General features: G+C 42.4%; 2 protein-coding genes and 1 pseudogene across 2 annotated transcripts; all 3 read right to left on the bottom strand.

Moving 5' to 3' along the window:
- Window positions 1-29,714: 29,714 nt before the first annotated feature.
- LOC122106737 (ubiquitin-like protein 5) lies at window positions 29,715-49,298 on the bottom strand. Its single transcript, XM_042678247.1, is given in 4 exon segments — window positions 29,715-30,008; window positions 34,381-34,392; window positions 44,833-44,838; window positions 49,293-49,298. A coding segment is annotated over 1 exon segment (222 nt). The 5' UTR covers window positions 30,001-30,008; window positions 34,381-34,392; window positions 44,833-44,838; window positions 49,293-49,298; the 3' UTR covers window positions 29,715-29,778.
- LOC122106610 lies at window positions 40,844-42,632 on the bottom strand (annotated as a pseudogene).
- LOC122106736 (parafibromin-like) lies at window positions 43,103-44,733 on the bottom strand. The gene has a single exon (XM_042678246.1). The coding sequence runs from the start codon at window positions 44,731-44,733 to the stop codon at window positions 43,138-43,140; it is 1,596 nt and encodes a 531-aa protein (XP_042534180.1). The 3' UTR covers window positions 43,103-43,137.
- Window positions 49,299-72,089: the final 22,791 nt, after the last annotated feature.

A 72,089-nucleotide genomic window follows, 5' to 3' on the forward strand; every position in this document is an offset into this window, starting at 1 on the left:
GATAACCACTGACCTGACCCCCAACAGACCTGAGCACCAAGCCACTGAACACCTGGCTGATAGGGATGCAGCCAAGAAGCTGAAACCGGACAAAGCTGCTTCCCCCATCAAAATTCAACACAAAACTCCAACCCTCCAAACCACCAAGGGAGGAACCTTTAGAACCGAGGCTGCCCAAGCTACTGGGGGAGTGGAAGATTTAAAGAAATATAGGACCACCTTGATCAGCAAGAGCACGCGAAAAACTGAGAGTCCTCAGTCCACTGCGGCCACAGCTGTGGACATCCAGACTGCTGGCATCCATTCAACAGTGGGCGAGGCCACTGAGAACACCAAGATCATGTCTCAAACTACTAGCCCCATAAAAGTAACGGATAAATCCACTCACCTCTTTTCTCATCGGCCTAAGGAATCCACCCCAACCACTGTCAACAGTGAAAATAAATATAGTAGCAATGCCAAAAGACTTTTGGCTACCAGGGATAATATGAAAACCAAAGATCATAAAACGACCAAGAATGATTCAAAAATAAACTATGTATACCAAACTCTGCATGTTGGCGGGGTTCAACTTTCGCCTCTTATGCACCATCCAGAACAAGCTAAACAGTGGAAAGATGCAAAGTGTGATCTTCAAATTACAGGCACTGGTCTTAAGTACCATCATGGCCAGATAAAAAAACTACGGAAATAACCTATTAAAAAAATAACAACCACCAACTAAACCTGATCTTGATGTCCAAAGCCACCTCAGAAACCACACGAATGTGTATATTGTAAGGAAATACTTCTTGTACGTATGGGAGTCACAGCAAGAAAAAACTGACAAGATGATACACCTGCTCGGGAATGGAATGCACCTCGACAACAAATTTAACAGAGAAACAGTTTGCACACCTGGGAGATGACCAAATAAAAAGACAGAAGACAAAACCACCATTGTCAACATAGAGCCTCATAAAGGTTTTTCTGTCAACAAAGACAAGGAAAAACAGCAAGATTCTAGTCAGAAGCAGGATAGATAAGACATAGGTAGAAAGTGAAGGAGAAAAGAAACTGAAAAACTGATATGGGTATAATCAATACCCAACAGAAGATGTTCCAAGAACCCTCTGGAAGATGCCAAGAGCAAATCTATCCTGTTTCCATGGACTACACATAAATCAAAATTGGAAAACGTATCAATTCCTCTTGAAGATAATGGAGAATCACTACCATGGAGCATCCTTTTGAAGTTTTTCAAAACAATGATTTAGCTATACAACATTGATTGTGTTTTCACAAACAAGAACACCACCAGTCAGTGTCGAGAGTCTTACTAGACTCTCATGGATATGTTAGGAAATGAAAAACTTTTCAACACTTTATTTGAAAATTTTCCTTACAAGTTGACAGATAAAGTTTACTCTTAATTTGTCAAATGGCTACAGGCCCACTAGTGACTGATCAGGACTATTTCTGTCAATCTTGACAGACTGTTGAGGACTGCACTGTGAACCCAAGCCTGGGAATAGGAGCCAATGCTGCAGTAAAGCTCCTGCAGAGGAAAATATACACACTTTCATATTTCCAGAATTGTTAGTGATGCAAATATCCAAATATAAATTTCCATTTTATTTTTAGCTGAGATCATTTAAAGTAATATTTTAACTTTATTTACGTTTTGTATTTTACTTTTATTTGCATTCCTATGTTATTAGAAAATTATGTTAAAATGTAAATTTAATTTTTATGTGTATTTATATTATTTTAATCTTTTTTAGTTTTTATATTTAATATTAAAATATATTAAAAATGGTTGTTTATGCTTATATTACTATTTGTTTAGAATTATGTATTTGCTTATATTTTATTTTTATTAGTATGTTTTTTGTTTATATTTGTATTAAAATATTCATACTTAAAATTATTTATATGCCAGGTGCTGTGGCTCACGCCTGTAATCCTAGCTACTCAGGAGGCTGAGATCTGAGGATCACGGTTCAAATCCAGCCAGGACAGGAAAGTCCATGAGACTCTTATCTCCAATCAACCATTAGAAAACCGGAAGTGGTGCTGTGGCTCAAGGGGCAGAACACTCGCCTTGAGCTGAAGAGCAGAGGGACAGTGCCCAGGCCCAGAGTTCAAGCCCCATGACCGACCAAAAAAAAAAAATTATATTTTGCTTTATGTATATTTCTGTCTTTAATTACATTTGTATATACTTTTATTTATATTAATGTTTACTGTTCACATATATATCTCATTGCATTTTCTTCAAATTTCATTATAATTTTCAAATCAATGTATTTATATTTAAAATTATTAAAAATTTATTTTATTAAAATAGTTACATTTTTAGTTTTTGCATTTAAATTTTATTTTCTTTTTTAGTTTTTATTTTTATATTTATGGTATTATTAAAACATACTATTCACATTCATTTAGTTACATTTTTTTTATTGTGAAAATACTGTACAGAGGGGTTACAATTACATGGGCAAGATAATGAGTACATTTCTTTTTTTTTTTTTTTTGTCGGTCGTGGGGCTTGAACTCTGGGCCTGGGCACTGTCCCTCAGCTCTTCAGCTCAAGGCGAGTGCTCTGCCACTTGAGCTACAGCGCCACTTCCGGTTTTCTGGTGGTTTATTGGAGATAGGAGTCTCACGGTCTCTCCTGCCCGGGCTGGCTTTGAACCACGATCCTCAGATCTCAGCCTCCTGAGTAGCTAGGATTACAGGCGTGAGCCACCAGCGCCTGGCTATGAGTACATTTCTTATCAAGCATTGTAGCCTCCTCCTTTGTTTCCCCTTCCCATCCCATCCTCCCTATAACCCCCCACCGAACCCTCCTCCCCCCCACCACCAAAGTTGTAAAGTTCGTTTTTGACATAAGGACTTGTATGTCTCATTGTTGCAATGGGTCTACCTGTATCCCTATTTAAACGATTTGTTTTTTCCCTTCCCCTCCACAAATTATAACAACACCAAATACAGTGAAAGCGGGGGTTATACCGTGAGGGAGAGACATACAAAGCAACAAAGAAATAATCTTATAAATGTGTTAGAAACAATTGCATGAAAGGAAAAAAAAAACAAAAAAAACATTTGAATTCTTATCTTGGGGTTCATTCCCCCAACATCAACTTGTCTCAGACATATTCTAGTTATTGCAAATAAGGGAAACCATGGGATTTATGTTTCTTTGGGCCGGGCTTACTTCACTAAGTCTTTCCATTTCCGAACAAATGGGGCAATGTCATTCTTTCTGATGGAGGCATAGAATTCCACTGTGTATATGTACCACATTTTCTTGATCCATTCATCTACTGAGGGGCATCTGGGTTGGTTCCGTATCTTAGCTCTGGTAAATAATGCTGCAATAAACATAGTTGTGCTGGTAGCTTTAGTGTGGTCTTGTTTGTGATCATTTGGTAAATTTTAAAAATATATTTATCTAAAATTAACTAGAAAAAGTGACAGTGAAAAAATTTTTTACAATTTTGAAAAAAATGGCAAACCACAAAAATCTTTCAGTTTTAGAAAATTTCGTTTGTATTTGAAATGAGTTTTGTTTTTAGTTTTTTTTTTTTTGTTTGTTTTTTCTTGCCAGTCCCGGGGCTTGAACTCACAGGACCTGGGGTCTGGTCCTGAGCTGCTTTTGCTCAAGGCTAGCAGCTATTCTTATCACTTGAGCCACAGCGCCACTTTTAGTCTTTTCTGTTTATGTGATACTGAGCAATCGAACCCAGGGCTTCATGCCCTGGCTAGCACTCTTCCACTAAGCCACCTTCCCAGCTCTTGAAATGAGTTTATACACAATTGGATACAAGATACAATTGTCTGTCAAAATGTTTTACTTTTTACATTAGTATTTTGTTTATGTTCTTTGTGATGCTTATAAGAACATGAAAGAACTGCAAAATTTCCAAGTGTATTTTCCCTGAAGGCTTCAGAAAAAAAAATGGACTAACATTGAAATCACAAGGCAATTTTAATTTCTAGTCTTTACTTCTCCAGCAGTGTGTGCTGTTGTTGAAATGTTTATTAATAAAGTAATTAAAATCCGACGTGATAATTTTGAAAAGAAAAAATATTCCTGAGAGCGAGAGAATGGGCTATGTGAGAGGATGGAGTAGGAGGGAGGGGTGAAGGTGAAAGTAGAGATGCGGCCTAGGGGAGACCAAGTTTGAGCTTCTAGAGGGAGTGGGGCAACTGTAACACTAGGAAGACTGAGGCATCAGACTTCCCAGGGAATCTGATGTGGGATAGGACTGTAACAAGGCAAAGTCATAGAAGAGGATTCTAGAGGATAAAGTCATGAACTTGTGCTAGTTTTTCATTGTGAAAACAGCTTCAGGGAGTTAAGTTTGATCTGGCTCACTAGTTCAGAGAGTTATGGCATGGGGGGGATGGTAGAAGAAAGGAAAAGGGAGGGAGGAGAAGAGACAGAAAGAAGGTAAATGAGGGAGAGAAAGAGGCTAAGGGAGGGAGGGACAGAGGGAAAACAATGGAAGGAGAGAGAGAAGGGGAGGAAGAGGGAGCACTATTCGTTTATCGTGTGTGTGTGTGTGTGTGTGTGTGTGTGTGTGTATGTGTGTGAGGGCAAGTGGGATAGGGAGGTGGTCAAGGGGCTGCAACTCAGGGGCTAGGGCTCTACCACTCTGAGCCATGGTGCCACTTCCGGTTTTCTGGTGGTCAGTCAGAGATTGATTGGGCTTGCTTCCAACTACAATCCTCAGATCTCAGCCACCTAAGTAGCTAGGATTATAGATGTGAGTCATATGGCAGTTAATGACAGAGGTAAATTTTTTTAATTAAGTAAAAAATTTCTTAAAAAAAAAAAAGGAAGAAAGAGATCAAAGACATTGCCTTTTTTTTTTTTTTTGGTTGGTCATGGGGCTTGAACTTTAGGCTTGGGCGCTGTCCCTCAGCTCTTCAGCTCAAGGTGAGTGCTCTACTTCTTGAGCCACAGCGCCACTTCCGGTTTTCTAGTGGTTTATAGGAGATAAGAATCTCACGGACTTTCCTTGCCCAGGCTGGCTTTGAACCGTGATTCTCAGATCTCAGCCTCCTGAGTAGCTAGGATTACAGGTGTGAGCCGCCGGCGCCCAGCAGACATTGCTTTTTAAATATGTTTTTATTATAAAAATGATGTTCAGAGGAATTACAGTTACATCAGCCAAGTAAAGAGTACATTTCTATTTGGACAATGTCATCCCTTCCCTCACACTCTTCCAGCTTTTGCCTCCTGTCCTCACAGACATTGCTGTTAATGGCACATATGAATTCTATCAAACTTTATGTGCCCCAGGCTTCAATTTTGTTTATTCTATTCTCCAGGCACCAGTATTTTGTCAACTAAACTAACTGTACAGAGCATACTAAGATTTGCATGAAATAAACTTGTTGGAAAGCTTGTCTTGCAGGTGAATGAGTTCTATCTTGAAGGCCATTGTTCCACAGATAGGCAGTGCCACACAGTCCTGAACCAGACTTTTAGAATCAGATAAACTTGAGTTTGTATTTCCAAGGGGTCATTCACAGATACATGATCTTAACTATGCCTTGGTGTCTATGCATACAATGGGTTCTTACATTGTTGTAAAAAAGCACGAATCTGAATTAAAAAACATTGTTGGGGCTCATCCTTATAATCCCATTTACTCAGGAGACAGATTGGGAGGATCTCAGTCTGAGGCTGGCTCCATGCAAAAACTGGAGCTCCCCACCTGAAAATAACTAAAGCAAAAGCAGCTGAGAGTGTGACTCAAGTGGAAGCACTTTGTCTTTTCTTTGGCATATTTGAATAGCTAGCCTAACTACTTTGGCACTTTGGGGTCATTATCAAGTAAAAGGTTACTGACACACAAACCAACACTTGGATACTGGAGCACTGATTTCACCCTGGTAAGAAGTGCCTGCTGAGATTTCCCTATGCTACTTGGAATAGCATACAAAGTAAAAGATTGGAGCTGTTTTACCCCTGGAATTTTCCAAAGGTCATGGTTGAGTTCAGGTACCGGAAACTTTGATAGATGCAACCACACATGTGTGGAGGGGGCTACTGCTACTAACTGAAAGCCAGCAATAATCTGGGAGGAGAAAGGGAAAATGGGGGGAGGGAGCCGGGAGGGGAAGGGCATGTGAGGGAGGAGCAGGGGGAAGTCAGGCAGGAGGGGGGAAGGAGGGGGAGAGGAGGAAGAGGGAGGTGAGGAGGAGAGGATGGCTGTGCAAATCCTTGGGTGTGGGAGCCTTTGGAGTGCAAATTCCCAGGAGAGCCTTGCCCTGGTACACATGCATGTGGGAGGAGAGAACCAGGCCTCCCAAGAAGGAAGTAAAGATACAAAATGGCGGTGAAGAGAAGGCTACATCTCCTAGGGCAGAAGAGCAGAGAGGAACTTTTAGAGGTGACAGAAATGGATGTTACCTTGATTGTGGCGACAGTTTTATAATAGACTTATTTAAAGCTCAAAGCTCATCCAAATATAAACATAACAGGGTATTGGCTTTTTGTACTTCAACTGATGTCCAAAAAGCAAATGAAAACAAAAACCAGTCTCCAGAGTCCAGTATCAAAAAAGCAAAAGAGAAGAAATCAGTGAGGAGGGAAAGCACTAAAGTCAGTGATGCCTTCTCCTCCACTGACCACACAGAATGGAAATTCCATGGAAGCACACTAAAATAAATGTATTACAGGTATCACATAGTACAGGCATTATATTTTATGAGGTAAATACATATGTAAAATACATATTGTATAATAAAATAGTATATGTATTTTTTGTCATTGATAGGATTTGATCTCTCATAGCCTTAAACTTGCTAATATAAGATTACGAAATCTTTGCCAAGAGCACTGGCATTTTAGCTGCGCTAGCATTTAGTGCTTCCTGGCTGCCATTCTGTGAGCGGCTCTCCTGTCACCTTATCTCTGTGGCCTTGGAAAGAAGCACCAGAAACTGTGAGCCTAAATGATACTTTCCCAGGTAGGTGCCAGTGGCTCACAGCTGTGATCTGAGGAGACCGGTTCAAAACCAGCCCAGGCAGCAAAGTCTACCAGACATCTCCCATAAGCCACTCAGAAAACCAGAAGTGGCGCTGTGGCTCAAGTGGTAGAGTGCTTGCCTTGAGCTGAAGAGCTGAGGACAGCGCTGAGGCCCAGAGTTCAAGCCCCATGGACCAAAAAAAAAGACACTCTCCTTCCCTTAAGCTATGTATGTCAGCTTGGCAGAGCCATGACAGAGTTAACAAACACACCTCTAAATATTCTCTTCTGCTCCTCAAGGCCTTTTTTTGTTTTGTTTTTGGTTGGTCATAGGACTTGAACTCTAGGCCTGGGTGCTGTCCCTCAGCTCTTCAGCTCAAGGCTAGTGCTCTACCACTTGAGCCACAGCGATGCTTCCAGTTTTCTGGTGGCTTACTGGAGATAAGAGTCTCACAGACTTTCCTGCCCAAGCTGGCTTTGAACCGCGATCCTCAGATCTCAGCCTCCTGAGTAGCTAGGATTACACGAGCCACTGGCACCCAGCTTCCTCAAGGCCTCTTTACTTATAGGGAAATGTACTAAACATTCACTTAAAGAAAACAGGAAGTTTTCAACTTCCAGTACTTAGAACATAGTAAGCACATAATAGCAACTACCTAGAGACAGAGCACACTGTAGATAATCTGGACCCTTCTGACAGCCATCAACAACCTCATAACATACCTCATAGGTATGCCTAGGAAGAATGGTCCCTTCCTTTTGTTCTCTCTCTGAGAATGACTGCACAAGGTGCTTAGAAGTTCCTACCCAGCAGCTATAACCCAGGCAACAGGCACACCTGGGGGCAGTGGGAGGGCCCCCCAGGCTCTGAAGTCACCTCAACATCTGCTGCAGCCACACTTCTTCCTTGCCCTCCCCTAAATAATCTCTCTCCCTGCCATACTTCTCTTTCTCTGAATACTTCTACCTTGTAGGAGCTGGTGGTTTGGTTTCTGCTAATGAATTCTCTTCTACCTGAACAGTGTGTGTGTGTGGGGTGTCTCCTTTTAGGAACAGTACAATAATTTATAAGACTTTCATGTCAAAAGTGTCTTCAAATGTCCCTATTCTGACACATAGGTGACCAACAGAAAATTACCAGGGAGCACATGGCTAAGGCCCAATCACCTGTGACAACATCTTTCCTCAGCTCCACTCATAGCAGCAAGAGTTGCTGCATGGCTAGAGATTCACAATGCAGACTAGTAGTCTGACTGTTTGCAAATTTCAGTTGCCTCAGATCCCAGAGTGAGAGTCCAGACATAAGCCACAGCTCATTACTAGATATCTGGCTGCCAATTTTGGACTGCTTTTGTCATAACAGTTGAGCCGAAGACCAACAAGGCAGACCTGGGACCTGAAGGTTGAGCCCAAAAGACAGATAGCATTGCCTAAAAGACAGCACTGCCTTTGGCACTAGAGCACAATGTGATCTGCAGGAGCGACTCCCACTGACATCCAGGTGGTGACCCCACACAAACTTTCTTTTCCCACCTATCAGTGGCACTCCACTACTGAGGGCCCCCAGGTGGAAAACATCCCAGGGGATCCAATGGCTTTCTGAAAGTAGAAGTACTTAAGCAGGCCTTCATGGCTGATTCATATCTATGATGTCCGGTCACCCTGTATCCCCACATAGGGAATGATGGAGTTCCCCCTCCCCGCCAAAATCTACATCTCGGGTTTACACAACAGAGGAGTACAACGTGTCCACACCCTGTGGCCAGTATGCCCACATCCCGTATTATGGACTGAGGAAAATCTTCCACCAGGGCTCTATATTTTGTCACTGCAGATCAAGTTGGGCAAAGACCCTCTGAGTTTAGGGACTCTGGCAAATTCCTACCTCTGCCCAGCGTCTCCGCAGTGGACGACAGAGGCTGTAGAACATCATCCCTTGCCTTTGCAACGAAGATGGCCACCTTTACACACCCTCCTGGCTTGACAACACCAACAGGTACACCACCACTGCAGGGCCCCAAATGCCAGGGGGTGAAGCCCCCAAGAGAACAGCTATATTCTGGTTCGTGTTTCGGGGTGCCCCAGAGGATCATCCTGCAGACTCTCCGAGGTTGCTGATGAAGATCAAGTCACCCTGGAGGACCATCTGCATAGACCCTCCATGGATTTTGGTGAAGCTCAAATCCCAAGTACCTATGGAATGGATGGAGCACCCCGTAGAAAATCCCTTGGGTCTGTTCTATCGTCCACCTAGAAGGAACATAGACACAGACTTTCTATGTTTCTGATACAGATCAAGTCACCCTGGAGGAACATCCGAGCAAGACCCTTGGTTGTTTCTGATGGAGATGGAATCCCGAGTGCCCATGGAGTAGACCGAGTGCCCCGAAGAAGACCCCTTGTGGCTGCTCTATCGGTCACCCCAGAGGAACATCCACGCCCTCCTTCATGGCTTCTTATGAAGGTCAAGTCACCCCAGAGGACATTCATGCAGACATTTCATAGTTGCAAATTTGGATAGCTTTTTTCCTAACAGTTGAGCCTAAGACCAACAAGGTGCCCCTAGGCCCTGAAGGGGGAGACCAAAGGGCAGACAGCATTGCCTTTCGCAGTGGAGCACAATGGGCAAGGAGCAGAAGGCCAAACTGCCACCAGCCAGCCATATACAGGGGCGACTCCAACTGACTCTATGAAGCTACCCAGTGTAGAGTATCTTCTACGGCCTACCACAGGTACTCAAGTACTGTGGGCCCCAAGAAAGAGGAAAGATCCCATGGACACACAAACCCTCCAAGCTTAGCAACACTGGCAGATTTCCAACCATGCCAAGTGTTTCTACAGTGGAGAACAAAGACTGTAGAAAATCTCTTGCTTTTGCTGAGGAAGATGGCCACCTTTACACACTCTCCTGGCTTGACAACACTGACCAATACACAGCCACCCTGTGATCCCTAACTCTAGAAGGTGAAGGCCCCATGAGACCATCTATTGGGCTCCTGTTTCGGCTGCCTAGGAAGATCATCTGTGTACATCCTTTATGATTTCAATAAATATGCAATCCCTTCCCCTTGTGCCCCATATACACCTCACAAAACTTCTACCGAGGTTCCTGTTTCAGCTAAACAGGATGATCGTCTGCATAGACCTTCTGAACTACTTGATTAATAGACAATCTCCTGCCTCATCCCTGTCCTGAGTCCCAATGTGGACAGAGTATCCTGCAAAAAATCTAATGGGGCTCTTGTTTCTGCCATACAGGATCATCACCCGTGCAGACTCTCCAGACTTTCTGGTCAATATTCAACCCTCACAGGTCCTCTTAGAGTGAGGGAACATGCCAAAGACGATCCCTATTGGGCTCCTGTTTCTGCTATCGGGGACGATCATCTGCATACACCCTCCAGGATTACTGATCAATAGTGCACTCCCAAGTCTCTATATAGTGGATGGAGCATGTCCCAAACCATCTTTTAGGGCTCCTATTTCAGTTGAAAGGATGATCATCTATCTAGTCTACTGGCTTAGTTATATAGAAGCCTCCCCTCCCCCCGCCACCTCAAGTCCCCATTGTGTTTGCCACTGAAGATGGCCACTTGAACACGTGCTCCTGAGTTGACAACACTGACAACTATACAACCACCAGGTGTTCCCTAACACTGGGGATCGAGTGAGTCCCCAGGAGATCATCTATCTACTGGGCCTCTGTTTCAGCTACCCAGAAGGATCATCTGTGAAAACCCATATGGGCATTCTCAGAAGCATTCCACCCTCCAAAGTTTCCACATAGTGGACAGAACTGTGCAAAGCAGCTACTGGAACTCCTGTTTCGGCCAAAAATGATGGTCACTGGCTAAGATTCTACTGCACTGCTGACCAGAAATAGAACTTAGGATACTCTCCCCCTCTGAGGTGGAGGTCAGACCCCAAACACTTCCTCTCTTTGAGGAGCAGCATCAGCTGCTCACCTCCTCCTTAGTGAGCAGTGGTCATCTCCATGTGTCCATTTGGGACCTCCAGTCATCACCTGGGACTCATATGCAGTTTACAATGACTGAACTTCCTCACATCTTTAACGCAGACCCAAAAATGACAGGCAAGTTACCCAGACCTGTTATCTCCTATCCAACTAAGCGCAGAAGTGAAACCATGTACTTACAGGTATTTGAAATTTGATACTGGAGCCAAAGATACACAGTGTATAAAACATAGTCTATTCAACAATTGGTTTTGGGAAATCTGGACATCCTGATGCAGGAAACTAAAAGTGGATCTCTGCTGATCACAAACCCCTAATGTCAACTCAAACTGGATCAAAGACCTCAATGGCAGACTCAGTACTTTGCAATTACTGCAAGAGGGAGTAGGAGAAACACTAGAACTCATAGGCATATGCAGAAGCTTCTTGGAAAGAGTCCCAGGGGCACGACAGAGAGGAGAGCATTGATCAGTGGAACTACATCAAAGTAAAAAGTTTCTGCATAGCAAAGGACAGTTACCCAACTAGAAAGACAGCCAACAAAGCTAATAAACATACTACCAAAGCCAATAAACCAATCACTAAATGGGCAAAGGAGCTAAAGACATGTAAATGTAAGAATGACAAAGAAACACATAAGGAAATGCTCATCATCCTTGGCCACAAAGGAAATGCAAAAGAAAACTCTGAGAAGCCATCTTGGCTGAGTTAGATTAGCCAACCTTGTGAATTCCAAAACACAAATGTTGGCAGAAATGTGGGGGGAAAGGAACCCTGTTGCACTGTTGGTGGGATTGTAAACTAGTGCAACCACTCTGGACAGAAGTCTGGAGCTTCCTCAAAAAACTAAACATAGGGCTCAGTGGTAGAGCGCTTGCCTTGCATGCATGAGGCCCTGGGCTCGATTCCTCAGCACCACATAAGTAGAAAAAAAAAAAGCTGGAAGTGGCATTGTGGCTCAAGAGGTAGAGTACTAGCCTTGAGCTGAAGAGCTGAGGGACAGTGTGCAGGTCCAGAGTTCAGGCACCGCAACTGGACACCCCCCCCCCAAAAAAATCCAAACAAACCATAAAACCTAAATATAGATCGCTGCTACAACCCAGCCATACCACCCCCCCAGAACAAGCCAGGATATGACCAAGACACCTGCACATCCATGTTCATTGCTGCACTATGTGCAACAGCAAGACAGGGAAACAGCCCAGATGCCCCACAATAGATGAGTAGATCCGAAAAAGGAAGAGCAGGAGAGGGGGAGAGGAAGAGGAGGGGGAGGGAAACTGTGATGAAAATCTTCAAAATATAATTTTCTACTTTATATTTATCTAAAACTATTTTAAATATTTATATTTAGAATATATTTAACTTCATTAGTAAAATTATATTTAAAATTATGTATATATTTTATATATTTCTATTTTTAATTTTTTTTCTTTTATATTTTCAATTTTTATTTTTGCTGGTCATGGGGCTTTAACTCTGGGGCTGGGTGCTTCTCCTGAACTCCATTTGCTCAAGTCTAATGCTCTACAACCTGAGCCATAGCTCTATTTCTGGCTTTTTCTGGGTAATTTATTTGATAGGCGTTTGGCTGGCTTTGAACATTGATCCTAGATCTCTGCCTCCTCAGTACACAGGATAACAGATGTGAGTCACCAGTGCCCAGGTTTATTTTTATTTTTATTTTATTATTATTAAAGTTATTTACATTTAAAATTATTTATATTAATTTTTAATTTATTTCATTTATATTATTTTATATTTGTTTATATTTTGGTTATACATTTCATTATATTTAAAATTACTTATATTTATCTAACATGCATTTGTCTTAAAATTAGGCTACAAACTGATCTCAGTTTTAGTGCAAAAAATTTATTATTTTTAAAACAAACAACTTCAAAACATTTTTCTAGAAATCTTCATTTGTATGTGAAATAAGCTTATATCAAATTGGATACAAGATACCATCGTCCTTCAAGCTGCTTAAACTTTCACCATTAGTATTTTCTTTTTTTTTTTTTTTTTTTTTACCATTAGTATTTTCTATAACGCACTTTGCGATGCTTTTAAGAATGTGTAAGAACTGCAAAATTTCCAACTTTATTTTCCCTGAAGACATCAGAAAAAAATGTACTCCTAGGCAATTTTAATTACCAGCCTTTACCTTCACTGGTAGCATGTACTGTTGTTTACAATTTTATTCATAACTAAAATCCTACTTGTGATTATAATTCTAAAATAAAAAGTTTACCTGGGCACGAGAGTGAATGGTCTATGTGAGGGAATGGAGTGGGAGGGATGGGGTGAAGGTGAGAGCAGAGGCCACCTAGGGGAGACCAAGTTCAAGGCTCCAAAGGGAATGAGGCAACTCTAACAAACCAAAGAACAGACTTTGTAGAAGATTCTAGAGTTTATGTGAGAGGATAAAGCAATGAAACTGTGCTAATGAGTTTTTCCTTGCTGTAAAACAGCTTAAGGTAGGTCAGGTTTGACTGGCTCACTGTTTCAGACAGTTATGCCACGGAGGGGATTGCAGAAGAAAGGAAAAGGGATAGAGGCAGGGAGAGAAAGAGAAGGCAAAAAGAGGGAGGGATGGAGGAAAAAGCAGTTGTTTTTCTTTCCCCCTTTGATTTCATCTGCACCAAAATGTATCTCATCTAACCTGAGGAGACATCTATACCCGCCCCCCAAAACTCTCATGTTTATCTCAATGCAGAATGTATTCAGTTCTTAACCAAAGGTTCACATAGTTCCACCATTTCAGTATTGCTCAAAAGTTCAAGTCCCAATTTTCTTGAGACTCAGGGGCAAACTTTTAATTGTGATGCCCTGTAAAATCAAAAACAGTCATATACTTCTAATATACAGGGCAGTGAGGGACAGAGCATGGTCTACCCACCCCATGCCCCTGCTCCCAGGGCCTCTGACATCCTGGGGCACCCCCTGGAAGTGTGGGCCATGCACTGGCCCGGATGGCCAGCCCCACCGCCTTTGTCCAGCAGACTCTGGGGCACTTCCTGCATCCCGGCACCCTACTGGGATGACTGGATGGTAGCAATGGACTTTCTGAGCCTGAGCTCCACTTTGCTGGGCCTAGGCCTTGCGAGGATACAAGGATGTGCTGTCCTTGGATGGCTATGGCATGGTGCAGCAAGGTGAGAATGGCAGAAGCCTTCAGGGGATGGAGGACAGAGGATGGAGAAGGCAGTGGCCTTGGAAGCTCACCAGTATATAGGCCACAGATCCACCAATCAGGATGACAATGGGTACAACAGTTGGCATCCCCACAAAAGCATTTAAGTGACAACCACACATGCTCACTGACTGCTAACTGACTTGCCACTTGTAGGCCTGCATATATAATAGGAAAAACCTGCTCTCAACTTCCCTGAACCTTTCAAAAGACCATTCTTGGACCATCAGGACATTCCAGATGTGAAGAAGCTGCACACAGATGAGATAGTAGAGGTAAAATAACCACATTTTTCCATGCTCACTTTTTTTTTTTTAAATTTTTTGGTGTGGCTTTTCTTTACTTTCTTTTTCTTTTTTTTGGCCAGTCCTTGGGCTTGAACTCAGGGCTTGGGCACTGTCCCTGAGTTTCTTTTGCCGAAGGCTGGCACTCTATCTCTTGAGCCACAGCACCACTTCCTGCTTTTTCTCCTTATGTGGTACTGAGGAATCGAACCCAGGGTTTCATGCATGCTAGGTGAACGCTCTATCACTAAGCCACATTCCTAGCCCAATGCTCATTTCTTTTTAAAAACCACAGACATGTCTTCTGGAAGTGACGGTGAATGGTGTTATTAAGACCACCTCTAGGTGACACAGCTGGAGTGACACTCATTCGTGTTTGTTCCATGACTTGGAGGACGTGAACAGAGGACCCACAAGAAGAAGGGGGACTGGCAAAGACATTTTCCAATGACTGCCATCGATCTGTGTACATCTGTGTTAAGTACTTCTGAGATGTTTTGAAGTACCTGATGTATTTTTAAAGCAAGAGTAGGCAAATAGCACATTTTGTAGATGTCTTTTTTCCTATGAAATGTAATTGGGGAAGAAGGGTCAACTCCTTGAGTTGTAGACATGCTGCTGGTGCCCTGGTTCCCAGGAGTAAGAAAAGCAAAGAGGGCCACAACAGTGCTTACAGTGAAGAGTAGCACTGTCCCATTCTGTTCTACTTTCTTGTGTAAACAAAATATAAAAAAGACAAAGGAGTCCTAACTTACATTTAGTGTTTCTAGATGTTAGAGGGGTTGCAGTACATGACAAAATTGGAATTAGTAGGTGAATAAACCGAATGTTCTGTGTTAAAATTCCTAGAAACAGACTGAGGACTCTATCAGAATTTCTCCTGAGAAATCCAGCTTAGGGTAAAAAGAAATGTAATTCCTAAGGCACTGTGTAAATAAATGGTCATTGTTGTAGACTGAGGGAGACTAAAGCATAGGGATTTTCTTCAGCCCTCAGAAAACTACTTGGTACAGCTGGTGAGTATGGCTAAAAAGGTACTCTCTGAAGTAGAGCTCTAGCAACATCCTCAGGAAGGAAGAAAGGCAAAATTATATACACAGGCAGCTACCTTGGCGTGTTCCACACAAAGAATAGTGGGAAGCCAAGGCATCCTCAGTTTGTGAGAGAACTACAGAGTAGAAAATGGAATCTTGTGGATTCCTGCTGTGGGTTAAGGACTAGGTCCTCACAAAAGTTCATTGAAATCTACAATGGAAAAGCTACTATTGTTTTTTTAGTTACTCTTGCTAGACAATGCTATCTTTAAAATGTTACCACTAAGGCCCATGACTAGTTAGCTTACTCCTGTAATCCTAGATACTCAAGAGTCTGAAATGTGAAGATCACAATTCAAAGCCAGTCTGGTCAAGGAAGTCCCTGAGACTCTTATCTCCAATAAACTACCATAAAACCGAAGTGGAGCTGTGGTTCAAAGTGGTAGAGTACTAACCTTGAGCAAAAAAGCCCCATGACCAACAAAAGCAAACAAACAAAAAAAGTGTTACCAGTAAGAAAGCAGCCATATCCAGGAAAAAACTAGAAATGTTATTCCTAACACTCCAAAGAAGAATAACTGAGGGGTTGATCACAATCAACACGTATTTACTAGATGGTGCCCAGTGGCTCACACCTTTAATCCTAACTACTCAGGAGGCTTAAGATCTGAGGACTGCAGTTCAAAGCCAGCCCAGACACTAAAGTCCATAATCCAATTATCACAGATAAAGGTGGAAGTGGCACTGTGGCTCAAATAGTAGAGCACTAGCCTTGAGCAAAAAGAGTCAGGGACAGCACCCAGGCCCAGAGTTCAAGCAAAAAAATAGCACACCCTCCATTTCCCTTTCTTTCCTACTAAAAATGTTTCTAAATCAAAGGTTCAATTTATTATCGAAAGTATCTTAGCTCTAGTGGAAAACTGGTACATTCTACCATAACAACACAGTTCAGTGGTCATCAAAATACACCTCTTCCTCTGCAAATCTAAATTTGTAAGCAGCAAAACACCTGCCTTCCACAGACAAGGCCATGCTCCACTGACATGGGGCAGGGGAGATCCCAAAGGGCAAATAAAGAGAAATGGGAAGTGACCGAAAGAGTGTGAGACCCTGAGTTCAAGGCCCCACACTAACACAAAAAACACAAAGAGTTCACCCATCCATATGCACCCAATCAGTACTACTACTACTACTACTACTGTATCCTTTAACCCTTTTTATCTGGTTCACAGATGAACTTAGATCCCTAAGAACCCCCCCACCCCCCAATGCATGATCACTCACTAGGTCCTAGCAAGGTGTTCTCAGAATCTTCTAATAACAGGGTGGCTAGAAACACAAACAGTAATATAGTATCTTTCCCTCTCACAAAGACTGGAAAAGTCTTCTATCGTACCAGATATTGAGAGACCAGCCTGGGCCCTATCACAAAACACCCATCTGTCTCAAGTCAAAACTATTCTAGCAAGTCAAGGGAGGCTAACCTATAATCCTACTTACTCTTCTGAGGATGGAGGCTTGAGGCTAGTCTGGGCAGAAAAGGCCAGGGGATTCTATCTCCAATTAACCAGCAATAAAGCTGGATAGAACTGTGGCTCAAATGATAGAGTGCCAGCCATGAGCAAATATCACCCAAAGAACATTAAGCCCTGAGTTCAAGCTCTAGGACTGGTGTGCACACACACACAAACTATTCTAAATTAAGATAGGTGTGTTAGCACACATCTATAATCCCAGTTATTTGGAAGAGGGGAGGAGAGAGGTATGAGGCAAAGTTCAAGGCCAATATTGGCCAAGTTAGGAAGACTATCACAAAAAAACAAAACAAAGAGGGCAAGCTCAAGTGGTAGAACTCTTGGTAATCTCAAAGCCCAGGGTTCAATCTTCCTATCAAAAAACCCAAAAATACAAAACCCTATTCTAAATTAGCCAGGCAGTTGGTTGAAGAAGTAGTCTCTGGAAAAAAGAATTGCAAACTCTTCAGGGGATGTTAGATGACCAACTTTTTGCAACCCATTAGTTAGAAAAAAGAGAATAAAGGATAACTGTTATGTGCCTCTTTATATTCACATAAAATTAGGTGTGTGTGTGTGTGTGCGTGCGTGTGTACACACACACACACACACACACACACACACACACACACACACACACACACACACATACACACACACACACACACACACACTGAAATGAACTCCAAGACAGGGAAACCAGAGATCTCTCTTTTTAAAAAAAATTTTAATGTTTGATGGTTCTGTCTTATTTTCTTTATGTATATGGTGTATTCACATGTATTATCTTTGGGAGGATGAGGGGAAAGAGTATGGAACTCAAGTGAAGAAGTGCAGCAGAGGAGTTCATTGGACACTAATACACTATACAACTCATGGTGGAGAATAGAATGAGGAACTGGGAGAGAGTAAGGGAAAGGAAGATACTGTACAAAAGAGTACGTACTCACATAATTGTAATTCCACTGTACATCACCTTTAACAAAATTTAAAATAATTAAAACTTGAAAAAGGATAACTGTTAGAATAATAATCAGGGTGTACACTTAGAATAAAAACAATCCTGGCTCACTAGACATGAGTGGCTCATACCTGTAATCCTAACTACTCAGCAGACTGAGCTCATGATTCCAAGACAGCCCAGGTAAGGAAGTCCATGAAATTCTCATCTCCCAAAAGCCAAAACTGGAGCTCTGGCTCAAGTGGCAAAGTGCTAGCAACTGAGCACAAACTCTCAGGGACAGCATCCAGAACCTAAGACCAATGCCTAGGACTGCCACTAACAAACAAACAAACAAACAAACAAATACCCTGTAATTGTAGCTTCTCAGGAGGCTGAGAGCTGAGGATCACAGTTCACAGCCAGTCCAGGGAGGAAAAGCTCTGAGATTCTTATCTCCAATTAACTATCAAAAAGCTACCAACAGAGCTGAGGCTCAAATGGTAAAGCACTAGCCTTAAGTGAAAAAACTCAGGTACTAACACCCAGGCCCAGAGTTCAAGCCCCAGTACTAGCACCAAAAATAATGAAAGAGAGAAAGAAAATAGTGGAGAGTGAATAATACTCAGAAGTCTACGTGGGAACACACGCACTGGAACTGAATCCTTGACCTAGGACAATTAGCTTATTTACCCTTTTAATCCCTGAAGGGTTTGGAATAGTCCTTCTCATTCCTGATCATTGTATTTGGGTCTTCTCTTTTGTTCTGGGTCAGTCTGAAATTTTTAATCATTTTTTTCTTGTTTGGAGGGGTTTCTTGCTATTTGTTTTTGGCAGAACTGATGTTTGAACTCTGGGCCTTACATTTTCTAGCCAAGCACTCCAAATTTTTCATATTGTTTTAGTGTGTTTTCTTAGGAAACTGGCTTCGCTGGTGGTAATTCCACTCATCTTTTCAAACTAACTTCTCACATTTCTATGGTTTGATGAGAAAGATAAGTTGTTCCACTTAAGAGATTATGCCACAAGTCAAGTTTTAAAGTCTGAGGGCTCCATTAAATACACTATGTAAGGTTTACCATTGAGTTTCCTGTCTAAGTTCTCAATTCCACTGGGAAACTATAGTACATGTTAGCTATGGTCATTGTCACATAGATCCACAAACTTAAACGCAAAGTTAGGGTCATGCAACTCTATTATCACAAGATGTTATACTACATAGTACTATATAGTACATATAGTACTATAGTACATATTTGAGGAAGTGCACTAGTCTTGTGGACTAGCCAGACACTGGTGACATAAGCATGTAATCCAGGCTACTTAAGGAGCTAAGATGTGGCATGAAAAGGCATGAAAGGGCCATGAGACTTATCTCCAATTTACCAGCAAAGAGCTGTGGCTCAAGTGGTGGAGTCCTAGCCTTCAGGCAAAAAGAAGGAAGGAAGGGAGGAAGGGAGGGAGGGAGGGAGGGAGGGGAAATGAAAAATCAGGGACAGCTCTCAGGTCCTAAGTTCAAGCCCCAGGACTGAAAAGAAAGATGCTGTTCTTATTTCTGAGCTCTTACTGTGGTGCTCTACCACTTGAGTCACACCTGAAGTTCCGGCCTTTAGCTGGTTAACTCTAGGTAAGAGTCTCTCAGATTTGTCTGCCCAGGCTCCCTTCAAACCTCAATTCTCAGCCTCCTAAGTAGCTAGGATCATAGGTGTGAGCCACTAAGGCCAGGCTTCTTATGACTATTCTTTTAAATAATTCAGTACTCCCCATGTTTCATTTCTTCATTGCATCCCCCAAACAGATGTATGTTCTACTCCATGAAGAAAATGGAGCACAAAGAGGTCCAACATCACCCCAATAGCAAGTAATGGAATCTAGACTCTTTCAAACACTATTTAAGAAAGCAATCAGAAGTGAGAAAGAACTTAATGGACTAAAGAGCTTTCCTTACCTGTGTAAGTCCGAACATGTTGCACATAATTGATTTTTCTGTCGGAAAAGTAACTGCATTTGCCAATATGTACACTTCCCTTGGGAAATGGTTTCTTAAGTGTTTCCTCCAGTGATACTAGTTTACTGTCGTGTAAGTACAAATGATGCACTTGTAGACACGCTCGTTATCTCTAGTCTGAGTGTAGTGTTTCAAGTGGTGTGGTGTTTCAAGTATAGTGATCATATTGATTGGTATTATAGCCACAGCGGTCACAACAAATGGGCCCTTTGAGAAATCTCCCTCTTCCGAGGTGGAAGAACAAGATTCCCTGGCTTTGGCTTGCTTCTCTGCACTTTCTTCCACAAAAAAACTTGGCACTGTGAACTCTGATATGATACACAAACTGCTCCTCAGATTCTGCTTCACACTGGCAAGGCTTACAGAGAAAGGGTTTGTCCTTTGAGTTCTTACATTTGTCCTCTGCTCCAGATGTTTCAGGAGGAAGATCTTTAGCTTTCAGGAGGAAGATCTTTAGCGGAGGAACTGTAGACTTTGGGGACAGCTGATGAGGCCTCAAAAACAGGCTCTGGTTCTGTCTCAGTGAGCTCCGCATATCCCAGTTCAGTGCTTCCTAACCCATCAGCTTCACCTTTCATTACAGCAGATTCCTCAAGTCCTTTTCCATCACTATCTGAATTCTTTTTTTTTTTTTTTTTTTTTTGCTTATGTGGTGCTGGGGAATCGAATCCAGGGCCTCATGCATGCAAGGCAAGCGCTCTACCACTGAGCCACCTTCCCAGCCCTTCCATCACTATCTGAAAAGCTGTTATCGCTGCCAACAGATATCAATTCTGCCATCTGTCTCTCTTCTCCAACCAGATAATCACAGCAGCTGCCACTGACTTCCTCAGTTAAGACGACATTGGCTAAGCTGAGGGGCAGCTAGCTCAGCTTTGGAGAGGTCATGCAAGTCATATATGTCGTTAGTTAAGGCCATGCCCGTGTTGCCACTGTTGGTGAACAAACCTCCTCCTCCAGAAGACTGGCCCATCACTTGGGTAGCCATAATTGCATTCTGAATAAAAAACAAACAAAAGAGCATCTGTTAAAACCAATTCTAAGAGGAAAACCAAAGCATCATTCAGGCTCCTCATGACCAAAACCAACTATTTTTGGACATAATCTCTAAAATTCAATGAGACTCATGACCTACTAACAACAAACTTTGGGTACATTCATGTGGTGTATGGTATAGGGCCTCTAATGTCAGTACTCAAGGTTAGCTATAGCAAGACTGTGCCTTAAAAAGCAATATATAAGATTGGGAATGTGGCCTAGAGGTAGAGTGCTTGTCTAGCATGCATGCAACCCTGGGATGGATTCCTCACTACCACATCAACAGAAAAAGCTGGAAGTGGCACTGTGGCTCAAGTGGTAGAGTGTTAGCCCTGAGCAAAAGAAGCTGAGGGACAATGGCCAGGCCTTGAGTTCAAGCCCCAGGACTGAAAAATAATAATAATAATATTTAAAAAGCAATATATAAGCTGGGTGCTGGTGACTCACACCTATAATGCTATTCAGGAGGCTGAGATATAAAGATGGCAGTTTGAAGCCATTCTGGGAAGTAAAGTCTGTGAGACTCTTATCTCCACTAAACTACCAAAAAGGAGGAAGTAGAGATGTACCTCAAGTGCTAGAGTAGTAGCTTTGAACAGTAGAAACTCAGGAACAATGCCCGATCCTTTACAGACACACAGACACAGACAAACTACTATATACACTAGGCAGGCAAGGTCACAGCTGTAATCCTGCCTATTCAGGAGGCTGAGATCAGAGGATCTTGATTTGAACCTAGCAGAGGCAAGACAGATCAAGAAATTTACATCTTTCATTAACCACCAAAAAGCCAGAATGGCACTCACCTAATTAAGTATGCCAGCCCTGAGCAAAAACAGATGAGGAACAGTGCCCAGGCCCTGAGTTCACACCCCAGAATTAGTTAGATGACTGACAGAGAGAGAGAGAGAGAAGGAGAGAGAGAGAGAGGAGAGAGAGAGAGAGAGAGAAGGAGAGAGAGAGAGAGAGAAGGAGAGAGAGAGAGAGAAGGAGAGAGAGAGAGAGAGAAGGAGAGAGAGAGAGAGAAGGGGGAGAGAGAGAGAGAGAGAGAGAGAGGAGAGATTCTCAATTCTCTTTACTGAAATCACTCAAAACAAATCCTCAAAACCTTTCACCACTTGTTTGACATAATTCAATTCTCAAGTTGGTCTACCATTTGTTTTGCAAGTAATCAAAATATTTTTCAAGTGTGTGGGAGCCAATCTTTATTTTTATGCTAATAAGAAAATTGTAATGTAATACCAGAGTAATAAACAGTCCTCCCATTCTCGCCCTTCAATAGTGATAGGAACCAGACAGCCCAGGAATCCACAAACAATTCTTTGCCTATAGTAACTAAAGCAAGCAGTCTGGAAGGAAATCTCTAAGAATTGGTTAATTCAGTTCAATTTCTTAAGAACTCAACCAACTCAACTTCCTCCAAAAGAACAAAGCGACTGCGAAAAGCACTTCACCTCTCAAATTTAAAATGCAAAATAAAGACCCACTGATGATGCAAATGTCACACGTGAAAGTCGTATTTTTTTCCTAACACCGCAATTGCATCGTACTGAAGCTCCACAGGGCAAACTGCACTTTCGGCATTGTGTTCCACTTGGCCTACTGGCTGGAGGAAGCCAAGAGATCACCTTCTTGAAAACAAGTTGGGTGTTTTGTCTTAGCGAAGTTAGCTCGCGGGCGAAGAGGCGCTGCCTCCCAGACTCGGTGTCCTCTTGCAAATCAGAAGAAGAAAAGTAGGGGAAGGTGCCAAACACAGAACAGCCGAGCACACGCAAGGCAAAGCTTTTCACCCACGAACAGACGCGAGCCCGTGAAGGAACGCGCACCAACGGCGTGAGCCGATGCCATCAGACCGCGGGGCCCGCCGTCCCGCCGCCGCCCGGCCCGGGGCTCCGACCGCCGCCCGGACACCCACGTCCCGGGCGCCCCCACCCCTCCCGGGCCGCCGCCCTCGCGAGGTTCGGTTTTCCCGGTGAGACCGGGCGAGCCCAGCCCGAGGGCCCCCGAGCAGCACCCCATCCCTCCGGCCGGCGGCGGCGTTCCGGGCTGAACGGGCACGCGGCCACTTCCCGGCACGAAGCCGCCTTCGGAGCCCGGGCGCTCCCGCGTCCTCTCCGCCCGGCCGCTCCCCGCACGCCCTCGCCACCGCTCCAGGGGCCGCCCCGCGCCGTCGCGTCGCTCCTCCCCGGCCACCCGACTCCGCCGGCCCGCAAGTGGGGCACCTCGGGGCGCCGGCCGGCCGCGCCCATCCCTATCAGTCCGCGGGGGCTCCGCCCGCGCCCCAGAGCGGGACTCAACGCGCGGGGACCGGGGCCCCCGGGATCACGAGCCGGCCTCAGGACCGGGACCTCGAGGAGCTCCGCTCCGGGCTTCCAACATCGCGATCGGGAGAGGCGTGCGGCCCGCGCACGGGCGGCGGCCCGGCCTCGGCTGAGGAGGGGTCCCCGGAGACGGGCCGCTCCGCGCCGGCGCCCCCCGGCCCAGCCCCCGGGCCCGCGGGCGCGGCAGCCCCCGCCGCAGCCGCTGCGTCGGCAAACCAGCCCCGGACAGCGGCCCGCGCCGCGTCCTTCCGCGCCCTCCCCTCCCCGCGGCCCCCGCCCTCCCCTGCCCGCGGCCCCCGGCCCCGCGCGCGCCTCACCCGCCGTCCTCGGCTCCCGGCGGCGCTCGGGCCTGCGCCGCCGCTCCCGCTCCGTCTTCGTTGCTGGAGTTTCGGGAGAGGGGAGAAAAGTCAGGCCCCGGGCCGTCAAGGACCTTTAAGGCCCAGGACATACAAGGCGGTCTGCTCAAACCGCCGCCCCGGCCTGCCGGTGCCAACCGCCGGGGCCACTCGGGTCTCAGGCCCCGGCCTTGGCGGGGCTCAGTCAGACTCCACGCGGGGAGTCGCTGCGCAGCGCAACCGGCTCCCGGATCCCGGCTCCCGGCTCCGCCGACGCCCGCCGGGCACGCCCCCTCCAGCGCCCACGTGCGCTCGCGGCCACGCCCCCTCCGTTGCTGGTGCGCAAGAAGCTAGGCGCGCCCCGCCCCTCGGCGCAGGGGAGGGGTAGGGCGGCCCGCGGGGCGCGCTGGGGTGGGCGGGACGGAGGTGGGAGGGAGGGAGTGGCGCCCAATCCACCGGCCTGGAGATCATTAAGGGGGCGGGGCCGCACACATATTAAACCAACAACAAAAGCTTGCCTTCACTCCCTGCGAAGTGCAGACTAGAGGTGTTCTGAATCCGCTGGCTCGAGCCTGCAATTCTAGCTGCTCCCGAGGCTGAGATCTGCGGATCTCGAGTCAAAGCCAGCAAGGGCAGAAAAGTCCTTGAGACCAGCCACTAACTAACAAAGCCTAGGGTAGCCCCAAGCAGAACCTTTTGAAGTCTCCATCCGTCACTACCCTTAGTTGGTTTTAAGCTTCTACAGGGAAATGCCTTCTAATTTTCAATGAAATTTTCAATATGAAATCACCTTGGGAGTTGTAAGAAGAAAAGTTATCCGGAATAAAGTTTCATTCTATTCTAATAAAGATTAGAACTAAGGTTAAGAGGAGCCAGCATCATGGGTAGTGACTCATGCTTGTGACCCCAGCACTCAGGAGGCTGAGGCCGGAGGATCACAGGGAGACCTTGTATCAAACAACAACAACAACAACAACAACAAAAACCCAAAAAACAAAGACCCACTGTACACATGAATTGACATGCTGAATTGAAACCCCTTTGTACAACTATTTAAAGATATAAAAAGTAAATTTACTTACTTAAAAAAAATAAGTCTTTACATGTGGTTTTACTAAGCTGGCAAATACTGTTTTGGTGAAGGAATTACTCTGGGATTACAGGGGTAAAGACGGTAGTGGCTGGTGTGGGACAGTGTTATGTTGGAGACTGGTCTTGACTTTTATGTCTTAAAACAGGGTAACCATGCTGAATGCCTGCATGGCATATAGTAATTCACAGGGTGGAGGAGGGCAAGGAATGACGATTTTCATTCTGTTTTCACCTGAATTACCTTCTTAGCCTGTCTTGGATACTTTCCTAAAATGGAGTTGCAAACTTAGGTCCTATAACTTGCATCTGTAATCCTAGTTATTCAGGAAGCTGATACTTGAGGATTATTGTTTGTAGCCAGAGCAGGGAAGGAATACCTATGAAACTTACCTCCAATTAACCACCCTCAAAAAGCCTGAAGTGGAGCTGTAGCTTAAGTGGTAGAATGCTAGACTTGAGTGAAAAAACTCAGGCCCTAGAATCAAGCCCCAGTATGAGCATTAAAAAAATAGAAAATAAATAAAAAATAAAAAGGCCTGCTGCTGGTGCCTCATGCCAGTAATTATAGCTAAGGAGGCTGAAATCTAGAATCATGGTTCAAGGCTAGCCCCAGTAGGAAAGTCCCTGTGACCCTTTATCTCCAAAGAGCTGGAAGTGGAACTGTGACTCAAGTGGTAGAATGCTAGCTTTTTAGGAAAAAAAAAAAAGATGTCCGGGTGCAGGTGGCTCACTCCTGTAATCCTAGCTACTCAGGAGGCTGAGATCTGAGGAGCATGGTTCAAAACTAGCACAGGCAGGAAAGTCAATGAGACTCTTATCTCCAGTTAACCACCAGAAAACCAGAAGTGGTGCAGTGGCTCAAGTGGGAGAGCTCTTGCTTTGAGCTGAAGAGCAGTGTGACAGGTTGGTTTCTTGGCCAGTAGGAGACAAGGAAGAATAATAAGGTTAAGATGCACTTGTAGGAAAAGGTGAAAATCATACTTCTACTTGTTCTAGCTTTTTGTGGATTGGCTGCCAAATTGTTGGGCACTACATCTATGAGAGTGGAAGCACCCTGAAGCTTAAGCATGTCTGCTTTATTTTTAGAAGGGTCCTGGCATAGGGGAGAACTTCCAGTAAGACATTCCTGATGCTATGGAGAACTGATGTTATCCTGTGGTAGAGCTGTGTTTTCTAATCTTAGGCTTGGACTGCTCTAGTCCTGTGTTGCATAGGTGATTAAGGACAGATATATGAGATGTAGACCTTTTGGTAGAAATAGGAGAATCTATTTCTCTTTAGTTTGCAGGGGCAGAAAAATCTATATGTAGGTCAATAATGTGCTGCTCTGTATTCAGCTTCCTTGTACAACACATGCTTCTCAAATGCAGGAGCTGTATCCATAACCCAACTGAGAAAATCAGTCTGGAAAATTCTTGCAAAGGTAAATCTATGTTTAAAAGGTACACTTTTTTTTGTAGACTCCTTTACGTGCTCTATTGGACCAGATTAGTCAAAATAGAGCATTGGAGGTAATCTTTCTCGGTAGTAGAGAGATGATTTCTGTCTCTGCAATATGAAAGTGGCCAAAATTGAAGTACCTAACTATTAGCTGTTTTTCACATACCCTACAAAATACTGGTGGTCCTGAGTACCATTCTCTTCCTGACTGACAGTGTTGGTGGCAGAATCAAAATGAATGGCTGGAATAGACGTCTGGGGACTGAGATTAATGTATTGGCCAGTAGATGGCAGCACTCAGTCAAATAGCAAAGCTGTTCCTGAGTCACTTGGGCTTCATTGTGATTAAATGGGGAAGCTTTTATTAAATTTTTAAAAATTTTATTGTAAAGATGCTGTCCAGAGGGGTTAGAGTTACATGAGTAAGGCAATAAGTACATTTGTTGTCAGGCATTGTTACCCCTTCCCTCGTTCTCCCACTAGCCCTTCCCTCTCCCACTTCCCTCACTCCCCATACTTCCCTCATTCCCCCCACCCCCAAGTTGTAAAGTTCATTTCTAATATACTGTCTTGTGGGTATCCTTGTTGTAATTGGTCATCCTAAGTCCTTGTTTCAGCGTTTTGTTATTCCCCTTCCCCTCCCCAAATTAGACAAATGTATATACAAGATGCAGAGTACCAAAATCAAGTACAGTGACAACAGAGGATATACCATAGGGGGAGAACATATAAAGGAAAAAAAAAATCAGATAGTATATTAAAAACAACAACAACAAAGAGAGACCTCGTGTGTCCATATCTTGGGGTTCATTTCACTTAGCATCATTTTATATGGTCACATATACATAGCTTTTGAGCTTGTCTGCTCATCTGATAAAATTATTTTAGACCTATACTAATTATTGCAAATGAGGGAAACCATGGGACCTATATTTCTTTGGGTCTATCTTACTTTATTTAACATAATTTTTCTTTGTCACTGTTGTTTTTAATGTAATGTGATTTTTTTGGTTTCTTTTGTATGTTCTTCCCCCATGGTAAAACCCCTGTTGTCACTGTATTTGATTCCAGTGCCCTGCATCTTATGTATAAATATTTCCAATTTGGGGAGGGGAAGGGAAATAACAAAATGCTGAAATGAGGGTGCAGATTGACCCATTGTAACAATGAGACATACAGACACTACGTTGAAAACAAACCTTACAACTTCAGGGCGGTATGCACACACACAATGGAATTCTATGCTTGCATCAGAGAGAATGACACTGCCCCATATGTTAGAAAATGGAAAGACTTGGAATAAATGGGGAAGCTTTTGAGAAGAATTCCTGGTTTAAGACAATGAGTAAGATGGTCTAGAAAAATTTGTAGGGTGTAGACCACTGGATGGAGGCAGTGTTCACGGGAAGAGAATGGGTTAGGAAAGATGGGTCCCAAAGCAGTACTTTTGGTGCTGGGAATCAAACTAAGGACACAAGCCTAAGTACTCTACCACTGGGCCTATCCATGAAAGCGATTCATCCAGATTTTGAGCACCTGGTTCTATCGCTTTTGTTGGATCACGATTGCTAGGATAACTGTACTTCAAAGCTTCTCTTCCAGCCGTTGTTTGGTTCTGGGACATTCTATAAATCTTGCATGGCTAGATATATTCCTCCCTTATGTAATAGAAATGCACTTGCTCATGATCAGGGTAATTAGCTTCAAACCTGCCAGTAGATTGACTTTCCTTATTGATTTATTGTATAAAATGACAAGATGACAACTCCAGATACTATATGGATTCTACTTTGTATCTCTTGAATGGTGTATTCTTGTCTGGATAACAAAACTTTTCATCAAGCAAGGGCAGAAATTGTAAAACAGGTGTAGCACCAAAGGATAATGACAGGATCCATATAACATCACCCCTTTGCTACTTTGTAGTAAAAAACATCACATAGCTCTTCAACATAATGTCTAATTTGGATGTATGTTACTGAAGATATTTAAGGGTTGATGCAATACTAGATCTATCTTCAATTACAGAACAAAACTCCGGTTCTGAATTCTAGCCAAGCATAAAAATGCTGATACTGAAGTCTGCTAGGTTCTCATGTTTCAACTTTGTCCTTATGGTTGAACTTTTTATAAAGATACCTCCTAGCTTGGGGCTCATACTATCAATTGATGCACTCATATTTTTTCCTTAAGGAAAAAAATGCCTCTTGATGGCATTCAAGAGGCATTCACTTTTGCCAGGGAGTAGGAATAAGAATTTTGCAGGATTGAGTGTATGTGGATTATGTGGACAAACTGTACGTGGAATATAGAATAGTATGAGGGGATTCAGCAGAGTTCAGATCAGGTTTACCCAAGGGATACTAGATAAAACTCCATTCAGGGAAGAGAACAATGAAGTCTGACTGGAAAACCTTCAGGATGTCATTGATATCTGTGCAGCTCCTTCTCAGGTGTCAAAGTGGAAAAGCCTGTAGAAATAAATCCTGTGACTAAATTACCAAGAATCAGGATAAAAGAGGGATCAGGTGCAAGTTGACTAAGTGAAAGCATCTCATGGAATGTCATGAGTTCATGAGCACTTGTATGCTTGGAGATAGGTATTGATTATGATAGATACTGAAGGGTCAGAGATCTGATCAGATTTTGGAATTCTGGAGATATCTAGAAATCTGTAGTTACGAGAAAGCGCAAATGGTTCCAAATACTGTTTTGTTTTTTCTTTTGGGGGGGGGGGGATCCGGTCGTGGGCCTGAACTCTGGGCCTGGGCGCTGTCCCTCATCTCTTCAGCTCAAGGTTAGCGCTCTACCACTTGAGCCACAATGCCACTTTTGGCTTTTTTTTCTGCTTATGTGGTGCTGAGGAATCGAACCCAGGCCCTCATGCATGCAAGGCAAGCGCTCTACCACTGAGCCACCTTCCCAGCCCCACAAACACTGTTATAAAAAGATGCAGATAATGAAAATATACATGGAATTGTCAATGAATTCTAAGTCAGATAAAGGTAAGGAAGTTACAATTTGATTTCTAGGTCTTTTATTTTTTGGGAAGAAGAGTACAGCAAATACACTTTCTCTCTTGAATTCAGGTTCCGTCTTCTTTTTGTTAGTGAATATGGAGGCTACTGTGTGTGGATTGATTTTATATCCTAGTACTTTGTCAAAGTTGTTTTTTAATGTACAATCATATCAATATATTTTCATGTAAGTTCAGCATTTTGTGGGTTAAAAAGTTCTTTAAGCAGATATATAATACATTTTACATCTTAATACAAGCTAATATAATACATTTTACATCTTAATACAAAAACTACAGAACATTTAAGTATGACATTTAAAATAACGTATTTTTATGTGAAACAATAGTTATAAAAATCAAAACAGCTCTGACAGTTACATAAATATGCTCTGCAGGAAACATTAGAATCACAGCAATAGATTTCATCTCACCTACTAATTCCCTGTATCTACCAAGGTGACCAAAGATTTTCGGTGTTTTTTTCTTTTCTTTTTTGGTTTTGGTGTTTTCTTCTTCAACATGTAAATCTTTATTAATGTGAGTGTTCAAAAACAAGCATCGATCGTAATGAGAGAGGTGAGGTAAGGGATGAGGACATGGGAAGAAACTTTTCTCTACTGGTAGTAAAGTTCCAGCCTCATGCCATCATGGATTTCATAGTCAGCCAGAGACACCTGGTGCTTGAAAATGGTGTACTATTTCTTCAAAACAATCTTGTTTCCTCAGGTGCCAGTTTGGGCAGCGATGAGCTTTTTCAGGTCTCCGATGGTGTCATCGGTGTTGCACTTAATGCGGACTTTCTTGCCCAGGCGGTTGTTGCAAACAACCTCCATCATCCTGTCAGACTTTCACCTGGAAACTCTGGAAACCTTCTTTCCAATGAGCCACAAAGCCTCAAATGTATAATCAGATCCCACAGCTTGGGGGCAGGGTGGAGTCTGACTTTCTTTGCCAGAGATAGGATTCTGTGCTATGTAAATGAGGATGGGTTTCTTTCTGCTTTCCCTTCATCCTTCCTTTCTTCCTTCCTCCTACCTCCCTGTTCCTGTTTGGTTCTCCCTGGTCTTTCCCTTGCCTGTATAGTGTTGGATGAAGGAAGGAACGCCTATGTTGAATAGGAGTGGAGAAAGTGGACATCCTTGTCAGGTTATTGGTTTAAGAAGGAATGACTTCAGGATTTTACCTTTGAATATGTGTTCTGGACACTTTATATAGACACACTTTCCTTTGTGGAGAAAGTTTCCTTGTAGTTTGAGCTACACCAGAGCTTTATTATCAAAGTTTACTGGATCTTATGAAAAGTCTTTTCTGCATCTCCCATATGCTCCTAGTTTCTTTAGGTTGATGTGTGGCGATTATTGATTCCCATACATTGAACAAGCCTGCATCCCTGGGATGAATCCTGTTTTCCTGGCGTGTCTCAGTGTTTGTAGCTGATTTTGGTTGGCTAGTATCTCACTGGCCAGCTTTTCTTTTTCTTTTTTTCTTTTCCTGTTTTCTTCTTCAGCACCTTAATCTGAGTTAAAAAAAAAAAACAAGCAAGCATGCATAGTAGTCCTAGAGGTGAGCCTTTGGGATGAGAAGAGGACACAAGAAGCAGTTAGTCTCTGCTGGTAGCATAGCTGTAGGCTCATTCCACCATGGATTTGCTAGCCATCCAGAAAATGGCCAGTCATCAATTCCCTTATCCCCTCTTAAAATTGGTCTTGGTGTTTCCTGGTCTGTACAATTGTAACACTATGACAAGCCACAGATTGTGTCCCAGAGCCACAGGCCAACATAGCGAGTGTTCATACCTGCAGTGACAGGGGTTTTGTTTAATTTGCCTCTGTGGTATTCATTTTCCCAGAACCCAGTGGATTCTGTGGCTAAAGGAAATTCTGAAGGAATATATCCTTCCTATCTGGGTGTTCTACTACTGGTGTCTTTTCAATGTACATAGGACACTCTAAATAAAGCATTCCAAATGTTCAGTATGTTTTGCTTCCTGACAACTGTGTGGATATATATATATATATATATATATGTAATATGTATTATATATAATTTTTTTGTTGATTGTGGGCTTGAACTTTGGGCCTGGGCGTTGTCCCTGAACTCTTCAGCTCAAGGTGAACATTCTACCACTTGAGCCACAGTGCCACTTCTGGTTTTCAGGTGGTTAATTGGAGACAAGAGTCTCATGGACTTTCCTGCTCAGGCTAGCTTTGAACCATGATCCTCAAAGCTCAGCCTCCTGAGTAGCTAGGATTAGCGGCATTAGTCACTGGCATCGGGCCTTGTGCTGATGTTTTAAAAGACTACTTGCTCTGGAGGATATTATGTGGCAGAACTTGTGTGACCATTCTGCATTTCCTTTTCTGAGACAGGAGTATATTAGTAAGGTGTCTGTGCCTTCTCAATGTCTAGAAATGAAACTGATAATGAAGAAATGTCTAGAAATGAAACTGATAATGAAGAAGGGCTCACTGTCCAAGAAGCATAGAATGCAGTACTGTGGCATCAGGTTCTTGTCAAATAATAGAGTTAGCTTATAGGCTGACTGGTAAGGAAAGAGAAGGTATGGTCTACTTTTCTTCCTTACTGGCCAGTAGTAAACTGACTTAAGTGGCTTTGGGTTTGTGGAAATAGACAGCTGATTGGTTGTAATTTGGCTTCTAGTCTGTTTTCTATTGCGCAGCTATTGTTGGCACGTCTGGTTTCTTCATCTAACCTAAAGGTCCTCATCTAATTCTGTTTTTGCTCATTAGAGATTTAGGTTTCACCAGGCTCTCAGAGCCATTTAAGGCCAAGTCTAAGGGTTCTGTATCTGCATTTTGTAAACTATCTTGAATGAGATTTAGAAATGTCAAGGTTATAGGTCTTTATACCCATCAACAGGACTTTCCAGGAGTTGTAGTAGATGAGAACTTGCAAGCAGAAAGAGACAGACCTGTATGGGGATTAGATGTCTACACCTGAAAGTGTCTTGCTAGATCTTCTAGAATGGAGGTGACTTTATTCACATGCTCACATTCCATAACAGAATGACTCAAACTGATTCACTGGTATGTTGTATGCAAGAATATACACGCAGGATGAATAGGTCTTAGATTCTAAATGAAACTGTGCTATCATTTGACCTTATCTGTTTCTTTGTAAAAGTATGGAAAGTGGAGAATATACATCTGGATCAGTAAAGTATTGCTTGGTATCCAGAGTTTCATTTTAGAAGATAGGGGTTCTTTTTAAAATCAGTTTGGAGATTTCTGTGAAGGCAATTTCTGGGTGGAAATTTTTTTGCCTAAGATCCTAAAGTTGTAGGTTGCTTCCTGTAGTATTTTAATTTTAACCAGCATGGTCCAAAATGCAAACTAGAACCTTTTGAATAAGGAATTAATTTTAAAGAGAAATAATTCCATGCTTGAGGTTCAGACCTCATTACTGTCAACAGATCTTGTATTCCAGAAATAGTACATGGTCTCTGAAAACTGATGTTCTGTGTGTTCAGGTACACTGTAGCTTCCATCCCTGCCACATTATTTTGCCTATTGGCTCATGCATGTTGGCTGATGTGAACAGGAAGAAACAATACAGTTGTCAGTGTTCAGGTACTTGTAGTGGGTCTTAGTATGTGACATGATAAAGCACATGTACTGTCAGATGCATATTCACTTTCTAAGAGTCCCTAGTCTCTTGACTTATCAAGGGTGCAGAATAGGTGTCAATCCATTGACCATGGCCAGATGTCAATATACTTTGTCATCTGGGGAAATTTGCTACTCCATTGGGTTTGATCCTCCCCCCTTCTCCTTCCCCCCCCCCCCTCAAAGCTAGAAGTATCACTGAATTACTTCATCCTACACATGAGTCCTTATGGCTGCTTCCATCAGTGAGGAATGCCTTGACATTGGAGGTAGGGTCTTCAGGTAGCATTTGGAGTATCATTTTCTCTCTCTCTTGATCTCAGAATAGTATTAGTGGTCTTTTCAGAGGCTTGTAAGATCCTGTAGAATGAAGGACTGTAATTCAGGAATGTGTCTTATGTCTATGTCCTTCTAATGACTTTAGGGTATTCATTTGATACTGAGGAAATGATGTAGCAAAATTGTGGTCCTTATTTAGTAGGGGAAAGGAAAGAAAGCAAGTTAGTCCTAGGCTATTGCAGGTATTGTTCAGTGCTTAGGTCTGCTAGAAGACCCCATGTTCCTTTATGAATTGTGGACTAGGGAATGAATGGAAATGAATGGCATCTGCCATTGTGAGAGGTTTTTTAGCCAAGTTGCAACAATTAGGAGTACTAAAGTTAAGATGTATTTGTAGGAGAAGGTATAAACTCGAGTTTGGAGGTCTGACACCAGTTCTAGCCTTTTGTGGATAAGCAGTCAGTTGTCTAGAACTACACATCTATGTGAGTGAAAGCATGCTAGAGCTTAAGCAGGTCTGCTTGTTAGAAGGGTCTTGTCATAATGAAACTCTTGGGGAGTTATGGGAGAACTGCCAATGAATCATTCTGATGCTTCAGAGAGCTGGTAACAACCTGTGGCAAACCTGTGTTTTCTATACTCAGTCTTGATTGATCCAGTCCTGTGTTGCATAGGAGATTAAGAACTTAAGATATGTTATGTGCAGACTTTTTGGTAGAAATGGGAGTATAACAATCCCCATAGTTTAGGGGGGAGGGAAGAATCTATGTCTGGGACAATAAAGTGCTGCTCTGTATTCAGCTTTCTTGTTGAGCACTTCCTTCTCAAACTCAGGAGCCCTATCCATAACACAACTAATAGAATCAGTCTGAAGAGTTCCCATGAAGGCAAGTCTATACTTAAAAGTACAATTTTCCCGTGGACTCCTTTACCTGATGTGTTTCACCACACTGGCCAAAATAAAACATTGGAGTTCATCTTTCTTGGTAGGAGAGATGATTTCAGTCTCTTCAGTGTGAAGGTAACCCCAAACAAAAGGGTCACAGGTTTCATTTACCTTACAAAATATGTGTGGTTCTGAATACCATTATCTTCCTGACTGGCAGTGTTGATAGCAGAATCAAATGAATGCTTGGAGTACAGGTGTGCGGACTGAAATCAATATGGTGGCCAGTAGATGGCAGCACTCAGTCATATAGCAAAGCTGTTAGAGTCACTAGAGCTGCGTTAAGCCTAAATGGAGAAGCACTTGAGAGGACTCCCTTCTTTAAGAGCAGGACTAGGGTAGTCTAGAGGAATTTGTAGAATTTAGAGCTCTGAATGGGCACAGTCTTGGAGGGAATATAATGAGTGAAAAAAATGGGTTCCAAAGCAGTATTTGTGATGCTGGGAATCAAACCAAGGATACAAGCCTAGCCATTCTAAGTACACTTCCACTGGGCTACATCCAATAACTTTATTCATAATGGATTTGAGCACCTGGTTCTATTGCTCTTGTAGGGACCTGACTGCTAGGATAACTATACTTCAGCTGCTTTTCCAGCACTGTTTTTTAGTGAGGCACTCTGTAAAGCTTCTTTGGCTAGATATAGTTCTCCCTCATGTAGTAGAAATGTACTTCTTCATAATCAGGGTGAGTAGCTTCAAACCTGCCAGTAGAGTAAATTTCTCTCCTTATTCATCTATTGGAATAAAATGCCAAGATAATGACTGTAGATAATATATGGATCACATGCTTCAATTTGTCCCCAAGATTGAACTTCCTATAAAGAGATCTCCTCGCTTACTTGAAGTTCATATTTTCATTTTTTACTGTAGGAGGCTTTTCTCCTTCACCAGATAGTAGGGGTGAGCATTTTGCATGATTGAAAAACTGCATATGGATGATGTAGTAACATGTAGAGACCCAGCAGAGTTGGGGTTAAGATTCACCCATGGGATACTGATTTAAAACCCCACTGAGGGAAGAGTGCAGCGAGGTCTGACTTTACAATCTTCATGATGCCATTGATACCTATGCAGCTCTGTCTGCCAGGGGCCAAAGTGGCAAAGCCTACAACCTATGACAAAACACCAAGAATTAAAATGGGAGGGAGGATCAGGTGCAAAGTGATTGATAGCATTTTATGTCTGTCTGGAATATTATGTATATATTTGCAGATAGGGATAGTATATAAGAAAGTAAAGAGATCAGAGATCTGAATTTGTGATTAGGATTTGTGTCTAAGAACAACTTCATAAAAAGTGATGGGAGAAAATACGAATCAGTGAGGAACACTGTACTTTTTAATGAGTGCTGTTGTCTCCCATGGCAAAAGCCCTCAGACAGTGTAAGACAAAACAAGTCCATAATGCCTGCTGGAAATCACCATCTTGTTCTTGACCATCTTGTGCTGAACATGGCTTCTCAAAGTTTTTCTTTTTTTTCCTTTAGCATCTAAGTCTGAAGTAATGTGAGTTTTTATTTATTTATTTATTTAACTTTTTTTTTTTTTTTTGATCCGGTCATGGGGCCTGAACTCTGGGCCTGGGTGCGGTCCCTCAGCTCTTCAGCTCAAGGCTTGCACTCTACCACTTGAACCACAGTGCCACTTCCAGCTTTTTTTTTCTGCTTATGTGGTGCTGAGGAATTGAACCCAGGGCCTCATGCATGCAAGGCAAGCGCTCTACCACTGAGCCACCTTCCCAGCCCAGTAATGTGAGTTTTAAAACAAGCATCCAAAGCAATAGGAGAGTTGGAGACTGAGGGATTACAAGAGGACATGAGAGGTGCTTACCTACTAAAAATCCAGCTTCATTCTATCATGGAGTTCAGAGTCCGCAGAGACACATGGTCCTGAACAAAGTACCATTTATTAAGTAATTTGAGATGAGGGGCATGCTCTCAGCATTATTAGTGACAGTGTTTTGAGGTAGAAAAGTGGAATTAGGTAGCAAATATGCACTCCTTTGTTCTCTTAAATAACATGTTTGCCTTGGATAAAGTGTCTGATGACTTGAAAATTGGCCTGTAGGTTTTAGCAGTTCTTCTTAAAAGTTCTTTTTAGGTTGGAGATAATTGCTCTCTCCTAAGGCCCCGTTTAGAAATGTGGGCATCCTGTGACCTGGGAAGAATCTTTACAAATATCTTGTCTTTCAAATTGAAATCAGTGCTCACCTTAGGTAGTCTGGCCTATGTGTAAAAGTACCCAATGCCATTTTTGTAGGGAAATTTTGAACTCTTGGTCATACTAACAATTTTTAGAGGCCAATGAGTCATTTTTAATAGAAACTAAATGATTCTGGAGAAGAAATTCTAGTAGAAATATTGTGCTTAGTCCTTCCTTGACTCCAAAGTATCAGGATAGACAGTGTAGTTGTTTGAGGAGGTAAACAGTCCGATATGTATGTAGTTGTTACAGGACTCAGGAGTTTTCATTGAATTTTTTTTTGGGGGGGTTCCGGTTGTGGGGCCTGAACTCTGGGCCTGGGTGCTGTCCCTCAGCTCTTCAGCTCAAGGCTAGTGCTCTACCACTTGAGCCACAGCGCCACTTCCGGATTTTTTTTCTTTTTGTTTATGTGGTGCTGAGGAATCGAACCCAGAGCCTCATGCATTCAAGGCAAGCACTCTACCACTGAGCCACCTTCCTAGCCCCAACTCAGGAGTTTTCTAGGAAGCCAATCCTTAGATGGAAATTAATTGTCAGGAATTGATTAAGGAGATGTTTTGGGCTTAATTTTATGAAAGAATAGATGGATCAGAAGTTAGAGAAAAGATGTTGATCTGCAAAGTAGGCAACATAGGAGCTTCTGCTAACTGCGTTTAGGATCTCTGAAGCCAAGATTCCCTTTTAACCTGTCCTGAGTGAGAGGTCTAGGCTTTCTGAGCTGGAGTCTTTGGATGGTAGTCATTCAGGAATGGAAATGACCTTGATTTCTTCAGCTAAATTAGAGCTTTCAGCAGCCACAGAGCTTATGTGCTTACAACATTCCCAGTACCTGTGAGAAAGACTTCCATTGCTGAAAGGTAAGATGGGTGCTGAATCCAGTACGTCAAAATCGTAAAGGCCAAAGCACAACCCCTTCCCTCAAATGAATGGACAGCTGCATGTAACATCTATCTTGTGGATTTGCCTAAAAAGTAGTTACGAGCTGGCTTTTGTATATATAGAAGTCAGTAGGACGTTTGGGCAGGACAATATATTCAGACAAGATTATTGTATGAACTTTGAAGATTAGTGAGCCTCACATCCAAGTTTTTGGTACTTTCTGGGATAAGAACTTTAGGTGTTTGGCCAGATAACAGGATGAAAATAGTCTAGGGATGCCCTGTGCTCTGCCATGGTACCCATGGCCCTCATCATCAGAAGCCCCTCCCTGTGATCCCAGGCCTTGTAGGAGATGGTTGTGTATGGATGATTGAAACGAATGATCAACCAAATCAAATCCTCCAGGCATATCTGTTGGATATCTGTAGGCTGCAGATCCTACATAAATTGAACATTGGCCAACCAGCAGCTCCAGATTGCTTGATACCAGAAAGTGGCTGAGGCTTGCTTTCATGGCCAAAACTGAACTTCTAGAGCTCAGGGGGCCACATGTGCAGCAGTTAGGAGTCAGGGATCTCCTTCACTGTAATGGTCTGGTGGTTGCTCCTGTAATGAATGGAATGAGTACACTACAGTGACTACTGCTTCCATTGGACTTGATGCTTTCCACATAAGCCATCATTGCTAATTCTAAGCCTAGGAGGGAGCCATGGGGCTAGTTCCAATTTGGGAACATGTTGAGGACATCTCCTTTCTCAGTTGCTCTGGACTAAATCTTACAATATGCCAGGTAGTATGTTGTGAAACTTCTGACATCAATGATCTTAGCTATGCGATTACTTTGCTGTGTGCTTTGGAGCTTCTGCATCCTGTATTTCTCGGATGTAGACAGTCTCGAGCAATGCTTATGCTGTGAGACAAAGGACAGCTGCATCTGTAGAAGATCAACCCATCTACAAAGTAAATTACTCCCCCAAACTGGGTAGACTTAAGTTGAATGTTTTGATCAGCAAGACGAAGGACTTGATTATAGAACAGAAATCAACATTCTCTGAGAATTTGGTCAGTTGGAGTCTCAGATGACCATGTAAAGAAGAGCTGTCTGAAGAGGATCACGTATAATGTCTGGATGATGGATGCATTTAAATCAGAAGAGAATTAAACTAGAAAGATGAATCTCAACACAGACCGCCCCATGGAGAAGTTGCTCAGGAGAATGAGGACCTTGATTGGGGACAAGATGCTAAAGTGTCACAGAGCAAATTGCCAGAGAAACAAGTCATCTCTAATAGGCCACTGCCATCCATGTGGTGAGTGGCTTGCATGTGGTATCAGATATTGGTTTCCCAAATCTCCTTTAATGACTCCCATGGTCACTTTCACCTCTTAGGCATAAGGAACAATGGTTCAGTAGCTGTGAGTATAAGGGCTACTGTGGCTTATTGCTTTAGCCAGCTTTATAGTTCTCTCAAACAATGGAGCCGTCCTAGGCCTCCTAGGCGAATATAACTTTTCTTCACAAGTGGGATGAGAGGAGTAAAATACAGAAAAGAAAATGATATTTGAATGAGTTGGACACCTAGTTGGAAAACAGCATAGACAAGGCAACTCACATTCCTCCCTCTCGCCCCCCCCCCCCCCCCCCAGCAACCTGCAAATGCATGTAGTTTCATTTAATGGCTCTTTTTATCAGGTGTAGTATATTTTGGGTAGGAAAACTGACAGTTGTTACTAAGAATCAGATGGTGACTTTATAAAACAAAAATGATCACTAGTAAAGTTAGCAGATCAAGACATCAAAGAATAAAGTTGAGCCCCAAGGATTTGTAGAGATATCTAGAAATCTAGATTTAGGAGAAAGCCTCAAACTTGTTCCAAACACTGTGATATAAAGAAGCAGATAATGAAGCAGATGGAATTGTCAGATAAAGGTTTGTTAGTAGAATTTGTTGATTTTTAGGTCTTTTATTTTTTGGGTGCAGTAGAATAACAAAGCAAGCACCATAGGAGCCTCACCTAACTCCACTGAGAGTTTTGAAGCTCAGATGAAATTTGCTGGTAACCTGTGCAGGGTGAGAAGAGGAGGCCTGGGCTTTTGCTCTGAGTTGGAGACATGGATGGCAGTTATCCAGGAAGGGAGGGGTGTGACCTTGATCTCTCTCTCTCTCTCTCTCTCTCTCTCTCTCTCTCTCTCTGCTGGTCATGGAGCCTGAACTCTGGGCCTGGGCACTGTTTCTTAGCTTCAACTCAAAGCTAGCACTCTACCACTTGAGCCACAGTGCCACTTCCAGCTTTTTCTGCTTATGTGGCTCTGAGGAATCGAACCCAGGGTCTCATGCATGCAAGGCAAGCACTCTACCACTGAGCCACCTTCCCAGCCCTGATCTTGATCTCTTTAGCTACACTAAGCTCTGTGACTGCTGAGAGCTCTATGGGCTTAGGGAATTCCTACTACCTGGTGGAAAGACTTTCAGTGCTGAAAAGGAAAGTGGGTGCTTCATCTACTATGTCAAAAGAGTGATGGTCCATGCACACATCCTCCTGCCAAAAGAAAAATGTGCAGCTGTGGCACTTAACATCTATTGTGGATTATTCTGACAAGCATTTACTACCAGACATTTGTACCTACAGAAGTCAGTAGACATTGGGGCAGGCCATTATATTCAGACAAGAGTACTGTATGAACTTTGAGGGAGCGTGAGCCCCACCTCCAAGATTCCTGTGCCTTTGGGGCCAAGAGCTTTAGGCGCCCCTCCACATCCATCCCACACACCTCCCACCCTCTGTTCCACAACCTCAGGCTTTGGATCAGATGGTTGTGTACTGATGACTGAAATGAAGGCCCAGTGGAATCCTCCAGGGTTCTTTGCAGCATATCTTTAGGCTGCAGATACCATAGGAGAACCAGCAGCTCCAGGTTTCTCGGTACCAAAAAGCTCCATAAAAGCTGTGTTTCCAACTGACTGATAGGAATCAAAAGCCATTTTTTACTTTGTCTTTTTCTGCTGGCACAGAGAGGAACAGTTGCCAGATTTCTTTAGTATAAAGGAGAGAAAGAATAGATCTGGGGTCTGTTGGGTGCTGGTTCTGGCTTGTTTCTGAGGGTGTGACTTCCAATGGGTTAAATCACACTGATGCCACTACTAGTTTTATTATACATGATGAAAGAGAAAATACCAAATAGACATTAAAAGTGGTCAAGAGTTGTTTTTTTTTTTAAATTTTTTTTTTTGGGTCCGGTCGTGGGGCCTGAACTCTGGGCCTGGGCGCTGTCCCTCAGCTCTTCAGCTCAAGGCTAGCGCTCTACCACTTGAGCCACAGCGCCACTTCCAGCTTTTTTCTTTTTTCTTATGTGGTGCTGAGGAATCGAACCCAGGGCCTCAGGCATGCAAGGCAAGCGCTCTACCACTGAGCCACCTTCCCAGCCCTCAAGAGTTGTTTTTTATTCTACCACCAGCCAATTTATGCCTCATTCCCCCAAAAAGATGTAAAATGAACCTATGTGATGGTTCTATCCAACAACCATTTGGACATTCCAATCCACTCATCTGCTTGTCTCCATACAGGTTTAAGAGATTAAAGATGGATCTTTCTTAGTAAAGTAGTAGTTGTAAGGAGCTGTGTTCATGGCAACCAATCCTTTCAATGGATGTAGGGAAGGCTTGACTGTCATTCTCTGCCTGTATCTGGTCATATTCAGCTACCAGGGAATGTCCAAAGGAGGGGAAATATATATCTTCCAAGATTCATTTACTAGGATGTAAAAGCAACCTTTCTTCCACAGAAGGCATGAGTGGCAATGCTCTGCTAGGAGCTACTGTGTTTCCAGTGGGAGTTCCCATCCTCTGAGGGACCTGAGAAGGATAGTGGATGGGTTCTGGTGCCCTCATGAGAGAGGAGGTGGTCCCATGTGTGGAGACTTTGTGGCCCAAAAGCTGGTGTTGGGGGTGGGGTGATTCCAGGGGTTGGTGGTAGAGCAATGTCTACCACAACCATAGCTGGAGGGCCACCTGGGGGCAAGTTGAAGTAGGAGGAGGAGGAGGAAGAGCTCCTGGCAGTCCGGGTACATACTCTAGCTCCATAGCAGAGCCTATGGTTACAGCCTTCTCTTTGTCTTTTTCTCTGGCTGCTTGGGGTCTTCCCCAATTTACCAGGAGTCTGAGTCATTGACAACCAACTTATGGAAGGATTTCTCAAGGGCCACTTGAGCAGCCTGCCTTGTGGCAAACTGGATGAAAGTGCACTGCCACTTCAGCACAGTAGTGATGGTTCTCATCTCTCCCACCTGGTAGAAGTGATTTCTGAGATCTGCCTCAGTAATGGAATCACCCAAACCACAACACAGTGTTGTGGAAGTCTTATTGTCTGGATGGTGCAGACGAGGCTTGGTGAAGCTCTCTTTAGAAGCTTATGTGCTACAGGGTCATTGACTCCAGAATACCGATCTTGAATATTCTAGTCAGTAAGGGAATCATCTGAGTTGGGTCTTCATCCCACGAAAGATGGACGGGGTCCGAGGAAAGGTAAGTGGGGCCGCTGCTCCCCCCCCCCCTCCGTCCCCAGCCTCCCTTAGCCCAGGAGACAATCAGACGCAGCGGGGAGTCAAGTCAAGCAGGAACTCAAACTCATTTATTAACACACAGCAAGCACTTTTTATAGCAAGCACTTTTTAAAGCAAAAAAGACTGGGTGGCATGGGAGGGGAGAAAAAGGAACCAATCACTGTCAAGGTCACACCCTATCATGCACCTAAGCTTCCACAGGCTGGTTACGCACTGAATGTAAAGCAAATCGGGCTCTGCCCACTCAACTCCCTCTCAGCACCATCTTTGCATGCCAGGTGCTCCACACATCTGGATCTGTGGGCTTCTCCTGCCTATAGGGACACTCTTGTCCTCTCTTACAACATCCTTTAACCCAGAAGAAGCAAATGTGGGGCTGGTTCCTTCTTCCTTGCTTTTCTATTTGGTTCTCTTTTGTCTTTCTCTGGCCTTAATGCCAATAGAAAATCCCAATAGTATATTGAAGAGGAGTGCTGAATGTGGACCTTCTGTATGTATGTAGTTTGTCTCAGTACCCAGGGGTTTTCCACAAAGCAGTCCTTACATAGAAATGAGTTGTCAAGAATTGATCAAGACAAATCGTTTGGCTGAACAATATAAAGAAAACGCAGGCCAGAAAGGAAGATGTTGATCAGCAATGTGGGCCCAGTAGGAGTTTACATTAATCCCATCTAGAATTCTGAAGCTGAGATTCCCTTTTAGGCCACCCTGAGTGGGAATGAGAGGTCTGGGCTTTGCTCTCATATAGACTCATCGGATGGACATCTTCCAGGATAGGCTGTGACTATGATGTCTTATTTTAAAGACATACTGTCAATTTTTTATTATTCATTTTCAAATAGAGAGCAACCATGTAGGTAATACACATACAGGGAAACACAATGATTCATGACCATAGTCAAATCCCTTTGATGGATTTTGTCTTTTTTTTTTTTTTCCAGGGCTGAGGACCTAACCCAGGGCCTTGTGCGTGCCAGGCGGGCGCCCTTCCGCTGGGCTAAACCCCCAGACCCCCTTTGATGGATTTTTGAAGTTCCAGAGTCTACAGTTTAAAAGTATTCTTAACAAAGTATTTTCAATGCAAGGGATCATAGAGCCCTGAAAGATTAGAAGCAACATGGCTTTAGAAGCATTGTACCCCTCACTATATATACATGATGAACTTCTGTTTATTTCCAAAGAAACAACATTGAAGTAATACTAATTTACCTACTCAAGAATTAGCTTGTATGAAAATATACAATATCCATTACAGAATCAAAGGCTAATATTAACAAACAGATTTAAGCCACAGTATTTGCTGATACAGATGGACAACATCCCTGTGCAGTATAAAGCATCCCACCAAGTTGTAGTAAAAAGTGCAATGACCTTCGTTTCTATGTTCACAATCAAGTCTCTAAAATGAATCCCAGTCTCTAGATGAAGGTATTCCCTGCTTCTGTATCCAGCTTTTCAGAGAAGGAGGAACCAAATAATTCAGAATTTCAAGTGGGATTTATGCTTCCTCATATACACATCCAATGCTTCCCAGAACTGCAAGAACACTACTCTGTCCTGATGCCGTTTGTGAGAGCTGACTTCTAATACTGTCACATCCCACTTCTGGACATTGGGATCTAGACAAACTTCCTCATACTTGAGGTGGAAGGCTTTAATTTTAGCAAATATGCCAACTGGTGATCCATCAGGCATAAGCCCTGGCCAGCCTTTGAATTGCCAAGCAGGACCTTGAACAAACACTGCCACAACCTGGTCCCAGTCTTGAGGCCCAAGTTGAAGGGGCTGGTCGACCACTTTATAAGGTACTGTGAGCCAAACTGCAGCACCCTCTGCCCCCATCTGACCTTTTGTCCTGTGTACCAGCGTTTGATTCTGTGGTTTACAACCTTGTTTCTTCTTTTCAAGCGGTGGGACAAATTTTGAATCCTGCAGAAGGTCTTTCACATTCAGCATGGTTATTAAAGAAGTGGTAGTTGCAGGTACTATGATAATGGGTGTCTGTGATGCTTTCTTCTGATTTGGGGGAAGTCTTGCTGGAGAAATGGGTCTTGGGACAGGCTGGGCTACTGGAGTGTGAGCCTTAGGAGCCGATACTTCTTCCCTTACAGACTTCAGTGTCCGGCCATGGTAGGTGTCTGTCGTGTTAATTGTAAAGCCTTCAATTTCTTCTTTCCCTTTGAATCTTTCCTGGTCATATCTGTTGTAGGCTGTTGGCATAGGCCGCTTAGTATGCAAGGTGGGATCCACAGGCGCTGCCAGTGGAGCTGGTCGCTGGTCAGGTGCCTGCCTTTCTTCTCTGGCTTCTACAGATCGAAGAATTGCAAAAATATTGGAAAAGTCCATTCTTGTGCTCTGCAAGATAGTTGTCCGCGTCCTCCCCACCCTCTCTCTGCTGATAATATCTTGGGTCGCGTCCACTTCACCATCTACAGAGCTTCTGTATTTCTGGTTCCGGGGAGTCATATCATGGAGATCAGTCTTGATAGTTGCTCTTTTCTTAGCCATGATTTTGGCTTTGATCGAGGCAATCTTTTCCACTGACATTGCTTCAGATAAAGCCCTGATCTGCTCAGTCTTCACAATTCCTTCTTTATGGCCCTGCAGCAGAGCAGCCAGTCTCTCTTTTGCCGGGCACATGGGCTCTACCTCCTCATTTCGTGGTTTCTTTGCTTCGGGTGGAACTTCCTGTGAAGGTCGTTTGACTTGAGTGGATCTCTGCACTCCTATTTCCAGGGGCGCACCTGGGTCTATACTTGCCGATGTTGGCGCTTCACCATTGAGATAGCCGAGGAGATCTTTTCGGTCAGGTCTTCGAACCGCAGGGATATTTTCCGAGACTGCACGTCGAACGTAAAGTGGATGAGCAAGGTGCACATTATCAAGCAGAAATAAGATGGATTCCAATGTGTAGTATTCTCTGGGCTGGTCTTCCTTTCCGGGCCTCCAAACCGTGTAGTTGGTCTTCACATTCTTGGGCCAGGAGAACTCGCCAAAGATCACCTCATCTCCGTTCACTACAATCTCCTTCTTCTGGATATTGTACTGTCTCAGGACACTGAGCACGTCAGCCATCTTTCCCCTGGAGCCGCAACGGGGTCCTGGCGCTGGTTGAGAATCTGAAGGCGACTTTCTTCCGCAGACAGACCGCGCAAACCACCTGAGTGATCCAGATCCTCGCTGGTGCTTTCGCGTGCAATCTCCTGGAAGCTTCCTCCAAAGATAGCACAATCTGTGTGGAGTGCTGGCTTTTATAGAGATGGAAGAGCTTCGGGGCAGGGTGGAGTCTGAGACATATGCAAATTTGCGTCCCACCCTATTAGGTACTCTGGTTTAAAATGGTCTCAGTGTATTTAGAACTGGGAATCCTAGGAGTATATTAAAGAGGATTACAGAAGTGGACTCCCTTGTCTTGTTTCTGCTTTTAGAACAAGTTGTTTTCGTTTTTCCCTGGAAGTTTTTTGCATTGGAAGTTTGTCATAAGCAGCCATGATTATGTGGATGAAGATCTGAGTACTCCTAAATTCTCAGAGCTTTTGATGTCAAAGGAGATTGGATCTTGTCTTGTTTTCTGTCTTTGTTTCTTTTTGATAGGTGGCAATTATTGATTTAAACATGTTCAACTAATCTTGGGTTCCTGGGATGAATCCTGTTTAATTGTAGTGTACATCGATTTCATTTTTATAAGTTGAATTGGGTGGGATGGTGTTTCACGGAGAACCTGTGTTTTCCTGTTCATTAATGAGATAGGTCTGCCGATCTTTCTGAGTTTGTTTTCTCAATGTGGGTCCATGGGGTATAGCTACCATGAGCAAAGATGTGGGTAATGGAATGGGAAGACAGAGCTTGGGAGTTAACCAAAATCCATTTCAAACAACATCCTCTGTTCAGTAAGTTTCGTGGATGCCCACAGGAGTGGGATTCTCAGCTGTGAGTGTCGCCATCACATGTATTTGCATGGGTAATAACCAATGTCTTCCTTGATTTTGTGGGAGGTGATGACTTAGAAATGTAGACATTTATAGCTGTTGACGTGTCCCTGCCTGCCTGTGGATACAGATTTAGAAATAGAAAATTGACCTGTCCAGGTGAAGGCCTTTTGCAGTCCCTAGTGGCAGAGTGTGGCCCCAAAGCAGTCCCTAAATGGTGGCTAGGTAGGGCTGGAGCAGTTCCTGGAATGTGGGTTGGGCAGACTAGGTAGGGCCAGCTAAAGTGATGGTAGGAAACCCACAAGGCATTCTTTTCAATAATGATAGAAAAGGGTAGCCACAGGATACCATGAATCTGCATAAATAGAAAGGACTTGACCACCTGCTCAGGACTTCAGGACAGCCCACCTGATCTGGTGTATATGTGATTAATGCCTACTTGTGTGTAAACACCTTGTATCAAACCTGAGAATTCTGCTTCTTCAGGTTTTGAACTTCTTCCTGGATCTAGCCTGACTTGGGTCATCAGCAATAAACTCCTTTACCCTCTCTAAAAATTAGTCTTGATCATTGCTGGTTTGTGCTGCTGTAACAGTATGACAAGCCACAAATGGAGGCCCAAGCAGCAAACCAATAACCCCAAGGTGAGCACCTGTAGTGGCAGGGGTTTAGTTGAATCCTTCCTTGTTGTATTCTATTTCCCAGAACTCAGGGGTTTCTGTGGCTCTGGCAATTTTCCATAGAATGCATACTTTGTGATTGGGTCATGATTTGTTTCTGTGTAACATTTCCAAAAGTTGAGTAATGTTGAAGCAGGTTGAGAGGTAGGCAGCAGGAAATAGATCCTCTGGCTACTCCTCCAAAGTGAGAAACATGGAGTGATCTGAGATGGTTTGGGAGTTAGCTATATTGAGGAAGTATGTTAAGTAGATCATGTGCTACCTTTGTGTTGTTTCTGCACTGCAGTTGCTCAGGAGCGATGTCCAGAGTGGGTTTCTTGGCCATGTTTCTGGAATATACATCCTCTTGGAGCATTCAACTCCCTGCTCAAGTTCTTATATCCCTCTAGCTTGTCAACATTTTGTTTTGTTTTTAGTTTTTCTTCTTTGGCATCTAAGTCTTCATTACTGTGAGTTTTACAAGCAAGCATCCATAGCAATGGAAGAAGTGAGGTGTGTGTGTGGCGGGGGGGGGGGGGGGGAGTGTGGTTGTTTGGAGAGGACAGGAGAAGAACTTTTTCCCTACTGATAGTAAAATTCCAGATTTCATAGTAACCCAGGGTCTTTTGGTCCTTCAAAATGGCCTTACTATTTCATCAGAACCATCTTGTTCTAAAAGATGTCATTTGGGGCAGTGCTGAGTTTTTCCGGTCTGCAGTGGTGTCCTCAGTGTTATACTTAATGCAGAATTTCTTTGAAGGTTCAAGGCTCAAGGTTCCACTACCTGCTATGTCTTGCCCAAATTTTCCATCAAATCTAAGAGCTTGTAAGCAGGGTGAAGTCTGAATAGGATGGTCATATGCAAATGTATAGTTTTCCTTTTTCTTCTTTCCCTACTTGGTTTTCAGTTGTCTATCTCTTGTCTTAATGCTCTTGCAATAAGGAATCTCAGTAGTATATTGAAGAGAAGTAGAGAAAATGGACATGCATTTCTTGTTCATGATTTTAGAAGAAGTAGTTTTAGGTTTTCATCATGGAGAGTATGTTTACAGGAAGTGTCTTATTAACAACCTTTATTGTGTGGAGGAAGTCCTATGTGTTCCTAACTTTTCCAGAGCTTTGAACATAAAAGGAGTCTGACCTCTTTTGCCAGTGATAGGATTCTGCCCTTTGCAATTAAGGGTGGGTTTCGGTCTTGCTTCTGTCCCTCCCTGTCTCCCTCCCTTTGTCTTTGCATCCCTCCCTCCCTCCATACCTTCCTTCTTCTCTTCCTCCCTTCTTACTGTTTGGTTCTCCCAGGTGTTTCTCTTGCCTCTGTAGGCTTGGAGGAAGGAAGAACAGCCCTATGTTGAAAAGGCATGGAAAAAGTGGACATCCTTGTCAGGTTCTGGGTTGTAAAAGGAATGACTTGAGGTTTTCATCCTTGAGTATGTTTAGTGGAAGTTGCCCACCTGGAGAAAGTTTTCATGTATTCCTAGCCTTCCAGAGCTTTGAATATCAAAGCATCCTGGATCTTGCTAAACGCCTTTTCTGCCTCTACCCCAAAGGTCCTGCATTTCTTGTCTGTATTTCATCTGTTGTGTGGCAATGATTGGTTTATAGAGGATGCCCTATCCTTGTACGCCTAGCATGAATCCTATTTGCCTAGTGTGTCTCTGTTTTCAATGAGGTCAATTCAGTTGGCTAGTATTTCCCTGAGAGACCTGGTATTGATGTTCATAAAAGAGAGAGATCATCTGATCTTTTTAGGGAAGTCTGTGAATGTGCGTACTCAGGGTATTGTTTCCATGACAAAGAGCTGGAAGTGGAAAGGGAAGACAGAACTTGGGAGGAAGTCAAGGAAAGTTGATCTTGGGCAACATCCTGTGCTCTGTAGGCTTCTTGGATCTACACAGTAATAAGATTCTCAGCTTAGAGTAGAGCATTCCATGTATTTATATCAGGACAAGAAAATGTCTAGTTTACTTTGGTAGAAGGTGATGATGTAGGTACTTTGGCATGTATAACTGCCCATGAATCCACTGAACACCTACAAATACAGGTATGGGAGTGTAAACGTGACCCCTCCAGCCAGAAGCACTTTCTAGTCCGCATTTTCCAGAATGGGGGCTGGTGGGGTTGACCTGTTAGTCGTATGTGTGTTGGGGCAGCTTACGTGGGACCATCTGCATTGCTACTGGGAAGGCCACAAGGCAATCCCTTAAAGAATAAGGTAATACATAAAGAACAGAAACAGGATATCCTGAAGCTGCACAATAAACCTGGTCAGAAGTAGATTTCGGCCCATTTGACTTTTTCATGTCTGATTAATGCCTGTTTTATGTGTGACTCATTTGTATGAAACACAAGAGATTCTTCAGATCCCTGGCCAGTCAACCTTCTTTCTGGTAAAAGCATGGTTCAGGTAGCCAACCATCAATTTCTTTATCCGTGGTTAAAATAGTCTTTTGCCTGCTAGTAATCAGTGCTCTCACAGGACAAGAAGACACAAATAAGAGTCACAAAGCAACAAACCAATCGCCTGAGGCTGAGCTGCTGTGGTGGCAGGGAGTTAGTTCAATCCTGTCATCCTGTTGCATTGCTTTTGCATTTTGGAATGTTTGAATCTCGGTGGTCTTCTTGGTGCGGGTCCTGCGACTTGGGCTCTACATATTTGTGGGGGCTCGTCTGGGATCTCCCCCCAAATCCCTGAGACCTCAGATAATGTGAGCTTTATCTAAACAAGTACCCCTCACAGGAGGAGAAGTAAAAGTGGGAAATACACAGAAGACAGGGAAGGTCTCTATCTACAGTGGTAGTGAAATTCTAGGATCATTCCATCTGGGATTTCACAGGCCTCCAGAGAAGAATGGCCTTCAAAATGGCATCCCATTTCCTGAGAAGAATTTTGCTTCAGCAGGAGTCAGTTTGGGCAACAATCAGTCTTTTCTGGTCCCTGATGGTGTCATAGATGTTATACTTCAAGCCCCCCATTCTTCCTCTACGTGGTCCTTACAAGCAGACCATATGGATGATCCTGCTGGGAGCTTTCACCTGTGATCTCCACAACCTTCTTCCAAAGAGCACACCAACTCCTTCCTCTTGCCCAGGCTTTTAAGCTGATCTAAGAGGATGAGGGCTAGGCAGATTCTGAGATCCTTTCACTCTACAGAGGATTAAGTTGTATGCAAATGAGCACAGTTGCCTTTCTTTCTTCCCTCCCATTTGGTTCTCCCTTGTCTCCTCCTTGCCTTAATGCTCTAGCAAGAAGGAATCCCAGTAGCATACTGAAAGGGAGTGAAGAGAGTGGACATCTTGTTCCTGGTTTTAGAAGCAACGGGTTTAGGTTTTCACCTTTGAATATGTTCACTGGAAGTTTGTCCTAACCAGCCTGCATTATGTGCAGGAAGGCTCCAACTATTCCTAGCTTCTCCACAGCTTTTCCCCTCAGAGAATATTGGATCCATTGACAGGCTTTCTCTGCATCTTCCAGCATGATCCTGTATGTTCCCTGTCTTTATGAGTGTTCATGTGTGGCATTTATTGTGTGGGTTGAATCTTGTGTTATCCTAGTGTAGTATGTTTTAGATTTCTTGTATTCATTTTCCCAGACTGAGGCACTTGGCTTTGATGCTCATTAAAGAGTCAGGTTGGCAGTTTGTTTTTATAGAGGCTTAATTACCCAGGAGAAAAGATCCAGTGACAGAAAAGTTAGATGCAATCAGAAGGAAATCAGGCAACATCCTTCATTCCATAGTCCTCTGTGATCCCCCCCAGGGCTTCCAATGTCAGCTGTGAGTGGGGCTGTCACTTGTATTTATGTTAGTACTAGTGAATGTCTACCTCAATTTGTTAGGGGTGATTTCTTAGAAGCTTGGGCTTTTATAGCTGGCAAAGTATCCATGCATGTCTGTTTATATAAGTATGTATGGACGTCAAAATTTTACTCCTCCCTCTGAGGCACTTTCCAGCACTAAGTCTCTGGGATGTGCCCCCCTTCCCGCCACAGTGCCAGAAATGTGGCCCAGTGTGGTAAAGCTGTTTCTGGAGTGCAGGCTGGGATAGATGAGTTGGGAGCATCTGAATGGATAGTGGGAAACCCACAAGGCATTCTTTTTTAATAACAATGCCCAAAGGGTAGAAACAGGGTGATACAAAGTTGTACAACTAGAACACTAATTCTAGATCTCTTAGTTCACCCACCCTTTCCTGTATCTAGTTAATAGTTATTTTATGTGTAACCTGTTTGCATAGAACACAGCTTCTGCCCTCTTGGAATGCAAACTTCTTTCTGGCACTAGCCTGGTTTGTGTCACCAGCGATGAACTCTGTCAACCTCTCTCTAAGAATAGGTCTTGATCTTTCCTGGTCTATGTTGCTATAAACATATGTCATTCCATTAGTACTAGTGAATGTGCACCTTGATTTGTTGAAGGGTAAATACTTAGAAATGTGGTTTTTATAGCTGTCCATGTGTCCATGCTCATGTATAAATACGTGTATGAGAAGCTACAAATGAAGGCCCCCAAACAAGTCAATATTTCAAGGGTGAGCACCTGCTTTGGCAGGTGTTTAGTTCATTCCTTCACTGTCATTTTCTATTTTGTAGAACCCAGTGGCTTCTGTGGCTATAGCTAGTTTTGACAGACTGTATACTGTGTGCTTGCCTCAAGATTTGTTTCTCTGTAACTTTCCAAAGAGTTGGATACTGTTGATGCAGGCTGTGCTGTACACAGTAGCAAATATACTCCAAACTGATGAGTATTTTGTGATCTGATAGGGTATGGGAGTTACTTATACTGAAGTAGCAAATTCAGTAGTTCATTTCTTATTTTTATTTTTCCTATTGTAGCTGTTCAGGAGAAATTTCCAGAAGTATAATCCTTGAATACTCTGGCCATGCATTTCTCACATTAAGTCATTCTCTGGGAGCATGACTCTACTCAAGTGCATATATCCACCTAACTTCTATTAGTGGTGGCTTAATGGTAAAGTGAAGTGCTTTACCCTCAGCTGAGCTTACTGTTAGGCTCAGTAGTAGAGTGTAGAGCATTCACCTAGATGCTGCTGTGATGGGAATGCTGGACAGAAATGACTTATTGGGGAAGATGGTGAACAACAGCCAAGATTTCCTTCCATGAGGACAATCTACTTCTGCACTTGAGATACATGAGTGGAACAGTTCTTCCTGTTGAAGGATCTGCCTCTCCCATCTAGGCCCAATCTTTTTACTGTCAACAGGTCCAGCATTCCAGCAATAATAAGTGGTCTCTGGAAACTGTTGTTCTGTGTTTTCAGGGATACTGCAGATTCCATGTCTACCACACTATTTGCTCAGTTAATCATGCATGTTGGCTGAAGCCAACAAGCAGAACGAATACAGTTGTCGATGTTTAGGTGCTTATAGTGGGTCTTAGCATGTGATAGGAAAGTGTACATGAACTGGAGATTCATACTCCCCTTCATTGACACTTTGATCTCTTGATTTATCAAGGCTGCTGAATAGGTGACAATTCATTGACAATGGCCAGACATCAATATATCACATCATCTTGGACAACTATCTAGTCCACTGAAATTTATTCCTCCCCAAAGCTAGGAATATCCATTACTTTGCCCTCCATATGGACTCTGAGAGCATATTTTCATGGCTGCCTACATCAGGGAATAACGACAGGAAACTGGAAATATGATCTTCAGGTAGTATTTGACACATCATTTGGTCTCTCTCTCAGAACGGTATTAGGGGTGTTTAGAGAAGATTGTGAGGTCCTGTGGAATGAAGGACTGTAGTTCAAGAACATGTCATATGTCTGTGCCTTCTAATCACCTTAGGGTGTTCCTTTGCTACTGAGGAAATGACATAGCAAAAGTGTTGTCCTCCAATACTAGGAAAAATGGAAAGAAAGCAAATTGGTGCTGGGGCACTGGAGGTATTGGCTAGTGATGCTTAGGTCTGCTGGGAGAACCACAGTTCCATTAAGACTTAGGGCATAAGGAATGAATGGCTTCTGCTAATGAGACAGGTAGTTTTCTTGGATGGTTGGGGACAAGTAGAAATACTAAGGTTAAGATGCCCTTGTAGGAAAAGGTGAAAACCACACTACAGTATGGAGATCTTATACCTGTTCTAGCCTTGTGGGGAGCAGCTGACCAATGGTCATCCAGAACTACAACATCTATGTGAGTGGAAGCATCATGGAGCTTAAGCATGTCTACTTGATTGTTAGAAGGGTCTGCTCATAATGAAAAACAGGCAGTGAGCGGAGAACTGCCTGGGAGCCATTCCTGATGCTACAGAGAACTGAAGCTATCCTGTGGCAGAGCTGTATTTTCTTTTGGTTTCTTTTTTTTTTTTTTTTCAATTTTTTAATTGTGATTAAGTTGTTACATAATTTCCCAAATTTCACAGTATTGTGGGATACTGAAACTTAGTTAAAGTCACAAACACATTCTAACTTTCATAGGACATATTGTGTATCATGGTCTATAACATTTATGAGTTCTATGGGCTTTGACAATACAGTTATTTCTTCCACATTGGGTGATATGTACATTTCTTGTGTTTTGCATAGCATCAGCAGAGATGTATTTTCTAAGCTTAGTATTGAACTGGTACGTTCCAGGGTTGCATAGGAGATGAATGATTTAAAATATTTGAAATGTAGAAGTTTGGGTAGAAATGGGAGTATAGATTTCATTGTGGTTTGGGTCAATAATGTTTTGTTCTAAATTCAGCTTTCTTTTGATACACATGATTCTCAGAGTGGGGAGCTGAATTCATAACCCAACTGAGAGAATTAGGCTACAAAATTTTCATGAAGCTAAGTCTATATTAAAAGGGTACAATTTTTTTGAAGACTCATTTACCTGGTCTATTTGACCAGATAGGTCAAAACAGAACATTGGAGGTACTCTTCTTGGTAGCAGAGACGATTTCAGTCTCTTCAATGTGATGGTGACCAAAATCAAAGGACCTAGCTATTAACTGTTTTTCATATGCCTTACAAAATATGGGTGGTCCTGAGTACCATTTTCTTCCTGACTGGCTGTGTTGGAGGCAGAATCAAAATGAGTGGCTGGGGTAGACATGGGGGGCCTGAGATCAGTGTATTGGCTAGCAGGTGGCAACTCTCAGTCAGAGGGCAAAGCCGAATCACTTGGCTGCATTGTGCCTAAATGGGGAAGCTTTTGAGAGCAATTCCTGGTTTGAAAGGATGACTAGAATGGTCTAGAGGAACTTGTAGGGTGTATACCTCTGGATGGAGGCTTTGTTCAGGGGAAGAAAATGAGTTAGGAAAAATGGGTCCCAAAGCAGTATTTGGGGTGTTGGGAATCAAACTAAGGGGACAAGCCTAGCCATTCTAATTTTCCTACCACTGGGCCACATCCACCAACTTGATAGAGAAAGGTTGTGAGCTCTGTGTTCTATTGATCTTGATAGGTTATGATTGCTAGGATAGTTGTACTTCAAAGCTGTTCTTCCAGCCATTGTTTGATTCTGTGGTACTCTATAAAGCCAGTATGGCTCAATATATTCCTCCGTTTTGTAGAAGAAATGTACTTGTTCATGATCAAGGTAATTAGTATCAAACTTGCCAGTAGAGTGTCTTTCTGTCCTTAGTAATCTATTGGTATAATATGTCAAGATGACATCTCGACATATTATATGGATGCTTCTTTGTATCTTGTGGATGGCTTCTGTTTGCCTTGCTAACAAAATTTCTAATCAGGCAAGGTCAGAAATTGTAAAAGCGGGTGTACTCTAGCACCAAACAATGTTGGATGATAATGACAGGATCCATGTTATATAACCCCTTTGCTACATGATAGTGCACTATAGCTCTGGAACAAAAGAATTTATATAGTTTCCAACTTAAATATATACTTCAAATATAGAGTGCAGGCTGAGATAGACTAGATGGTAGCATCTGAATTGACAGTGGGAATCCCACAAGGCATTCTTTTTAATAACAATGCTCAAAGGGTGGAAACAGCGTATCAAGAAGTTGCACAACTAGAACACAATTCCAGATTTCTGTAGCTTACCTGCCCTTACCTATATCCACTTAATGCCTATTTTGTGGGTAACCTGCTTGCATACAACACAGTTTCTGCTCCATTGGAATGCAAGCTTCTTTCTGGCACTAGCCTGGTTTGGGTCACCAGCAATGAACTCTGTCAACCTCTCTCTTGGTCTTGATCTTTGCTGGTCTACGCTGCTATAAGCATGTCATTCCATTAGTACTAGTGAACATGTACCTAGATTTGGTAAAGGGTAAGTAATTAGAAATGTAAATTTTTATAGCTGTCCATGTGCCCATGCACATGTATAAATACATGTATGAGAAACTACAAATGAAGGCCCCCAAACAAGTCAATATTTCAAGGATGAGCACCGCTTTGGCAGGTGTTTAGTTCATTCCTTTCCTGTCATTTTCTATTCTGTAGAATCCAGTGGCTTGCCTCAGGATTTGTTTCTCTGTAACTTTCCAAAGAGTTGGATACTGTTGATGCAGGCTGGGCTGTACACAGTAGCAAATACACCCTGTATATAACCCTCCAGACTGATGAGTATTTTGTGATCTGATAGGGTATGGGAGTTACTTATACTGAGGTAGTACATTCAGTAGTTCATCTCTTACATTTTAATTTTTTCTCTTGTAGATGTTCATGAGCATTCACCTAGATGCTGTTGTGATGGGAATGCTGGACAGGGATGACTTATTGGGGAAGATGGTGAACAACAGCCAAGATTTCCTTCCATGAGGACAAACCACTTCTGCACTTGAGATACATGAGTGAAACAGTTCTTCCTGTTGAAGGATCTGCCTCTCCCATCTAGGCCCAATCTTTTTACATACCTATAGATGGAATATGAAGGATTGAGTCCTGCCTTATTCCCCAGGTCAAGCAAAGCCCCAAGTGTGTGTTCATGTCCTTGTCCACAGGCAGGTCATTCAGACCTTGATCCCCAGGAGACAATAACCCACACAACCAGCATAACACTGTGGGCCTGGCCAAGGATATTGCCCTTGGCCTCCAAGAGACTATAGACCATGTTTTATTCTTTGCTTCCTTGTTAAGATCAATATATAAGCCTACTCCCAAATCCAGTCTCTTGTACAACCTCCAATTCCACAGCAAGTTCTGTGCCCCTTGCTGTTCCTCAATAAACAGTCTTCCCTTGTTGACAATCGAGTCCAGCCTATTCTGTCTCCATTTCCCTCTATTTTCCCAACACCTGTGGCTGGCCATCTGGGTAACATACCTGTTTGGGATTGTGGTAGATTCCCTGGGGGCAGATATTTGGAGAAAAAAGTAGAGCTCAGGCTAGAAAAGCACAGAGAGGTTAGATCCACTAATGTTTTGATTTTCTTTGCTCTTGAGATGTTTAGAGGACTTGAATTGTGCTCTTTTTAGGTTCTCAGCTATGCATCTCCTATTTAGGGCTGTCCTATACAGTCCTAAGGATGAAAGAGCTCCCCACCCAAGCCTGGAATATTTCTCTTTGAAAACACTGGCACCAAACCTGAGGGGATACACAAAAATGGGTATGGAAATGTGGCTGTTGGCATGGTCTTCCATAGTTCATTAGCCATTTTGTTGCTAGAGCAAGGAGAGGTCAAGGTATAGGCAGCAGGAGAATTTTTCTGGTGTCCCTAGAACTGCTACCTCTGCCAGGTAGCACTTGATTATTGGAATGCAGACCTTCATCACTAGCAGACTTCAACTTTGGGATATATTCCAACAACAAATGATCTTTCAAAGTAATCATTTCTCCAGGTCCAATTGATATCTCAAGATTGTGAAATGAGAATTCCTACAGATTACAAATAATCTCTGAAAATCTACTGAGTGTTCAGGCATCATCAAGTGTTGGCACTGTTAAAACCAGTAATCCCAGACTTTGACTAAATGTCATTATTCCAGAGAATGAGTGCCATGTTTTTGGTTGCATTGTAGCCTGGGAACATGATCAGGTCTGTTCCCCAGAGAACAGTGAATGAGTCCTTTGGACTTCCAGAAATGGGCAATTGAGGTTGCTGTGAATGGAGATGAATGAATTGGAAGTTATTGCCTACAAAGTTGAGTTATCTTGGGATGAACCATTGTGAAGTGAGAGAAGTTCAGTATGGGCAGACACAGCTATGCTGCACTCTCAACAGGAACCCTGGCTAGGAGGCTATTGGGCATTCTAATGCTCAGATGCCCTCTCAAGATACTGTTCTGATAACGATGAGACATATGCCATTTGTATAATTGCATGCTGGTAAGTCAATTTCAGCCATCTAGGAACTGGCATATCCTTGGGTGAAATTCTGTAGCTGAGTTAAGGTCTAGTAGATAGAGCTGGGACTGAGGCATTCCCCACAGCTGGGAGAACAGTTTGTTAATTCCTGTTGACATGTTCCATGAGCTTCATTGTCAGTGTTCCTTTGTGCTTCCTAGGGAAGAGAACCTGAACGGATTATCTTGTACACTGGCACATTCTGTTGCCTCCAGTGGAGAGAGATGTTATTGGCTGCTCTTCCAAAGTTTTGGAATTTCTCTGTATCATTATTCTACAAGCTGCAAAGATTTAGCAAGAGAGAATTGGCCAGGACAGACTGTGTAACACCAGCTGTTTTAGCTGGGATCATCACAAGGGCTAGGGAGAAAATACATAGGTAGAACATTGTTCCTTCCTATGATCATTTATCCTACTTTCTTGAGCCTGAGTCCTGGTGGGAACCCTAGTCTTTAATAACCAAGATGTCAATATTTGGTTGTTGTGAATCTTGTTTACTGGATTCAAATGGATGCTAGCATCAGAGGAAAATTCTGGTTATACATGGTAACAATACCTTCTCCAATTCTGTGGTATTTTTGGATCATAGTTTTCTGTCCTTTGCCAACGAGTTTTTCATTGTCTTCTAAATTATGATTGCTATGGACACTGCTTGTAAGTGATCTGGTTTTTTAAATGTGAACAAGACCAAAGAGCATTTAAATCCAATGGGGATATATGTGGATTTTTTTATTTTAAGCTGTTTTAAAAAATTGGGATACTGTGTTATTTACTGAAGTGTTTTTTTGATTCTTACAAACCATGGTGAGGATTGGCAGAGGAAAGAAGTTGGATATAGTGTGTGAAAACAAAAATAAATGTCATGGTAGAGAAATAAAAATTATTTTTGTCCTCTCCAACCACATTAGTCTCAACTCAGGAATGGAAAACTCATTAGGAATGTGAAGGATTAGTGAGAGTAGTCTGACATGTAAAATACAGTTTTAAATTTTTTTATGGTTATTACCATGGTGATGTACAGAGGGGTTGCAGTTACATAAGTCAGGTAAAAAGTCTATTTCATTTTGGACAATGCCATTGCTTCACTTGGTCTCTCCTGTGTAAAATAAAATTTTAAAAAGTGAATTTGAGCACATCATTTATTTCCTATGAGCTCATAGAACTGAGTGTTCTGATTCTGTCTGGGAATGGACCTAAGAAGAAGACCAACTTTGGTAAGGAAAGTCATGAGTTCTTTTTACATGCAACCCATATGGTCTCTTAAAAAATCATGATCCTGCATGGGATATGGAAGTTCTATGTGAAGGCAGTTAGTGTCAGGAGCAGGTTAAAGTGTCAGACTGAACCATGATGGATGGGATGGAATGTGTTTCTACCTGTAAGGGAGATGTTTGTTCTTTCAAGTGAACAACAAAGTATACTGAGTCCAACTGTATACCCTTCCCACTGGAGGTACAGGAGCAAAGGACAGAGGAAGAACCTGTCAGCTGGAACCTGTAGGTTCCAGCTCTTCTGAGTGAGCTACAGCTGCTTGTCATTTTAACTACCCAGGACCTTGGCTGTGGGACTACAGTTTGAGGGCAGGGCATGAAATGCAATTGTTGACAAGTTTGCCAGTGTGACCCCCTGTCTCAAGCCATTGTCAGCCTCATTCCCATAATCTGAATGATTCTTCTTCACATTAGTATCATTTTGTGTGCCAGGGTTGTATGGATTATATTTGATGGAAGGTAGAGATTTGGACAGATTGAAATATACTTGGAGCTATGTCAGAGGCAAGTGTTTAAATAGGAAACTTTGGAGGAAGGGTGAGGGCCTTCTTGGGTCCTAGGGCCTTGTGTTCTTTTGGGGAGTCACACGAGTGCTTGGGTTAGGGTTATTCTAATAGAAACACATGCCAAAGCAGAATTGGATACATAAGAACATGGAGTAAGTGTCTAGGAAGTGATGGAAGCCTTCATGTCCCCTAAATTGAAAAGGAAGAATGGGAGGAATAAAGTGTCCTCTTCACTGAAGTTACATAAGGATTTTGTGTAGGCTAACAGTGGGTCTATGTGGATCTCTGCTTTGTAAATGAACTTGTCTCAGGTCTTGGGCCAGGGTGGAATACTGCCAGATGCTTATATTCTCCACTGTGGTTAACCTAAGTGGAGCTTTTCCCTTATGGGTAAGGGAGCTAGTCTTAAGTCTAGAATTCATTTACATATCCCAAAGCCCCACCATGGAATATTTTAAATGCCTTTTTGTTGGAGACAAGATATGGATCCTTAAAAACCTTGCTGGATTTTATCCTATGAGGAGAAGACAATAGGCTGTTTGAATGGTTTCTGATATCAGCTCTACTGAGCAGTGGGAAAATTGTTCCCTATATGTTTCAGCTCAATGTGTTACAGGTTTCAACTCAGTAAGTCTTCAAAAAGTGCTTAAGTGGCCCGATGCTGGAAAAACTAGTAGAAATGTCATGGAGCAATGATGCTTCCCTTCCCCTCTGGATATATTACAGTGTTAATTCTAGGATACCTTCTTTGATAAGGACTGTGTGCTGGATGATCATGACTTTAGTCATGATCAGTACTTTCACAGTTTCTTAAGCTGTGCTTAAGTCTGACCATTATCAGTGATGTCAAAAGTAAATCAAAGATGAATCTCATATTAGTGAGTAGGCCAACAAACATCCAATGCTGTTTTAGTTGTGTAGTTCCCTAAACTTTAATCAGTAGGGTGATAGGGATATTTGCTATTTTTCCTTTTTTGAATGGAAATTCTGTAGAGTGACAATATTTCCTAAATTTGAAAGACTTGATGATTCTAAACTCTTGGCTTAGGTGTATTTGAACTTGACTTTCTTATATTATCCTCTGGAGAATTTCCAAGATCGATCCTCATGTTTAGAGATTCTTTCTTCTACTTGATGTGATTTGCTGTAGCAGTGAGCTTCATAAGAAGTGACATGGTAAGCAACGTGAATGGATAGCAATGCTCAGAAAGTTGAGACTTTATCTGGATCAATAGCAGGAAGAAATGCTGAAATGTGAAAATAACAGAATAGAAGAATCTAAGATACTGACCCTTAGTGATGTGAGATATAACATTGGCTAATACGCAACTTTAGTAGGAGTTGTGGTTAGACATAGCATTCCTTTGGAAAGGAATTTCCCTACATTTCAGACAACCCATTAATGTCCAAGGTATTAAGGCTTCAGAAGCTATGCTTGAACTTAGAGGATCTTCATCTTTTTGAGTGAAGTCCCCTTGGGGTTTATGCAAGCATATACACCCTTCCTCTCACATCTGAATTCTACAGCTGTAGTCTTTAATTGCCTCCCCAAATTCCTAAATGTTGGTTAGTGTTCTGAGTTGCAGATCACATTTTGATGTTGAAGAAATGGATGTGAGTGGTGAGGATTGTATCATATGCATACCTTTCTATTGTGCATTCTGTATCTTGAACATATTTGCTTAGGATTAATGTGTGTTAGAAACTTTTTTCTTTTTAAATATTTTATTTATTTATTTTTACTGGATGTGGGGCCTGAACTGTAGGCCTGGGCGCTGTCCCCCAGCTCTTCAACTCAAAGCTAGCGCTCTACCACTTGAACCACAGCGCCACTGCCAGCTTTTTCTACTTATGTGGTGTTGAGGAATCGAACCCAGGGCCTCATGCATGCAAGGCAAGCACTCTGCCACTGAGCCACCTTCCCAGCTCTAGAAACTTTTTTTCTATACCAGGAGACTACCTGTGTCTGAATATGGTATATGATAGAATAACAGGAACTTAGGATCAGAGATGCAGCCTGTAGCTTTTGTGATTTCAATCCACTGGTGACGTATGTTGGGGTATGGAATTGTCCTCTTGGATATAGAACATGACTGAAGCACCATAGTGGAAGATTTTGCGGCTTGGCAAGCAAGAAAGGAAATCTTATACTACAATACATGCCTATCACTGTGAGCATGCCTTGATAACCATGATGTCCTGCCATTTAGCTACCAAGAGGCAAGTTGGTCTCAGAGGCAGCAGTACTTGGAATTTTCCTATCAAGTAGCAGCCTGTGCTATTGAATACATACAAACTTTACATACCTTCTTGTGGCCACTCTATTCATTTGATCAATGATCCGAAGATTGACGGGAAGCAACAATTTGTTCAGTACTTCTTTCTTGGTAAGTTTATTGTGCATTCTAACATGTAGTCAAAGAATCTATATATTTAGTACTTTTTCAACCATTTTCCTAGACTCCTTGGGTATGACCTTTTAGGATTTTCTGTTTAAATCGCAGCTGATAACCAGATAGATGTCTGGGCAATAGGCTATCATCTATTCATCTGGGTACTTAGGCTATTACCTAACTCATTGATTACTGGTGAAACATCTGGAGTTGTCATTTACTCCCTTTTAGAGTATCAGAGGTGCCTATTTCCATTGCTGCCAAACTGTTTTTTAGTTTAGTGTTTTTGTTTTTGTTTTTATTGTGGAGCTTGAACTCATGGTTTAGGCACTGTCCTTGGGCCTCTTTGTGTTGAAATCTAGCGCTGTATCACTTGAGGCACATCACCACTTCTGGTTTTTCAGTGGTTAATTGGATTTACATGTTTTACAGGGACTTTTCTGCCCAGGCTGGTTTTGAACCATGATCCTAGATCTCAGCCTCCTGTAGCTAGGATTACAGGTGTGAGCCACCTGCTGTATTTTTTTTTTTTTTACTTTTTTTTTAATTGTGAAAATACTGTACAGAGGGGTTACAATTACATGAGCAAGATAATGAGCCACCTGCTGTTTTAATGCAATACTTGGGACATACCTCTTTCTAATCCCCCAATAAGAGCATTAGTGATGCTAATGGAAGCTTTAAACCCATGAAGAAACCAAGCTCTAGGAATATAACCATCTGATGTTTTCGCTTTTCTGAGAAATACTTTCAAGAAGATCTGATTATTCACTAATAAAGATATATTAAATGGCAAAAGCTAACAAAAGGTAACATGTCCCTTGGTATTATAGGTTGTTCTAAGTAACAGCTAGGTCTCTTTTCAGGGAATATTGTACGAGATTCAGCAAATGTCAGTTTGTGAAAGGAAAAAGACATAATTTCTTGTCAAGTTAGAATAGCTTGACTCTAGGCTCTTTCCTTTTAGACACATTGACAGAATACATGTTTCATTGCCTTGTATTCAGAATGTGATATAACTATACAGGTTTATTATACAACTGTTCAGTACAGTACAAAGGCTATTCTAATTAATGCTGGAGTTCCAAGGCTAAGAAGAGATCGAAGAGGTGTGTCCAAGTATGTGGAAGTATGAGCTTAGGATCAGGGGCCAAGTATGTCTAAGTATGTCTTGGTTTGGAGGATGTACATGCCTTTTTGTTTAGTCTATGGATCAAACTGCCAGTCTATTTGCACAGTTGGGAACTTAAATGTCATTGGAAGAATATTAGATAATAGGCAGGCACCCTGTAATTTTTCATGAAGAGTTAGTTTTCACTTGGCAGCAATGGACATCTGAATGTGCATGGGAGTTCTTCCAGTGGATCTCTTCTGGTGGTAGAGATTCTGGATGTGTCTATTTTACTTCTGTGGAAAAAAGTTTCATTACTATTTCAAACTTGTTTGAAATGTGTTGTTGAGGAGATTAGAACATTTTGAGCTCATATTCTGCTGTATAGGAGGTACATTTGAACTAGTGTCTAAGTCCATATGCCTCTTAGTAGTTTCTCTGATCTCCTTTTTATCAGGTACAGGTGGCCCTGTCCCTCCCTAGATGGCAATGCAGGTAGATGAATTGTAAGTCTCAAGCATAAACTATAGATCAAGCATGCAGGGCCTGAGGTCACCATTGTGGTCAGGAAATGATGACAATGTTGTAGCAGGATTCTGTTCTTGAGGAGCTTTGGCTTGGTTGGACATTTGCCTTTAGGGAAGAAAAATATCTGCTGTGATTGCTTAGGATATGCTTCAGTGAATATTGTAGGATATATTGTAGAGTTCTCCAGAAATAGACTAAGTCAAGCTGAGAGGCAAATGACTTAAAGTAGAAGATAGCAGAAAAGAAGCAGAAAAACCTCAATAGGGAAATAGATACTGAGGGGCTAAAGCAGAGCAAAAATAACAGAAAAGCAAGAATCAGCTCTTACATTTCCATGGCAATCCCATTGGTGAGGGGTTAAGTGTTACCATAGTAGAGGATGTGATATTTTCCAAGGTATCTCCTTTGAGTAGCATGGTGCCTTTTCCAGAGCCAACATTTTGTCTTGTGAATAGGGAAACATGTCCTGAGTCAGTTTGGATTCTCCCAAAGCAGAATTTCAGAATCACTGTTTCCTTTTCTGTGTAGACTCTTTGTAGTTGCTGATGGTAATATGTGATATAAGCACATGCTCTCTATAGCTCCTTTGTAAAAGAACTTCTGTTTTCCTGGGTAAGAAACATCGCTCTTACTTAGGAGCTGAAATAAATCAAGTCTCCCCTACTCATCACTTTAAAACCATGAATGTGAATGAATATTTGGGTTTACAATGGATCCAAGTTCAGATCTTACTTTTGTACTTAACTACCATATGCATTTGAGGAAGTCTTATTTCCTTTAACTCCGTTTGCTTATTTTTTCCTCTGGGCTTCCTATCTATATAGGGAATGCTTAAGAAGCAAGAGGGAGTATGTGTGAAAACACTTTCCATGAAATGACCAATATTTGCTCCTCAAAGATGTACATGGATTTTTAAAGTATGGAATTTTTTTTGTGACCAAAATGTTCTGGGTTCCTTCAATCCATTGGGTAGTCACTTGACCCTGTTGGGGAAAAAAGTAGATCTCACCATGAGACTAGGTCTTATTAATTCCTGGAAGGAAGCTCTGATAGTAGCCCAAGAACCTTAGCTTTGGTTTCAAGCTCTGTGATACTTAATTTCTTATTATCTACTGGATTTAATGAAGACCTTCAGCACTGTTCATGCCATTCACACTCATACAGTATATGTTTCTGTATATTGCTGAAATAGTGGTAAAAGGCAACTTGACTCTTTTGTCATACAGCATAATGCACACAGGAAAATCATTTTTATCAGAGGCACGTTCCAGATCTGTTTGGGTATCCCAAGGAAATAGAGGAAAGGAAGTGAATGTTCCAAGAGGTGGCATGCAACAATCTCAGTTCATTTGAGAGAAAATCAGACATCTCTTACTCATTGGTTGCATTGTTACAGAAGTCCTGATTTTCCCATTGCCTGTTCTATATCTTACTTTCTTCATGTTACTTGTTATACCTGACAGTCATAACAATGCGTGCTCTATGAAGCAAACTTGCTGGATGAGGCAGACTACTACAACCTTGTTCTCTTATCAGACACACTGGTCAGGTACACTGGTGAATAGAATATTACTAAGAGTGTTACCTCTTGTCTCTGCTTATATCATACATTTTGTATTTCAGATAGGTTAGCCAGGATCTCTTAAAGTTTCCAGAAATAATTCTGAGACACATAAGTTAATAGAGAGAGTAACGTGTAAGCCGAAGTCAATAAGAGTGAGGGGGAAAATGTCAGAAAGAGGAAGTAAATACAAAGTATGGATTTATTTTCCCTGATTCTAGCTCATAAGTGCTTGCTTCATCATACCGGCAATTTGGAAACAGAATATTAAAATATTTCCTGATGGGGGATGTATTCAGAATTCCCCTTCTTATTTGTTATTAAATCTATAAAAGACCATTTCTTGTCACCCAGAACTTGGCAAATTTAGCCAATAGCTTTATTAGTTCAAATATCTCATCTAGTCTTAACTACTAGCTCTCTTGTTAATCTGTTGCTAGTATCTTCAGAGCAGCACATAGAAAACTTAAGGAAACAAACTTTGTTTTTGAAGTTTTACAGCAAGGATTAATTTTAATATATCAGTTAAAGAGGAAGAAATATAAAGAAAACTCAAAATACACTTTTTGCTATTGTTTTACTAAATAGGTTTTTGATGCCTTTGTTATTAAATTCAGGCTTTTTCACATGTACAAGGAGGTGATCTGAAGAGCATAATCCATGCCAGGACATTATTTTAAACCCTTTGTTTGCCTCTTAACAATATGAATGCCTTCAGTTCTGACACTGGGATATCAAAAGGAGAAGGAACCTATAAGAGTTCTTGCTGCTTTCTGAAACAGGTGCTGGGTACAAGATTGGAAGAGAGAGAAGCAAAGTATGCTGTGTGTGGACCAGACACCTCTCCTTTTGGATCTGGATTTCCTCTGTGAAATGTTTTGTTCTTAGTAGCCATAACTTTCCAAATGGTGAAATTCATTGTTCAGTTTGTGATGTCATTGCAGTGGACTGGAGTTCTTGGAAGCAGTATGTTAATGTGAGAGTGATCAAAACCTCGTGTACAGGCCAGCCACAGCAGAGTCTAGCTGGTCATATATATCTGCTCATTGTAGACTTCAATGAAGGAAACATTTACGAAGGACACTCTTCCCACCTCCAAGCTTCTTTTTCATGATCAATTGAGGAAAACAAATGTTCAAACCTTTGGGTGGTTAGTGCTCTCAAGTTATGAGACAAAAACATCAGATTCAGATGGTCCCACTATACTAGAAGTCTTCCCAGACCAGTCTGCCTGTATGCAAAAATGGTGCCATTATAACCACTATGTTATACTCCACAATGCCTTTAGACACAGTTGAGAACACTGACTCCTGAGTGGTATCTTGCAACATAAGTGAACATGAAGGTCTTCAGTTCTGGGTTAGAGTGAAGACACCAAGTAGTGGAAGAAGGCATAGACAAGCACAAGTTCTGTTCTCCATCAGCAAATCTCTCGCTCTCTGCAGGCAGATGACTCCACACACAAACTTTGAGGCATCACCTTCATGACTTGGCTGATTAGACTGAGAATTTATCATATTTCAAATTTAGCCAGGATCACCTATGCCAGGCTCCTAACTTGCATTTAAGACCAACAAGGACAGGCATATCCATTTTCCTCTGAGCTTTTCCTTCTTCCCTCAGCATCTGATCTCAGAGAGTCTGAGTCTAAGAGAGAAAGCCCAATCCGAGGCCATTACCTTAGCAAATGAATGCTGTGTGCTTCCCTCCTTCAAAGGTCTCTACATCTGGACCCCTACATACTGGAGGGTGGGACTGGGGTATGTGACAGGACCGGAGGGAGTTATGGGTTCACCAAATTGTGGCTTGAAGAGTTGGCGGTTTAGCTCAGTGGAAGAGCACTTGCCTGGCAAGAGCTAGACCCTGAATTCAGGCCTCAGCTCTGGTAATAAAATTGTGGCTCATGACTTACTTTTGTGGACGAAGGCCATAGCAAGCAAAATAAAATAACAGTTTTTTTTTTTTCTGAGAGGAATCCACATATTAGGATCAAAACTCAAGATGACACAAGGCAATGGGACTGGGTACATGGTAGAAAAGCATTCACACTGATGACTCCTAGTCATCCTCATTTCCTTCTGCTCATGAATGGAATAAGGCCTTTCTCTTGATGTTGGATATAGTGCCTTGCATCCTGATGAACAGGAAATGGTAGAAGAGACATACTGTTAATTCTAAGATGATAGACTGGCTTCCATGTTGGGATGTGCTTACTGCTTCTATGTCTGATCAAGTATCCCAGGAGAATCAAGCAAGGGTCATGAATTTCTTCCTGTCATAGGAAAGAAGTGTTCAAGCTACCATCAAATGTGATTGGACTTGTAAGTAGAGGGCAGACAACTTCTACATGAGTGCCTTTGGGAGTGGTTCCCACTCCTGTTCAGCCCTCAAATGAGTCACATCCAGCTAAGGGTACTTTGTTTTTATTTGAATAGACAAGAGGCCTTTCCCTTTGATGCTAGCCGAGTTTAAGGCTATGATTCCAAATCCGGGCTTAGAGATCTAAACCTTAAAATCTAGAAGCTTATAGAAATATATTGTTCAGGGCTTGGAATACTAATGTGCACTGGCTAGAGTGCCAGGTCTTGAGATTTAGACAGAGCCTCATGTATTAGGCTTCATAGTTCTTGGTACTCATGGCTCCTGCTTGGTGCTAAATCTCTTTTGAGCCACACACAGCGGCTCTCTGGGAGTCCTAATGGCCTCTTCTTGCAACTGCTGCTTCCAGGGCTAGAGGTCTAGAGATTTTGTTCTTTGTGTACCCAGCTGAATACACTTGTGAAAAGACCACAAGTAGGCAAAAGACCATTCAGGAGAAGTCTTTGTGGGACCTAAGGGGGAAGAGAAATACCCAAGAGAGTAGTCTCCCATACCAACCTGCAAACAACCTGCTTCTATAGAAAAAAGTGTGGAAGGTGGGGAGAGCATGCAGGTAGGGAGTACAATGGCACTTGTTACCAGAACTGACAATGCTCCAGGAACAAAGTTTCCAAAAGGAAGAGGTCTCTGCTGGCCCCTGAGTACTGAGTTTGTGATGTCCTTATGCAATTAGGATTCACATTGGGAGAGGTCAAGACAATTCTATTAAAGCAAAAGGTATAACCATATCCACAAATGGAAGCAGGCACGTCTGATAAAGTGCAACTAGTGCTTCAATATTACAGATATTTGTGGTAAAAAGATGGGTTGGGGTTTGGCTTTAATTCACCCTAGGATAAGCATTCCCTTTTGATTTAAATACTTGGTATTTTTAGCTCATCCTGTAAAATTATTAACCTCTACTCAGAAATTTCAAGACCGAGTAGCTGATGAGATGTTTGAGTCTTGCTTCAATGTATTCTGTCAGATAGCTCAAAACATGTGTGTTGGGTCTTTGTCAGTCCCACGAAAGACGGACGGGGTCCGAGGAAAGGTAAGTGCGGCGATGGCCCGTTCCCCTGCCTCCCTCAGCCAGGGAGACAATCAGACACAGCAGGGAGTCAAATCCAGCAGGATGAAAACTCGTTTATTAACACAGAGCAGCCCTTTTTAAAGCCAAAAAGAGCCGGTGGCATGGCAGGGGAGGACGAGGAACCAATCACTGTCAAGGTCACACCCTATCATGCTCCTAAGCCTTCACGGGCTGGTTACGCACTGAACATAAGGTAAATTGGGCTCTGCCCACTCTACTTTCTCTCAATGCCATCTTTGAGATACATATTGAGATAGATACTTTCCATGTCAAAAAAACTTGTTCTCATAGGAATCATTTTTCCAAGAACTCATGTCCTACCTTCTCCCCCACCAAGTATCTTTGAAGATATCACTGTCAGTGTCTATAATACCTTAATTTGATAAGTGGCAAGGTCCAAGGAAGAAGGCTGCTCTCCTTCCACTTTTTCTTTTTTACTAAATGTTGCAGCTTAATGAAGTGCAAAGCTTAAAGCAAAACAGTGCCTGTGTGCTTTTAATCAGGCTATTTATTAATATTTTTCTGATGCCTGGATGCTGTTTTTCCCCTGATCTGTGCTGTTTACACAAGCTGCAGCCTTGTTTGTTCATGGCTTGTAGTTCTGTTCCCCATATCCCAATCACAAGCCTCAAACATCAATGACAAGTCTCCGTAGGCAAGTTATCAGGGGAGGTACTCTTGCATGTCTTTCCTTTGAGGACTGTTAACACGAGTTTGACAGAGACAAGGTTCTGAGACCATCTGTCCGTGACAATGATTGACATGGTTGCAGAGAAATTTCACTCTGCTGGTGGACTGAAAAGGTTGTGACAGAGCTGTGACATTAGCAGCAGAGAGAGTTCTCTTTGTGTAACATGAGTAGTTTTCTCAAAGTATCTACAGGTGAGATAATTAGGTAGTAACTAAAGGGGTGATTGTCCAATTGACAACTCCTCGCTCCTTGTATGTAGGCTAAAGGGAAAGTCTGACAGTTGGGGAAAGGAAAAACTGGCCTAGCCCTCAACAACCAAGCTTTTTAAGAAAAGAAAATAACAAAGGGTACTTACAAAAAGGTCCTCTCATGAATGCTTTCAGTATTTTCCACAGTGCTTACCTCCTGACAGAATACCCTCAGAGATAGCCAAGCTGTGTTCTTGAGAACAAAGCTCACACCTAACAGTTTGACTACAACTTGTATGAAAGAGATCTCTGACCTGGAAGGATGTGTTTTGAAGACACTGGAAACAAAAGCTGAGGGGACACAGAGAAATGGTTATAGAAATGTGGCTAGGGGCATGGCCTTCTCATAGTTCATTAGCCATTTTGTGGTTAGAGCCAGAAAAGATCAAATTGCTGGTGGCAGGAAAGACACTTGTGTCCATTCATTGAAAGCATACCTTTGCTGGATGCCAATATTTGGAATGGAACTCCTCATGGCTTGTAGACTTTAACTTTGGGATTTACTTCAACAAATGTTCTTTCAAAGTAGTCTCAAGGCATTGCTTGCTCTTTTCTCCAGGTCCAATTGAGATCTTGAGAGTATGACAAGGGATAATAATGAATAATTTTCAGAAACTTGCGTGTTCAGACTTTATCAAGTGATGATACTCGTAGAATCAATAACCAGCAGTGTTTGAAGCTATTTATATAGGGGGCTAGTACAAGGTTCTTTGTGGCATCTCAATCTCTTTAAACACAAGCAGGACATAAAGAGACTGTGAATAAGTCCTCTCCTTGAAACAGAATGATTAGACATTGTTAGACTTCTACTACTGGGGGTCTTTGTTCTCTTAGAGTTTATGCCTGGTCAGATTCTCTCCAGTCAGGAAGAGTGAATTGCATGTGTCTGAACTCTAAAATGTTGAAGGTAGAGCCTATAAGGAAACTTGCTTTGTGATATTGCAAGGCTGCATGGCAGACAGGATGAAAACAGCCTGTGTACAGGGCCAGAGTCCTTTCCCCTTGCATAGGGATCAAGATTTCACTCAAATGGTAAAATCCTTTGTTCGGTTTATGATATTGTCATGGACTGGAATTCTGGGAAGCAGTATGTTAATGTGATGTTGATACACAACATGTCCCAAACTCTGATTCACGTGGGCTCCCTGTATGTTATATACACTTAACCTTCTCAACAGTGAATATTTGACATGCTCTTCTATAGTGAAGACTTTCTCAGCCTTCACTTAGATGAGCTGAGCTATAATCTCTTGAATTCTTAGGTCTTCATGATGCATTTCCTGCTGGTTAGACTGGTTACTGTAGGTTTCATCTGCTTTCTGTGCAGCAAGTGGAGCCCTCTGTACCTGTAATAGTTATAAGTAGGTAGAAAAAATATTCAGGAGAAAACTTTATTGGGCTTAACCTTGCAATACTGGAAGAGGTAGTACCAAGGAGAGAAGTCACCTGAAAATAATTGATGATAGCCTGTTTATGTACCCAGAAACGGTAGTAGGTTGGCATGCTAATATAGGGAATATAATTCCACCAATGACAGCCCAGCTAGTTCACAGTTTTACAAATGAAACCATCACAAATCTCACAGGCAAAAATACTTTCTCCTAATGACGGATTTTTTTTTTGCTAAATCATTAGGGGAAGACATTCTTTCTCTTCCTGGACTTTTTCAGAACTGCCATTGGAAGTACAAAGGAAGTGAAGAGGTGGAGTTCTAGAACTTCTGCAAGAGGGGTCTTCTGGATGCCACTGAGACTTGATAAGGTTGCAGAGAAGTTTGTATTGTTTAGGACAGAGGGATTGTGATTGGAGCAAGGCCTTTTGAAGTAGTTGTGGACTCTGAAGGGATGGTTGTAGAGTTCCTTGCATTTTGAGTATAGTTTCATCAATGTATCTATAATGTACCAAGAAGCTGAGATGGATGACAGGGCGATAACCAAATGAGAGGCTGCTCAATTAACAGCTCCCCTATAATTGCAGTTGGGAAAAAAGTCTCACAGCTACAAAGGTAAACTGACATGGTTCTTAACAGCTTAGATTATTTGAAAAAATGCAAACAATAAACAGTTCCTACAACACAGACTTTTTATTAACATTTTTGTCATGTTGAACTGAGCCAAATATCCTCAAAGAATGTTGGATGTTTCTTACAATCTCAAGAACACACCTTGGCCAAGATCTGCAGTTTCATAAGACAAACTTAAACCACGTGCTTTCTATTCCAAATCCAGAACATCAGAAAGGTAGGTTTGTTCTGTTAAGTTGCTAAGTCTTGTGTTTTATTTGTTGAGCAATAGATAACAAGTATGCTGCTTGGGTTGAGGCAGTTGATACCATGAATGAATGACAATATTGGCCACGTAGATTTCTCAAGACCTAGAAATGTGGATTTTGCTGGCAGATCTGGTATAGTCTACAGAAATGCTTCATTTGACAAAATCACTTTCTATTTCTCCAATTCTACCACTCATGCAAGGGTAAGTAGTAATGTGGCTCTAAATTAGATCAATAATAAATTTGAAAATGAAAATCACTACTAGGGCATTGGAATAGCCACAGAGAGCCTGTAAGTTCAGTCAGAGTGATAGTTGGCTGAGACAGACATCCAGACATGGCATCTATTTGTTTAGATGGTCACTTGTTTAATATCCCCCTAAAGATCATCTTCCTCATCCTTGGAAATTTTCCCATCTCTAACACAGGGAAAAGCTAGTAGCTTTTATGAGAGCAATGTATAGTGTAATCTGAGATATGTTTTGCCACATTAAAATCAAAAATGGTGAAATCTTTAAACTCTTAGAGTATGTAGATTAACATTCAAGTCCCAACTACTCATATTTGCAGTGTTGTTCTGTTTTAGACTTATGGGATGTGTAGTAATTCATTGTACACTGCCTCATTGCCTATAGAATTTTCTAAGTCTAGGGAGGCAGCATTTAGTTCAGATTTTTCTTATTGCCTATTGAATGTGACTGTTTTCAGAGAAAAGAGAAGCTGTGAAGGATCACCTTAGCAACTTTAGCGTGCCATTGGTGCCTTTGCAATTCTCTTCTGCTATATCTCGAAGTGGCATGCCCTAAGGACTGTATGCTATGACCAAACTACTCTACTAAGAAACAGGGCTCATCTTTTGCTCAGATGCTACTTAACCAGATGGTTGAGAGTATATGTTCACATGGAATACCAGGTACATAGAAACTTGTACTTGGAGAGAGGTGCTGCCTATGAAAGACTTAGCGGGGGGGGGGGGGGGTGGAGGGGAGGATTGGGTGGGGGGCAGAGGGGGGAGGCTGGGAAGGGATGTGAAAGGTAAACAAAGGAGGAGGCTGCAATGCTTGATAAGAAATGTACGCATTATCTTGCCCATGTAATTGTAACCCCTCTGTACAGTATGTTCACAAAAAATAAAAATTAAAATTAAAAAAAGTAGCTCCTTGTGTAGAATTTGAGTGATTAGGACATAGAAAGCAAAGAAGTAAGACAGGAGAGGTGGTAAGCAAGGAGGTGACACCACACTGTACTGACAAATGCTGCATAGAGCTTGATATGGAAGAAGCCCTTGGAGACAGTGTAAGACAAATATCAATTCTTTCAATCTAGGCTGAAGTGAGAAAGGTTTATACCATCTCACCCCCATCTAACTGAGCATATTGCTTTCTCGTGGGGAAATCTCCAACAATGGAACAGATGGTGGCTCTTGGAAGTCATAGTACTAAAGCCAATAAGCCCTGATATACGTGACACTAGGTGATACTGACAGAGTCCTGATAGCCTCAAATAGAAGTTTCATAGAAACGTAGAATTATCAGGAGAAGC

The sequence above is a fragment of the Dipodomys spectabilis genome, unplaced genomic scaffold (genome assembly GCF_019054845.1).
Source record: "Dipodomys spectabilis isolate Male_0828 unplaced genomic scaffold, ASM1905484v1 ptg000043l, whole genome shotgun sequence".
Lineage (NCBI taxonomy): Eukaryota > Metazoa > Chordata > Mammalia > Rodentia > Heteromyidae > Dipodomys > Dipodomys spectabilis.

Bases quoted from the DNA above. Each gene is read 5' to 3' on its own strand.
- LOC122106736 (XM_042678246.1), bottom strand. From the start codon at position 44,733: ATGGCTGACGTGCTCAGTGTCCTGAGACAGTACAATATCCAGAAGAAG.